The sequence below is a fragment of the Tasmannia lanceolata genome, unplaced genomic scaffold (assembly GCF_043159265.1).
Source record: "Tasmannia lanceolata isolate RefF3 unplaced genomic scaffold, GAP_Taslan_0.1 ptg000003l, whole genome shotgun sequence".
Taxonomy (NCBI): domain Eukaryota; kingdom Viridiplantae; phylum Streptophyta; class Magnoliopsida; order Canellales; family Winteraceae; genus Tasmannia; species Tasmannia lanceolata.
Genome location: NW_027518680.1, coordinates 41,568,572 through 41,640,660, shown reverse-complemented (window position 1 = coordinate 41,640,660; position 72,089 = coordinate 41,568,572). Strand labels below are relative to the sequence as shown.

Sequence of the window (72,089 nt, the reverse complement as noted above, 5' to 3'; positions counted from 1 at the left end):
ATTTGTCATGCACTCTTGAGGATGCTATGCTGTGAACATCATAACTTTGCCAATGGAAATCATTAGTGTATAAAACCTTTATTTTATAACAAATTGAGTTTGTTAATCATCAAAACATTTCAATAGGAGTACTTGTTGAACCCTTGGGCTAACAATCTCCCCCTTTTTTATGATGACAATCATAATTTGTTTTAGGGTAGGAGCTCCCCCTTTAGGGATGAATAAAATAATTTGGGCCCCCCCTAAGAGTTTGATTTAATTGAACATTTAAGGCATTACTTTTAATGATGAAAATTTGATTGCAAAATTTTAAGCATAGAGCTTTGCTCCCCCTTAATATATGCATGTTATTATGACTTGGGAGCTCAAATATTCTCCCCCTTTTCTCATCACCAAAAAGGTGGAACAAAAGGAAAGGGTGTAGGTGAGAGCCAATGAGACAAGTGAAGTGCAACGCAATAGAGAAAGCAGGCAGAAGACAAGGTATGGAGGCAAAAAAAAGAACAGAGAAGCACACCGCACAGTAAACCAAAGAGATAAATATATATAGATGATGTGAAATGGCATACAAAAAAGTGCATATAACCAGTCAAGGGACATAGCATTCATGACACATCATAACAGCGATAGAAGTAGATAAACCGAATACATCCCAAAACAAAGATCCAACTAACTAGAGAAGCATCTAGCTAATAGGATTCATACAACCAACAGATAATAGAAACAGATAGATAAGCCTAAATCAGAGCAAAATAGGATCCATCATCAGAGAACGAGAGCCATCTAATGTTGCAGAGGAGGCGGTGGCTGATGAGAAGAACTGCCCGGCGCCTGGCCCCACTGGTCATCAACATGGGTAGTCAAGGTCAGGAAGCGAGTCGAAATCTCAGAGTCGACATGGGTAGACAGCTGCGCAAACTGTGAGGCCATGGATCGCTCAATAGCCTCCTGCATGTGAGCCAAATCCTGGCGAGTGCAGAACTGAGAGGTATCCTGTGATGGCTGGGGTGCCGGTGCAGCCTGGTCCTCGGCTTCATAGCCGCCTCGCTCGTCAGAATCAATGTCGACCGCTGCTTGATGAAGAGCCATGCAGTTAAAGGTCTGAACATCAAACGGTGCAGTAGGAGTCATGGTCATCTCTCCATCCAGGATGATGCCAAAGTGGTGGAAGACACGGGTGAGAATCATGCCATAGGGCAAGGAAGAGCGGTAGCGGCCAGGGGTCTAAAACATGTAGCGAAAAATGATATAAGGCAGACAAAGCTGGCGGCCCTCTAGGATGTTGTATATAATGTATGCCTCTAAGGGTCTGAGGGCTTCACGCATCCCAGCACGAGGTATGAAGATGTGGTACATGAAGTTGTGGAGCATGCGCGCAACCAGAATGAGGTCGGCAGAGTGTACGGGCATATTAAGGTAGTAGCACCGTGTGATCCGACCATAGACAGTGTCATGATCAATATCATCAAGTGAATGTGTCCCATCTTCCGGCCAAAAATAGTGTAAGAGGCCCTCATGGCTAATCCCAAGAAGTGTGGCAAAAGTGTGATAGGAGAGTTTGATGACAGTTTTCTTGACCTTAGATTCAATTTTGAAGAATGAAGGGGAAATGGTGAGATTGGCATAGAAGAGACGAACCAATCGAGGGTAAACAGGTTCGTTAAGGTGAAGGATGGGTGTCCAATGAAGGGCATCAAATTTGGCCTTTTAATCAAAATTTTGAAGGACAGGGGGGTCAATGTACCTGCCAGTGAGGATGCCCCTAGTACCGACGTTGGCCCAGAGTTTCTTAGCCTTATCCCCAGTGAAAAAGGAGTTGGACACAACCTCGGCCACCACAGCCTTGGCCTTCGCCTTCTTCCGTGAAGGCCCTTCTTCCTCAGAAAATTCTTCAGGAACGTATTCAGGGTCTGCAACTTGGGAGGAACCCCCAATGTTGAGATTTTTTGTTTTAGGAGGCATGGTGAGAGAAAATGGGGGTGTAGAGAAGGATAATGTGTTAAAAAAAGAGAATAGTCCTAAAATGGAGGAAAATAGGAGAAATAGAGAAGGATAATGTGTTAAAAAAAAGAGAATAGCCCTAAAATGGAGGAAAATAGGAGAAATAGAGAAAGGAAGAAAGAAAAAAAATGAAAAATGGGTGAAATCCTAGGGTTTGAATGGAAAAAAAACTAGGGTTTTAGGAAGAAGAGAGTGATGTTGAAGGGAGAAGAGGGTTTTGGAGGTGGATGTATGGAGAAAATGAAGAAAAAAAACGAGGAATATGGAGTTAGGGTTTGAGGAGTAGTAGAAAGAAGAGGGGAAGAGGAGAGAAAAAATAAGAAAAAACGAACCGGGTCCAGGGCTTTTAACGCTCCTGGCCTGATTCTCGGAGCTCCGAGAATATTCTCGGAGCTCCGAGAATATTCTCGGAGTTCCGAGAACACACTCATTTTTATTTTTATTTTCTACTGTCCCGATTCTCGGAGTTCCGAGAAATTTTCTCAGAGCTCCGAGGACAACCTGGACGAGATCTCAGAGTTCCGAGAACCGTTCCAGGTTCCCTCTGTCCATTTTCTCGGAGTTCCGAGATTTTATTTTATTTTTTTTGAATGTAAGGAGAACATAGTTACATATGATATTTCAAATTGCAAGTGAAACCATGATCCAATGCATGAATCACACATATAACTTACCGAAGGTTTAGATGATGGCACATGGCCAAAGTTTTAGGTATCTTAATTAAGGGTGATGGAACCGACTCCCCCTTGAAATGAAGTGGGCTATGGGTACCAATTGAGTGAGTTTTAGAGTTAGGGTTGGATCATCTAAAACCATGTAGTCACTATCAAAACAAGAGATATATATAGATATATATAAGGAGAATTCTGTCTTCTATTCATGCTTCATGTGCAAACTCTTTCACTTGATCCAAACTCCAAATGTTGAGTCCATTCCTAAGGTCACAAAATCGATCCTCATTAAGGGGTTTTGTGAAGATATCCGCCAATTGTTCATTGGTGTGGATGTACTTAATTTCAATATCCCCTTTTTGAGAATGATCTCTTAAGAAATGATGCCTTACCTCTATGTGCTTAGTTCTAGAATGTTGAATTGGATTTTTTGTCAAGTTGATGGCACTTGTATTATCACAATGGATTGGAACATTACTAAATGCAAGATTGTAGTCCATGAGAGTGTTCTTCATCCATAGGATTTGTGCACAACAAGCGCCGGCCGCAATGTATTCTGCTTCAGTAGTAGACAAGGCTACCGAGTTTTATTTTTTGCTAAACCAAGACACTAGAGACCTTCCAAGAAATTGACAAGTGCCACTTGTGCTTTTTCTATCAATTCTACAACTGGCAAAGTCGGCATCCGAAAATCCTACTAGGTTGAATTCATTCGATCGTTCATACCATAAACCTAAAGAAGGAGTTCCTTTGAGATATTTGAATATCCTCTTAACGGCACTCAAATGAGACACTTTAGGAGCCGATTGAAACCTAGCACAAATACATACGCTAAACATTATATCCGGCCGATTAGCGGTCAAATATAATAGACTACCTATCATTCCTCTAAACTTTTCTCATCAACCAGTTTGCCAATTTCATCATTTTCTAATTTGGTGGAAGTACTCATAGGAGTTTGATTGATTTGTGAGCTATCCATGCCAAATTTCTTAAGGAGTTCCTTAGTATACTTCTCTTGGTTGATGAAAGTTCCATTTTTACATTGTTTGATTTGAAGTCCTAGGAAATAGGTAAGCTCTCCTATCATACTCATCTCAAACTCTTTTTGCATGGATTGTGCGAATTCTTCACACATCTTTTCATTGGTAGCACCAAATATTGTATCATCTACATAGACTTGAACAATAAGCATATCTTTTCCTTTTCTTTTAATGAACAAGATTTTGTCAACCGTGCCCATTTGAAAGCCACTCTCTAATAAGAAGGAGCTAAGCCTCTCATACCAAGCTCTAGGAGCTTGCTTTAGACCATAGAAGGCTTTGTCCAACCTATATACGTGATTAGGGTATTTGAAATCCTCAAAACCGGGAGGTTGTTCAACATAAACTTCCTCCATAATATACCCATTTAGGAATGCACTCTTTACATCCATTTGATACAACTTAAAGTTTTTATGGGATGCAAATGCAAGTAGCATCCTTATGGCTTCCAATCTAGCAACCGGAGCAAAGGTCTCATCATAATCGATACCTTCCTCTTGGTTGTAACCTTAGGCTACCAATCTAGCTTTATTCCTTTGAATATCTCCATGCTCATCGAGTTTGTTTCTAAACACCCATTTAGTCCCAATAACCGGGTGATCACTAGGCCTAGGAACTAACTTCCATACTTGGTTTCTCTCGAATTGGTTTAGTTCATCTTGCATAGCAATCATCCAAAATTCATCCTTTTCAGCTTCTTTTATGGACTTGGGTTCTATTTGAGAGATAAAGGCTGTGTTGGCACAAACATTCCTATAGTGAGATCTTGTCTTAACTCCTTGTGAGATTTCACCTATGATTTGAGTAGAAGGGTGACTAGACATGATTCTACTATATTTGGGAAGACCTTCAACTTGAAGTTCTTCTATAGGTTGACCTTCTAAATCAAGATTTTCTAAGGGTTGAACAATAGATTCTACTTGGCTATGAGGCTCTAGAGGGTTGACACCGTCATCATCTTCATTAATGACTTTAGGAGGTTCAAATGACTCATCAAATTTGACATGCACGGATTCTTCCACAACTTGAGTTCTTTTGTTGTAGACTCTATAAGCTTTACTATGGGTTGAATATCCTAAGAAGATACCTTCATTGGATTTTGAATCAAACTTGTACAAGGTGTCTTTCATGTTTAATATAAAATATTTACAACCGAAAACTCTGAAGTAGCTAACTTTGGGGGATGTTCCACTCCATAATTCATAATGTGTTTTGTTAAGGTGAGGTCTAATAAGCACTCTATTTAAAAGATAGCAAGCCGTGTGAACGGCTTCCGCCCAAAAGTTTCTTGGAACATTGTGCTCATTTAACATGGTTCTAGCCATTTCAATAAGTGATCTATTTTTCCTTTCAACTACCCCATTTTGTTGGGGAGTTCTTGGAGCTGAGAAATTGTGCTTGATTCCATTTTCATTACAAAAGGTATCAAACTCAATGTTCTCAAACTCGGTTCCATGATCACTTCTAATTTCATTTATGAAAACCCCTTGTTCATTTTGAATTCGCTTGCACAAGTTGACAAATTTTTTGAAGGTTTCATCTTTACTAGTTAAAAACAATACCCAAGTGAACCTAGAGTAGTCATCAACAATCACATATACATATCTACTGCCTCCTCTACTACTAGTCTTCTTGTGACCAAATAGGTCCATGTGAAGGAGTTGTAGTGGACAAGATATAGATAATACACTTATGGGTTTAAAAGAGTCTTTAGCATGTTTTCCATGAATGCAAGCATTACAAACTTTATCTCTAATGTATTTGAGTTTAGGTAACTCTCTCACAAGATTCTTAGAAGATAATCTTGAAATCAAATCCATATGAGCATGACCAAGTCTCCTATGCCATAACCAAGGGTTATCATCCATGGCGGAGAGACATTGGATGTTTTGATTTTCAAGGTCTTCTAATGCTAATGAATACATATTGCCATCTCTATATGCAACAAATTCAATTTCATTATTCTTAGTATTCAAAATCTTACAACTATCTTTTTCAAAAAGAACTTTGTGACCAAGATCACATAGTTGACTAATGCTTATTAAATTAAATGAAAGACCGCCAACGAGCAAAACATGTTCAACCTTAATGTCCTTAATTTTAAAGGTACCTTCACCGATGATTTTGCTTCTTGTATCATCTCCAAAGGTGACATTTCCTTGATGAGCCTATGCCTGCTCATGTGCTTTAATCTACTCCTGCATCAGGGTTACACGTTCAGCTTCAGCTACCGCCTCATCAACCTCATCAGGTGTATCCCCACTAGGACCACCTACTCCTGGTATAGGAATTCTCATATGAGTAATGGTGGCATGGTTGGGTGGTGGATCAGGGTTTGTTGAAAAGACTTTTTCAAAATTGAACTTATTGCGCCTTAAGAGCTTAGTAATTTGGACCCCATAAGGAAGACCACCTTGTCCTCTCTTGACTGCCTCACCATATAAACCATCATAATGAATCCTAGGTTTAGCTGGATCTTTTTCATAATGCAATGGATTATGAGAGCTTTGAAGGGCTTTACGATATTAAAGTTTCCTGTTCGTGGGGTGATGTTGTAGGCTACAATTTTGTGAATCAGTCTTGCAGTGTAATTCATCGAGCTGGCATTGATGTTCAGTTTTTCTCCAGAAGGGGGTACAGTTCCTAAGGTTTTATAAACATCCGTCCTTCAAAAATATTTTTTTATTTCATCATTTTTCCAAAAGAAAATCCTTCTCCCGTCATTAGGTATATCAAGCGAAGAACAAAAATCCTTCAAACTTAATCCAAATTGTTCTCCTCGAAGGTGGGTGTTCATTACTACTCCTCTATGGGTGATTTCTAGATTGGCATAAAATACCTAACTATTTCAGGATAGATCACGGCGGAATAAATGAGAAAAAAGGACCAATCTTGGAATTCAAAAAGTGATAGAAGATCGAACTTGTTAAAGTCTTGAAAAATCACTTTTTGCCCCGCGATGACACCTCTCTGTTGAAAAACTGTGAAAGGATCTATGGCCATTTTGTTAAAAAGGTGTTCGGTGGGGAACACCTCTTCTTCCGGCTCGGTTATTGCTCACTTGCCCTTTTGTGCGATAGTTTTTCTTGAAGACGACATTCTAAGAATCTAAGGTTTTCAGAGAGATTAAAAAATCAGAGAGAAAAAAAAAGGGATTTGAAGAAGGATGAAGATGATGAATAAAGAAGATGAAACACAGAGGTAAAACACGAAATATATGGGAGAAATAGAAGGGAGATGGAGAGAATGAACAATTGATGATTTACTAGAGGAAACGAAGAAAAAGAGAATTAGAAAAGAGAGATTTAATAGGAGAAGATGAAGAATCTTACTCAAAACACCTTAATCTTGAAGATCTTCAAACGAAAATGGCTTGGAAGCAAGGAGGTAAGAAAACCCTAGGAGAAGAAATGAGCAGCGGAAGTTAGAAATGACTCGCAATCGCCCTTTAAAATGCAGTTTTCGACCGTCGTGGTCGACCGGGCTTTCGTGGTCGCTCGCCGCGACCCGCTTGTCCTTTTTTATTTTTCTCATTTCGATCATCTGCAATTGTAGACACCCCCATTTTGCTACACTTTAACCAACAATAACCTAATATATTGATCCGTGGAATTTCATTGGTAAAGTATGCATCCTCAAATTTTCTGAAAACCGAAATAATAAAGAGATGTACCTGGTGAGATGGTTAGATCCGAAAAATTGAAAAATACCCTGATTGCTGAATTTAGTGTGTTAAATCCATGTGAGAGCCCCTCTATCATGGATTTATATGTTTTAGGTCATTAATATCTCGATCTGACTTTACGGATCATCAATCGGGACAAAATAAGCTAGGGTCACTTCACAGCCCGGGACCTGATATCATTCCGAGACCCGATTTTCGTAAATCGTTAGATCAAGGGCAGATCTTAACCTGGGTGTCTTTCCTTACTAAGAATTTGTGATCATTTAGTCAAAATATGATCGATCAAGGTTAATCTCAAATTCAGATTAAACATTGTGTCACTTAATTGAGCAAAAACCCAGTGAAAAATCACGGATCAATGTGGGTGAACGAGAGCCGTCGAAATAATTTAACCAAATTATCAACAACAGTGCTTTCAGTACTTTAATTGTTGTCAAAATTCATATTTCAAAGGTTAGGATCATTCATCAAAAATTGATTAAGTTGGTTGGATCAATCGAATCGTCAATTTGATCAACGGTTGGAAAAACGATTCGCTATTAAAAACCGACGGCTCGCATTGGTCAAAAATTCTAAAAATAATATTTCTATGGCAACATTGGGCTTAAATGAAAGAGGAAAAATCAACGATTTTAATGGCGAAAGAATTATCGAAATCGGACTTCAAAATCTCCTGAAAACCGCATTTTTCGATTTTTACATTCAAAATATTTGAAAAATCTTTTACAAGATTCTAGGAGATTTGGAGGCATCATCTCGTCCATTCTTTCGATCGAAATTGATCTCAACCACCCAATCTTATTCCATATCATTGCAAAGATTTCAGGATATTTGGAGACCCGATCTCGCCCGTTCTTTCGATCACATAGAGATTGCAGTTAATCGCAACCATCCAAATCGTTGCCATTCTCTACAAAAGCAACCAAATTGGACATTTCCCTTACCTTGAAATTTGCTTCCAAAATCTATAAAGATTCCAAGGACAAATGGCATCATCTTGGACCTTGAATTGTTCCTAAATCTTTATTACTTGATCCTGGCCGCATAAGTGCCTGCCATTTTTAACATAGCCATGGCTTAAATGGAAGATGCCAAAGAAGAGGGAGAATATTCTAGAAAAATCCGATCTTGGCCATTCTTTCCCCTTGCTTTTTCCATCACTTAATCTCCACCCTACACCTCTAGGCCCTAAAGATGGCAACCTGGCTCATCCCTCGCCTATAAATACCCATGCTCTCTTCTTTCAAAAGAGGGAGAAAAAAGAGAGGAAGAAGACTCAAAGAAAACTACTAGAGAAATCCTCCATATCCCCGCCTTCAAATCTTATCCTATTCAAAGGATACCCAAAATCTCCATCACAGGTAGGTGCACTATTCTCAGATTTTTCCAGGATTATTTGATATTTTTTTATGTATTTTTGCACGATTTTTTAGCATTTAATTGAATTTAATTCAATATTATATGTGTGTGCTCAAAATCACGATCTACATGAGTGTTTCAATTCCGATTCGTCCCGAAATTTAATACACTGATCTATTTAAATAGACTAAAATAACCATCGGATTGGATCGGACATTGAATCAAAGGATTTCAAAAATTTGAGTGATGAGTGGAATTTTATTTAAAATAATGGCTGAGAAATTACAAAATTCGAAAAAATAGCCATCTCAGGATGATCTATTTTTTGGAATTTAAAATTTTTTTTGTGTTCATCATATCAGAACAAGATTAAAGGACGTTTTCCTGAGTCGTAATTTCCTCGAAAATCGTGTTTTAAAAATGGAAAACTCTTCAAAAATATCTTTTCAAAGAAGAAAAATAAAATATATACTAAATGGATTCCAAAATTAATGAAATTTCGTGGAAAAATAATATGGTACTGATACATTATACCATGAATTTTTAAGAATTTTTGGATTCTGTTTGATATATTATTTAATGCTTTCTTTGAAAATTATCAGATTTTGTGAGAATTTTTACTGACATCAGATCACCATTAAAATTCACAAAATTTTTACAGTAGTCTTATATTTCATAAATCTTGCTTTTGTAAAATTTTCAATTTATTGGGATCTTTTTTCCTATGGGATGTAGTGTTAATTCATAATCTGGTCTGAAAATTGAAAAATCTGAAATTGATAGTAAATAGTTTCTAAAATTCATGAAAATCTCACAGCATGCTATTTTTACTTATATCTTACTACTGTAAATTTTTTAATGAATTTAGATTTCTATTTCTAGTAGTTTCTGTCTTATTTTTTCAATCTGGTCTCGTTATTGTTAAATCAAAATTAAATATGAGCTGAATGTAAAATTCTGCAAAAATCTTCCAGTAAGCTACATCCCATCATGTCTTGCTGCTGTATAAGTATCAATTCATTTCGAATTCATTTGCAATAATTTCACTTGTAAAATCACTCATATGGTTTAAAATTGATAAAATCCATTGAAAATTCGAAATTAATTAAAAATCATCATAAAGTTTCTAAACAACCTTGAATTTTTGTCACATATTAATTCCTAAATCCATCGAAACAGAAATTTTAGGATCTTTAGATTTCCCTGGAAAAATGGCCAGTGCATCCATAATCGTATCCCTATTGCACTCGATGTTTGACAATTTGAACATTTAAGCTATAGCATGTTGTTGGCTCCGAGGTTACAGTCCACGGAAATCCTGAGATATGCCAGGCAATAAGATGCTATAACTTAAGTATTAAATTGCACAAGGAAAGAGCGCACGATTCCCTTCCTTGGATATTATTCTAGGCCGAAATTGGTGAACCCTAGAGCCATTGGTAATCCTTAAATGTCCAGAAACTGAAAATCCTTGAAATCTGAAATTCATTAACTTCAAGAACTTGAATCGATTTGTCTCGAGTCTTTCAGAACCATTGGATTATGGTTTCCGATATAAGAACCATTAGAGCCCAATTTAGGAACACTGGTGTCAGGTCGTGTCCTAGGTTTTAGGGAGTCTTAGGTTTTAGGGAGTCCTAGAGTTAGGAGTCCAGCCTCATCACGGACGCTTGCTATGGATAGCAACCGTACCATAGGTCTAGTTACACTAGTCGCCCAATCTTTCCCTAGGACAAGCCTAGTAAACTAGGATGTAGGCTAACCTGCATTAGTCTAAGGAATAACTTGCATTTAGATAAGAATCATATAGCATCTTAGATGAAATCCTAAGATAATAAAATCCTCAACTTGAATTAAATAACTTCTTCTAAAACTGTTGAAACAGTCAATCCCGTCTAGGTCGGTGTCTTAGTCGAGTTAGGCATAAGTAGCTTAGCTTAGGTGCACCGAACTATGTCGACTCTGATCCCACTGAGGCTTGGGTACGTAGGCAGCTTGGATGTCTGATGGCATACCAACCGCGAGTCGGCTCCACAACAAATTGTGAGGTTTTGTATATTAATTTTCTTGTAAATGCTTAATTAAATCACTTAGGATTTTTCCATGAAATTAGAATTTTAGGAGAACTTTCATTTAGATTGAATTCAAATAAATTAAGAAATCAAGTCACACACTTAGGATCTACATTGAAATTAGATTTTAGGATGCATGTCACTTAGTTCGCACATTAACAGAGAGTTGAATGAGCCATTTAAAATAAATTTAAAAGAGTTAGCTTTTGGAATCGAAGACCGATTATCGGGCAGGAATGGTGCATGTGGTGGATAACTCCCCATACCTTCCATTCTCGTAACCAGGTAGCGAGTCTAGATTTCTGGTTAGTTATGGGTCCTAGATCCCACATCTAGGTGGCGACTCTGTCAGTCTCTTTTGTGTGGAATTCGGATTGCCTTAGTGATCCCAAGTTCACATAAAAGATGAATTAAAATCAATAATTAAAATGCACACGCCAATCGCGTGGGTACGAGAGACCAAGAGAGAGCGTGGCGACTCGCGCCCCACCCCTCTCGCGGATCGGGTCCCACAGCAGTCGACCGGGTTCACGTGGTCGTCCGCCGCGTCTAACCTGTTTTGATTTATTTTTCTCTAGGTTGCCTTCCGCGGTCGCCCTCCAAGGTTCGGTCGACCGCCACACCTCTGTTTTTAATTTCTTGATATTTTTAAGGGATTTTGTGGACAAATCGACTTTCTCCTATTTTTCTCGCATTTATGGGATTCTAATGAACATGTAAACTTGATCCCTAGGCTATGTGAGGACATCTAAAAATGTATTTCTATTTTTCTAACATTTAAGCTCAAGAATGTGAATGGACATATATTTTCAATGAAGTTCATTGTGGATGTGTTTTTGATGAATTTTAATAGATACGAAATGTGACACTTGTTAGAACTATGTCTAGCAATATTTGACATGTTAGCTCATCTAATTGTGGATGCTAAGTGCATATGTGTGTTTTTGCACTTAGATGGATTTTACTAAATGATTTTCAAAAAAGCACAACATATAGTCTAAAGAGGTAATTTCTTGTTTTCTTTATAGACTATAAATGATATATGATGTGATCATGAAGCTCAATAGGCAAAGATATATTCTATTAAAAACATGACTAATGATATGTATCTATGCTTAATTATGAAATGATATATCATTAAAGCACAAGTGATCTAGATACATTGAATGTAATATTGAAATAGTATCTAGATAGAATTCATATGATATAACAATTAAAGCACAACCCCATATATCAATAATTTTAAACAATGAGTTGAGTGGGGAATTTTGAAACCCAAATCACTTTGGTTCCACCCAAGTTTGTGTGTGGAAGTGTATCTTTTCTTATCCACACAAACTTGTTTGATTTTACAAATCTAATCTTGCACCTAGATTTGTGATGCCCTAATCTACCACAATATGAACATGAATATGAGTGGGTAGATGTGGTGCAACTTGAACCACAAGAATAAACATGAGAACATGTATGTTTATCTTTATCTTCTTGTAATCTTTGGTTCTTTAAAGAGAGTTCTTTATTCATTAATGCAAACTTATTTATTTGATTATTAAGATGATTTATTTGACGAGTAGAATTAATTTTTAAATGTTATTCATTTTCACAAACAAGTTTATATTTTTAATTTAAATTTTTGTTTGTGGTTTCAATGCTTTCATTTTCTTTTCCAAGAATAATGCACTTTTTAATTAAGTCGTCATTTTTTTTTATCAAAATTTTGCTTAAATGACTTAATTTTTAATTTCTTTCCAAGCATTCATTAACTTCCGATTTCAAAATTTCAATTTATTTTTCCAACTCGAAAATTGAATGTTTGAAAGAATTTTTCTTTGCAAAAGATTTTTGTGGAGTATCTTTTTGTTCAACAACAATATTTTTATCATTTGAAGAAAGACTACTATTTTTCTCATACAAATTTTCAAGATTAGTCCAAATATCTTTTGCATTTGTACATGATGAAATTGTCACAAAAACATTAGGACATAGTCCACAACATATTACAATTATAGCTTTTGAATTTAAGAAAAATAATTTTGCATCATTTTTAGTGCATTTCCTTGGAATAAAAAAACCCCTTTCGATGACATCTAAGATGTCAATGTCTATGGATTTGAGATAGGCAAACATTTTTACTTTTCAAGTTCTATAATTTGTTCCATCAAACAATGGAAGAATTATAGCGGATTGGCCTAGCTCAAAATCCATTGGATTGTCACAGATCTATCTCTTGTAGATTTTGAATTTAAAAATCTCTTTAAGAGCCCATACCAAATGAAATACAAGGTGACAACCTAAGAGGGGGGTGAATTGGCTAATTAAAAATTTGGGGCTTAATTAAGTGGATTATTAAAATCAATTTATCCATCAAGCCTTAACAAGCCTAACCCTTGGTCAATCAATGAATATAATGTAGGATAGGGATTAGATATGACTTTATCCTTATATACTCTAACCCTTGTTCAATGAAACATAAACATAAGTAAAGGGTAGAGATTACCAATCACCAAAGTGCAAAGAGAAGGAGAAGAGAAAGCATCCACAAGGCACAAGATTTATAGTGGTTCTGTCACAACTTGACCTACTCCACTCTTCCAGGTTTTTCTCCTTAGGATCTCCACTAACCAATAAGATTCTTCAACGGGCGAATGTTAAAGCCGTACATCAACTCCTTTTTCAAAGGGATCACACCATTTTCTGCACTAAGCCTTGCGATGGCACCTCCCTCTTACAATGATTCACCTTTCTTAACGGGCCAAATCGGATATCCTCAAACACATATGAAGAAAATAAAAAAGAAGAACTCTCTTTGCCTCTTAGATAGGCTGATTACAACTTTGAAAGCTCACAAACACTCCAAGGAAGATAAAATGTAAAGCCTATGGAGTACCTCTTGATGATATGTACAAATACAAGTTCAAAGAGGTTTTAACCTTTCATATAAAAGTTTAGGTTCAAGAAGATAGGATTTAATCTTGACAAAAGGTTATTTAGAAAGGTTTAGATAGTGTATAATGTTAAGTGGCGTTGACGATGATCGAAGCCAATCTTGGGCACATATAAGAGCTTGTACAATCTTACGAGTGAGAGAACTCCTAAATGCATCAAGAACACGCCCCCTATGCTAAATGTGGACTCTAAAGCAACCGTAGAGATGGGAACCGCCAACACGCTTAGAGCCATTTGTGACAAGATAGGAAACCTAGGGCTGTTAAGTTTCCACCACCCTAAAATATCAAAGTCTTCAGTATTATCTTCTTCGGCATCTTCACTCAAATACCTATCCAACTCAGATTTGTTATCCCCAATTCCCGATTCAATCTTGTGCTTCTTGTACTTTTCCTTCATCATCTTCATCATATGTGTTTTCGGTTCTTGTTGTGAGGATTGAGAAGTCTCACTTGAACTTGAACTTCCCAACTTAAGTTAATTGTCCTGAGGTGTGTTCATTGCCAACTTACTGTTAAACTCATGAACCATTTCAATTGTCGCACTAAACACCTTTCCCACCGACTCATTTCTCTTTTCATCTCCATACATATCAATAAGGGCAAACCTCACTAAATCAAGTTTGTGTCGAGGGTCCACAACAACCGCAATGTAAATCAACTTGTTCATCTTCTCTATGTCATCCCAATACTTGTTATATTTCTCTTTCATTCTCCTTTCCATCATCACCAACTTGAAGTCATCACTCTCACTCCATTGTTTTAAAAGGCATTCAACCTCAATAATTTCTGAAAATAGGGTATTGGATGTAGCATATAATGAACCCAAAATCCGTATGGTGAGGTCATAGAAGTTTTGAAGCAAGCTCGCCATCCTCCTAACATTTTTCCAATCTTCATTATCTGGCTTTCTAATCCCATCCAAAGCTCCTGAATCAATCTCACTACTAAAACAAGGATCTTGATCGTCAAACCGATCAAATGCTTTCTCAAATTTCTCAGCCACCTTTAGCATCAAGTATGTCGAGTTCCACCTAGTAGAAATATCTAGACATAACATACTCTTGCTTTGAATCCTCTCAGTCTCTACACACTCTTTGAAGAGCTTCAACCTAGCTGAAGAACTCCTCACATATTTGACTACCGCCCGAACACGGTCAACTGCAACTTCCACTTCTTTCAATCCATCACATACAATTAGATTAATAATATGAGCAATGTACCGCATATGAAGATATTTCCCTTGTAAAACACATGACCCCCAATTCACAATTCTCCTCAAATATCCAACGGAAACGTCATTGGAACTTGCGTTGTCCAGGGTAATGATGAACACATTATCAACCCCCATTCAAAAAGACACTTCTCGACCACCTTACCAATGACCTCACCTTTGTGACTAGAAATTGGATAAAAATTTAAGATCTTTTTGTGCAATTTCCAATCATTGTCTATAAAGTGAGGGGTGAGACATATGTAGTTAATCCTCCGCAAAGAAGACCACGTTACTGTGGTGAGACAAACCATTTTAGTTGGTTGTTTAAGAAACTTCTTCAACTTCAACCTCTCATCCAAGTAGTATTGGAAGCAATCCCTCCTCACGGTCGAACGTGACGGAATATGGAACCTAGGACATGAAATTGACATCAACTGTCTAAACCCTTCCTTCTCCACAAACTTGAAAGGAAGCTCATCAACTATAACCATACGAGCCATGGCATTTCTAATGGCCCCTTCATCAAACTTCCAACAACTAAGAGTGCCACTACCATCCCCCTCTTGACCCTTGATTGGTTGAAAATTCAACTATGTCTGCTTTGCATTTATATTGTCGAGGCATTTCTTACAAGTCGAAATGTGATTCTTCAGTGCCGTAGTTCCATTCTTTCGTGGATCACAATATAACTCCCTGTCACAATAATTACACCTAGCCTTATCTTCACCATCCTCATCAACAAATTTCGTAAAGTGACCCCAAGCCTCTGACCTTGGCTTAACCGGCTTTCTCTTTCTTGAGCTTGCAACCGTTTGGCTTGAATTTGTGGGATTTGAAGATTGTTCGATTAAAATAACATTGGGAGCATCCCCTCCTTGCGACATCTAAGGAGATAATATAAAGAAGATACCCATTAGGTAGTTACCCCACAGAAGCATCAAAATAGGATACCCATTACCCAACACCATTAGGCCATTACCCAACACAAAAAAGATACCCATTACCCAGAAGAACCTTCAATACAAAACAAGATACCCATTACCCAACACCATCCAAACCATTTACAAGATACCCAGTAGGCAATACCCAACACTCCAAGTCTCCAACAGAAATTACGGAACCATCAACCATTTGTCCAACACAACCATTTATCATTTTATACAACAGAAGTCAGAAGTTATAGAACCATCAACCATTTATCCAACACAAACATTTATTGAATAGAAGTTACAGAACCATCAAGGTATCAAGTCATCAACCATTTATCCAACACAAACATTTTTCCAACAGAAGTTACAGACTTACAGAACCATCAACCATTTATCAGTACACAATTAATGATACAATACATTAACTGCTTTGTATATAAGAGCATTAGCAATTTAGCACAGCAATATAGCACACCATGACAGCAATACTAAAAAAAATAGAGCATTTTTGCACCCAATACAAAATCAGTAGTTCAGTACTCAAATTCCAATACAATGAGCAGTGAGCACCAGTACAGCCGTACTAGAATAGTGGAATCAATGGGAAGAAAAACAGAGCATTACCGTTTACCAACTTGCATTAGCATTAGCACAGCAAAACCCTATTTTAATAGGGGAAAAAAGAAGTCATTCATCAAGAGATTCAATTCATCAATTCATGGGGGGGAAATAAAGCATTAGCACAAATCAAAGGGAAGAAAACAAAACCCTATTTCAATTGGGGAAAAAAGAAAAACCCTAAATCTCAATCCTACACATGTAACATAACCACATAAGTGCAATCAAATAATCAATGTTGAAATCAAGAACCTCTTTCAAAATCAAAACCGAAACCCCAAATAGCAATCCACATCCAAATCCCTAAAAGGCATACAAAGTTACAAACCCTAATTATAAAAGGCATCACCTCTTAGTCGAATCTGTGAGAGAGAAGAAGAGGATTTGGAGCCAGAGGCCGGAGGTGAAGAAGAAATCAAGAGGCTGCGTCTGTGAGAGAGAAGAAGAAGAGGCTGTCGCGTCTGCAACTTAAGAATCGATCGAATCGTCTGCAAGTTGCAGCGTGAGAGACTGAGGGAGAAGAAGAAGAGACCTTGTGTGAGAGACTGAGAAAGAGTCGACGTCAATCGAATCGTCTGCAAGTAACTTGCAGCGTTTGCAGAGAAGAAAACCCTACTAAAAACTCAAAGCCTGGAGCAAGCAATCGAAGAATAGAAGCGAGATTTGTCTATTTCTCGATTACTAATTTACTATTTGCCTATTTCTCTTTCATCATTTTACTATCACACCCCCTATCTGGCCATTTTTTCGCATTTTAGTGTATTTTCGTGAAAAGGGGCTGTCCAAACCAACAAAACGAGTGGTTATAGTATATTAGTCTATTAGTGTTATACATATTTCGATTTTTATTAACGCTTACAAATCGGTTATTCGGTCTAACCGAATATATGATTGCCCATAACTGAAACCGATAACCGAATAAATTATGATTCCGAAACCGAAAATGAGCCGAAATTTTAACTAACCGAAACCAAAACCGAAAAAAATTTCGGTTCGGTCAGTTATCACCGATTAATGAACACCCCTACCTCCAGCTCAGCCATTCACAGATTTTGACCGCAACAGGTCGTATTCTTGATACTCAATAATGGAACAGCTTTACATGGCGATAGCAAGCAGGTCTTTATTTTATGCTTAACCAAGTTAGAACTATTCAACCAGGTTAGTCAATCCTTGGAACAGCTCATCCAAGGATATCTATCCCCGTGGAGAACAGCCCCGATGAAGGGGAAGAGAAATATCCCTCTCTCAAAAACATTGCCACAAGATCGACCCAAGAGCTTCCAATGAGTGCCCCCAAAGGGTAGCATACTTATCAGCTTCCTCGCACGGATTTCTACCATCGTTTTGTGTTCTGGTTGGATTCTTTGGTGGCCCTATTACGCTGTATGTGTATCTACTGACATTTTTTGTGTAGACGTGATTTTTTGGAGTCCTGTATTTGTGTTGTCTTTTATTAAATTTTTCTTGCTGGATCTGTGACTAGTTGGGTATACGACGACTGTAGGAGTTCTCTCATGAGATATAATAGGGTGGCCTACATTGCCACTCAGATTTAGATTAATCCATAATTAGGGTTTTATTAAAAGGATTTTAGATAAACAATGACCACATTTAGACTTAGATTTAGATTAATCTATATTTAGGGTTCTGTCATTAGACGTCCAATTTTAAAAGTAAAGTGTCGCATCGGAAGACCTGACCGTAACCCCTTTTTACAAATCTGGGTCTTTGCTTAGGGAGATGCTAATGTAAAATAGGTAACAACTATGAAAATTTACATTTATGTCGTGTCTAATAACAAGGAAAAACTTAAATTTATACATAATATGATAATGGCTACAAAGGAAATTGTGTTTATAAGGGAGGGAAATCTGCCTTCATAAGATTTAAAATGACCTCCGGTTTGTTAACTAGAAAATCTTAAATTTATACGATAATAGCTACAAAGAATATTGCATTTATAAGGTATCTGAGGCAAATCTACCTTCATAAGGTTTAAAATGACCGGGGGTTTGTTTAATGCCTTCCTAGTTTTTCCATTATTAATGTTGATAGAAATGGTTTTTATAATGTTTAAAATAGTGGCAATCTTTTCAAATAGGTATAGGCTAATGATATTGGCAGCACCATGTTTTTATAATTCATCTATAATTCAGCTAACTCATCTCGTCCTTTATTATTTAAACAGCTGTGAAAGGTTATTACCGTTCTTAAAAAGCTTTTATAGAAGCCAACCAACAAGAGAAAAAGACAAGCTGGTTTGTGCAATTATTAAAACCTGGTAGTGCCAATATCAATATTAAAAACTAAAAAGGAACTGGTATTGCCACCTTAAACCTGATACACTCACATGTGATTGATTAGAGTAAATGGCAAGAACAGAACACAAGCATTCAAGCATGCAAAATCCTGTTTCCAATTGTGCATGGAGAAATTTGTTTTCCTAAGATGAAAGTGAGATCAAATACAGACACACATCTGGAATTACAAATAGCATGTCACGTATCAACAGATCATCAGAAATCAGAGCTTAGCGAAAAATACACTTAAACAGATTAAGTTAGAACATTACACCACTCAGAGAGAAACCCCAAACAGATTATCAACATCCGAGAATGCAAATATATAATTGCAAATTAGTACAGTTATACACTGATAATTAGTTAAGGTAGGCAAACCCATTTTGTTAAAATTTAACACCATGCAAGATCTCCATTCCTTTCGTTGATGCTCCTTCCTCTTCTATAATCAACTTCGGCATCTGAGACTGATATTATGCCTGATGAACGATTTCTCTTGCCCACTTTGATGTTGCCCACTTTTGCAATGAGTTGATCTTCACTGTTCTGTACATGGTCATTGGGATCCTTTGACACGAAAACATTCCCAGATGGCTTACATGATACAGGATCTGAGGCAAATAAAAGGAATGGTTATTGTGAAGTATAGAATCTTGGTTTATCAAGTAGTGGGATAAGGGCAAGGAGAGGGTGCGAGCGGAGAAGAATTGAGAGAGCATGAGTGAGTGTGAGAAGTGGAGGAAAAAAATAGGGAAAATAAAAACTCTACTCAAAATAGGTTTTTGTTTTCAATTTTTTCAGCCACGTCGCACCATCTCCTTTCTCATGCCCTCTCAGTTATTTCTCTCTCCCAGTCACCTACCCCCCTTTAAACACTTGGCAAGCTAAATATTCCATCAAAAAAGTTTCATGGCTGCCAAAGATGGCCTAAAGGTAAATAATATTCATCCTGGTTTGCCTCAGATACTAAAATGCAAGCAATCCAGAGGCGTTTATATCCTTGAAAACTGCTCGGCATTGTAATTTGAAGCATGGGGCATCAAGTTTCCAGATTGCTTACAAATTCATGATTTGAGGCAATGATGAATATAAATTATAACCGAGTTTTAATAGATATACCCTTACTACATTTTATAACCTTCAGACACTGCACTTTTGTACACTGAAGCACTTGGTTGTAAATAAAAATCATGTCAATAAGATGAATCACCTGAAGTTCCATCACAGTAGTTGTTTTCCTGCACTTTACCCTCAGATCCCTTAACAATGTGGTTAAGGGCCGAAATCATGCCTTTGGGGTCCAGCAAGTTTGGCTGTGCCATCCGCATTTTCTCTCCTCCATTTGGCATTTCAGACATTGCACATTCTTCCATGCGTGGTTTATTGGAGGCAAAAGGAATCATGGTAAAGGAGTCCTCTAATACGTCAGAGATCTCCACATAGTGAGGAGTACTAATAATTTCATCAGCACTGAATCCAAAGGATGCTCTGTAAGCTTCAATTTCATCTACATCTGTTTTGCATGTTTTATTTTGCCTATTTTGGTACGCATTTCCGCCATTGGAGTAGGCATCGGCTTCCCTGGAAAGACTTAGCCTCCCTCCACAATGAGGATAGGATGAATAAGACTGCTGGGCCTGGTCTAGATAAAATTGTGGAGAGGTTGCAGGGCAAAAGAAACTGCAATCTGGTGACAGCATGAAATTTCTGGAGGTAGCATTGTCGAGCCCAAATAACTTAGAGGAACTATTCTTGGGGAAATCACGTTCAGGAAAAGGTGATGACTTGCCATCGCTGAAGGTTCCTGATACTGGTGAAAGGAGACTGCTTGCAGGGCTTCCAGGATAAAGAGGATATGTTGCTTGAAGGTCACTTGTAGTACCATAACGTGCTGACATGAAGGGCATGCCATTCTCTTTGCCAGTATTTTTAAGATCCATGGAAGAGGAAAGAAACTGAGCAAAAGGCACATCTGGGGATGAGGGAGTGGTAGGGTGAGCTAACTCCGGTGGAGGAGTGAGAGGAGCAGTAGATGGCTCTGTTGTAAAGGTTGAAAAAACAGGTGGAGAGACCAGTTGAGTTTCATGGGCATATGGACCTGTAGTAAACATGGTTGATGGACCCCCAGGAGAATTGGCAGACAATGACAAAAAACAACTGGGTGATTGAGCTGTTGAGGGGAGGGCAGAATTTGTGAAGGAGGCTGGGGAGGATGGTGGAGCAAGAAGAGAGAGTGTAAGTGTTATAGTTTGGTTAGATAACCCAACAGGCTGAGGTCCGTTACTGTTTCCATCCGGTATGCGAGAAGCGGGAACAATACGTTTTCCTCCCTTCTGTGATCCAAAGCATGAAAACCCACCCCAGCAACCACCCCATCTCCTCTGCTGCCAAAATAGATAAGCATGTACTATTTTGTTAAATTTTATACAAGTACCTATGTGCCAATCACATTGAAAAATAGATAAAATCCATCAGAACGCTTTTTTATTTTTATTTTGCCTTTGGATGCTCCGGTGAGAAGAGGCGACTCGTGCCAAATTGATGGAGTAAAAAGAGATAGGGTCAGACCGAAAACAACTTGGGTAGAAACAGTGAGGAAAGACTTGATAGCTAGGAAAATAACAAAGAACATGACCTTGGATAGGATGGAATGGAAGAAAATGATCCACGTAGAAAAACCCAACCAGAACAAGGATTAGAGCCGGGTAGATTCCTTTTACCTTCTTCATGAATTTTTTCTAAAGGATTCATTTAGCCGACCCCAACTAGTTTGGGACAAAGGCTTTGTTGAGTTGAGTTGAGCTGAGTGTTAAATGAAAACAGAATCGCACACTTAACGTGCACCAGCTATAATAGTTTGTTCACAATAGCACATGGTCTACCCAGGTAATTTGAAGAATTATGATTTCTTTTTTCTGAGGTTTCAGTTCACTGTTCTAAAGTATCTCATGCAAAGCTCTCTTAGGCAATGCAATTACCAAGAGGAACAGTTTTCAGTTCTTTAAACACTTCCTTAAAACAGGTATCCAACGTCCAACCAACTATTTCCCTAAAATTCAGGAAATACAAGTACATAGAAGGGTTAAGTAGACTAAAGGTTTATTTAGCACCACCCTTTAGGTGTCAGCAACATAATTACCAGGAAGCTTAAGAATCATCCAACCAATATTCTACAAACACCAGCTAGGCTGATAAGGAAACATGATCTCTGAGACATATCAGCCTGTTGTCCATCATTACGAAACCTAAAGTTTAAAACATCAGAAACCAAGATCAATAAAAAATACTCAAGGCAATCTTTTTGTGGCCTGGTTTCGACATTTTAGATTCCCATTTGACAATTATTTGTGATATCATGCCAAGGAAGCGCATGATAGATACATGTGAGGAACAGATATAATCTACTTCTAAAAAGCATAACCCACTGCGCAATCATGTAATATTATGAAAAGAGAACTACAAGCAAAACAGGAGCCCATTTCCGAAAAAAAAAGGAAAAAAAGGTCCTTGGTATCATGACACATGCATGAGACAAGAAACAGAGCGTAAATCGTCGAGCCAAGTCAGTTTTTTAACAAAATGGAAAAATTAGCCTTATTTCAATGTAAATTTTCAAAAAGATACCTTGCAATCTCTGGCGGCCGAATGCAACCAATGCCAACCAGTCTCTCCTCCAGGCTAATACTGCATCTGAGAAAAGCCTAAGCCGGAGAAAGGTGGTCCACTGACCGCCGGAAAAATTATCTAAAATCTAATGTTGATTTTTCGATCAGTTTTCCAGCAGCCGGCAAACCATGCATTTCTGGACGGACTTTTGTCCGACGCAGTATTGGCCAGGAGGAGAGACCCCTGCCAGCCATTGTCCCATGCGGTCGCTAGCAAGGGCCTTAATAGAGATGGCATCATTAAAAAACTTCACCCTTTTTTTTTTTTTTTTGAGACGAAAAAAAAAAAAACTTCACCCTTAATCAAGGGTAGTTTGTTAATTTAGGCCTTTGTTTTTCTGCCCAGTTCTGAAAGTCTTTTCCTTATGTAAATTACGGAAATTTTAAACAAATAATCAATTGGCTGCACAATTGGAGACCTAATATTTCTTGGAGAATGTAGTATGTACACAACAAATTTCTCATACCTCTATTATTTACTGTATGATATTATAACGTAAGAACACCCTGTGACCACTAACAGTAATATAAAACTTAAAAAAAAAAAAAACAGTAATATAAAAAATTAAAAGTGTTAAGAATAGAAAATCATATCATATGCCACTGATTAAGGGACTAATCCCAAGTCTCATTAACCTCCAACATAACACTTTCTGTTCATGCTTCTGGTATGTGGGTATCTTTTTATTTGGATATAAAATGTATTACAGAGAATAGTCAAGCAATTTCCTTTTGACAGTTAAAGAAATATTATTCATCCAACATGAACATCTTATATAATCTGTTTAAGAAAATGGTTCAGATAAATGTTAGTTGAATAATAAACAAATAATAACGGTATGATACAAATATATACACCATTATAAAAAAAATATTTTCAATAGTTTTTTGTTTAATAAAATGATTAATAGTTACTATCATATCGCTAGAATAAAATAAAAAATGACACGGCATGACATTTATTGGCAACAAGAAGTTTCAATTTTTCTTTTTTGAATGGCAAGAATTAAAACAAGCGAAAGAGAAACAGCTAAAGAAGAAAAGCTTTTTGAATGACAAGAATTAAAACAAGCAAAAGAGAAACAGCCAATGAACAAAAGCTTTTTGAATGGCAAGAATCAAAACAAGCAAAAGAGAAATAGCCAAAGAAGTGCCATCCCTCCATCAGCCCACTTTCTCATACCTTTCACCCTAATGATTAGCCTTCACTAAACTCTTGTGGTCATGTTCTTAACCTCCAAATCCTAACTCTTCTTTCCCAAACTCTTAACCCGTACCGCGCACCCTACATCAAAGTGGTATTAGAGCTTCTGCTACCATGCACCAATAGGTATCCGAGCTATCTAAATAGGAGATATCATCTCCCTTGTGATCTTGAGCTGGGAAGACAAGAGTAACCACCATGGATCAGAAAAAAATTATTGAGCTTCCCCTTCGGCCTCTTGACCTCTTCTTCACCTCCGGCCTCCGGCTCCAACTCCTCTTCTTCTCTCTCACAGATTCGACTAAGAGGCGATGCCTTTTATAATTAGGGTTTGTAACTTTGTATGCCTTTTAGGGCTTTGGATGTGGATTGCTATTTAGGGTTTCGGTTTTGATTTTGAAAGGGGAATTGAAAAGGCCAGCTGTGACACATTTTGCAATGTGCTTCCTGACATTGAAGAGTCTAAGAGAGAGAAAGGCGGGCTTGATGCAGATGTTTGCCTCGGATGATTGGCAAAAAAGCCCATATTCCAAAAAAGCCGATAGGAGCAAGATACGCGAAATTGTGTTGGGCGATTCCACATTTTGGCCTAGTGTGTATTATTATTTGAAATGCACATCCCCTTTGGTGAAAGTTCTACGCTTAGTGGATTCAGATGAGAGGCCTGCCATTGGGTACATTTATGAGGCTATGGACCGAGCCAAAGAGGCCATTGCAAATAATTTGGGCCACATAAAGAAGAAATATGAGCAAATTTGGCATATCATTGATGAACATTGGGACATGCAACTTCATAGGCCCTTGCACGCAGCGGGTTACTTTTTAAATCTGCGGTTTCAGTATGAGGACTCAAATGGCGTGGATATTGAAATTAAGGTGGGGCTATTGGATTGCTTAGAAAGAATGGTTCCAAGTTCAAAAGAGATGGTGCTAATTCATAACCAAATGGATAAGTTCAGGAAAGTAGAGGGTCTCTTTGGACGGGGAAATGACAAAGTTAATGAGGAAAGAAAAGCTACCAGGTAAATTCTTTAAGTAAAATTTACTTAAATTCTTATCTTATTATTTAGAAATTATCATAATTATTTTTTGAAAAAATAGGTTTATGGTGGGACACCTTTGGAGATGAATGTCCTGAGTTGCAAAAGTTTGCAATTCGAATTGAAAGCCTGACGTGTAGTGCTAGCTATTGCGTGCACAACTGGATCACATTTTTTTTTTTTTATGAGCAGTTGGAGCACATTTGAGCAGGTAAATATTAGTAAGTCTAATTTTTTTATTCATATTTTTTTATTTGTATTCCTTTAATTTTTATTATTAACTTTTTTATTTTAAATACATTCAAAAAGAAAAAACCGACTCAAACAAAAGAGGTTGAATGCACTTGTATTTGTAAAATATAATCTTCAACTTCGAGTTCGCAATTCAAAAAGGAGGGACAACAAATGATTTGATCATATTTCGTTATCTGACATGTACTCGGACGATGAGTGGATAACGGAAAGAGATGGACATGTGCTTCCTAAAGACACGACTTGGCTGGATGTGGGTGAATGTTTTGTGGAGGAAGTTGCAGGAGATGAGAAGGGCGCTGGCTCCAGTCATGCGCCTCAACAAAAGAAAAGACGTAAGCTATTTATAATTTCTTTTCTTAGTAATAAAGACATGATTTATTGATATTCATTCATGTAAATGTAACAGGCGTTAGACACCTCAACAAAAGGAAGGACAAGCGCTAATTGCAAGATGAAGAAGAAGAATTTGGCTCTGCTCCCGACACAGATGATGAAGATGAGGGTGTTAACATTGAGGGAGGAACTACCGATGCCGATGACGAAGATGATGATGAGGATGTGGATGGGATCGACGACATCCACGATCTATATTTTATACAATCATGATATGCTTCAAGTTTCGTTTTGTGGTTGATGTGTGAGACTTTAAAGTATCATATGTTTCATGCGTTTTGTGGTTGATGTGTGAGACTTTAAAGTTGTTTTTGAGACATTATAGAGAGAATAAATGGATTTTGGCATTTTGGTAATGAATGGTTAATTAATTTTACTTATGACAATCGGTTAAGTGGTTATCAAGCATTTCATGTTATTTATTTTAATGGTTTTGAATGGAAAATTGATAATTACTCTTTTTATTGTCATTTATAATTTTTCCTATTTTTTATTTATTTTTCTGATTTTTACATATAAATCTGAAAAACTCTTACGATTTACGATTGGACCCCTCTTACGATTTACGATACGATTCTGATTTTCAGAACCTTGATGTATACTATAATCAAGGCTCACTTTCATAAGCCATAAGGCGATTCACTTAAACAATGACATGTCGTCTCCACTCACCTTTCGGATGTTCGATTCTTGTCGAAGTTGAACCGGACTTATTGTTGACAATTACAACAACTTCTAATTTGACACCCAACCCTCTCTACATTCAATCATATAGGATATGAATTAGAAACAGGGTCCGAGTAATTGAAGGCCCAATTGGATGTCAGGCTGGAAGGGATTGAGTACAACTGTTGCAGTGTTGGTTATCTTCATTCTTTGAATTCTAGTGGCAAGTTTTCCGATCAATCTCCATAAATCTTGGAATCCTCGCTCAGCTGCACAACAAAATTTTAGGAACTCTTCTCTCCAGACATACTCTTGCTGTTTTGAAACTTCTACAGTCGCAGAGGCTTCATTCTGTTGGTTTGATACCGAACCTCCTATAAACCATCCATGAAAAGCCAACAATATCATGGTGATACGGCTTCCAAAATCACTAGATGCACCCATGTATAAGACTGAACACAAGTAGAAAACATGCAGATAAGAAAGAAATAAATAACAGAACTCAGACCAATTCAAAGAAAATGACAAACAAGCAAACGAGAACTGAAAATCTCATTCAATTATACTACTAAAATCCATCCCCTTATGTATTTATAGAACCATGCTATGTCCACTCAGATAAAGTAAAGTTCTACTCTAACTCTAACTGATCATTAAGCTTACATAATCCCTTGATGGGTCTTTTGGAATTGGATCATAAACCATATACTGAGACCATTCAACTTGAGAGACAAAAGGGAAGGCAGATCATTGAAAAGAAAATTAATTAAATGGTATGCTGAAGAGAAATAATCACTGAAAGAAAGAAGAGATGCTAGAGCTGCAACGAGTGGGGAATGGAGTGGAAAGATGATACAGGGTAAGCTGGAGAAAGAAGGGATGGATGCAAAAGCCTGAAATTTAAGGAACCGTAGTTGATCAGAACAGTCCAACTTCTTTCCTACTTCAAGAGTGCAACCTCTCAGTTTCCAAACCACTGATAGTAGTGACTTCTTGGGAATTCAAAGGGCAAGTGCTATCTCTATTCCAGAAATTAGGGACTGGATTCGTATGATTTGCCCCCAAATTTCCCATCGAAGGAGGTCGGCAAATAACCTAGCTGATCAATTGGCAAAAGAGGGGGCATTCTTGGAATCGACCGCTATAATCATACCCGACTTTCATTTGGAGGATGTTAATGGGTAGTTTTGGATGTATTCTTTTTGTTGTTCTATGCTTCTGATGTAATACTTGATGGTGACAACTTGTCCCTGGCTTGTAATTTTCATCATTAGTAATATATAGTCATCTTTTAAAAAAAAAAAACAGTGCTATCTCTTTTGAACTTCCAATAGAAACTACCATAATTGGTTACAAGGAATTTGGTGAACAGCACCCTCTGTCAACTGATTACCAAAACATTCCTCATACCCATAGTGTGTTTGTCCATGTTTTCATTAATGCAGGTATGTTGAAGACCTTAGGAAACCCTTACCATCAAAGATCGTTGAAGTGACTAATTCCCGGAAATAGGAGGCGTTGAGGACAGTATCCTAAGTAGCACAAAAAAAAAATCCAACAATAGTCTTTAGGATTGTCTATCCAAGATCGTTGAAGTGACTAATTCCTGGAAATTGGGAGCATTGAGGATAGTATCCTAAGTAGCACAAAAAACAATCCAACAATAGTCTTTAGGATTGCAAATGTCCTACCAGAGCACACGCACATGGAAGGGACAGTATAAACCGATGCTCAATGGCTGATTAAAATGCCGTCCAAACAGTTCCTGGAATTATCATGTCTCCTCCTACCAACCAAGATCAACAACAGTCAAGGCAAAACTCCACTTGCCTCAAAGGCATTTTGATCATCTTTAACATCTTGAAAAACCGATCGTATGTGTCAACATTTAACTGAGCAGAAATCTTGATGATAACAATCAGATCCAAGAGAAACCAAATAGCAAATGAAATCGCTTGACAGGCATGGAGATTCAACACTTTTAGATGGAATGATCACAGTGGAATCAACATGCACAGTAGCGATGGACAGATCAATTGTTTCACTCTAAATTTCCATCACAATTCAAGGGAGTTTCATCTCATAAGTTCAATTAAATTCTAATGCAACAATTCTCGGTTCTGTCCCAAAGCACCTCATTTAAATTTCTAAACCCAAAAGATGCAGAATCCAAGTCGAAAGGAAAAGAGCCAAGTGACAAAATCCAGAACTGATTGACTCAATCAGAGAATGAACATATGAAGTAAATCACAGTATTAAGCTTAGTATTCAGAACTTGCTGTTACATGAATGGAATCTTGTGCCATTTAACCAAGAATTGAAATCAGAGGGATAGAATCCACTTACATATCAAAGAGCAACCACAAAGATTCTATTTCTTGGTATCATCCATGGCAGATTACATTTCCCTGTGTTCTTCTTGGTGTCTCTACGATAGAAACATTAGATCCAAACATTAGATCCAGTAAGACGCATGAGCAGAATCTTGATTTCATGCTTGATCTTTTCACAGAAAAGAAAATTCATGAGGCGAGGAGACGCCAAATGTAGAATTGGACACTGAATTCCTTGATCCACTCATCCACAAGGAGATTAGGTCTGGAGAGAGAACAGGACGGCTGAAATATCAAATATTCAACTTGCAAGCCTTTCTCTCTCAAAATGAAATTCCTCAAGAGAATTCTCCAAGGAGAAAAATCTCCTTCCAACCGAAAGTACAAGTCCCCGAATTTCAGGTTCCAAATACAATGTAAAAAAAAAAACTAAATGACAAAATGAGATGAATTTGGCTTTTATAGCCCATTACACCTTCATATTTCCAAAACTACCCCCAATTTGGACAAATGACTAAAAGAATATGAAACAAGACACAAATACCTAAACTACCCTACATGATTAGCCAAAGAAAAATACAAGCTAATCCTATGCTAATGAGCATCAAAAGAGAAGGTACAAGAGGCAAGTTTCATACCCATAAAACTGTGGAATCAAAGGATTTCAGAGTGGAACCAGCACTTAGGTCATTATTTAGCAACTAGATTTAATATTTTTCTACTAGCATGAAATTATCATAATTTCAAGCCCTTTAATAAACGTAATAATCATGATTTCTGTATTCCCGAATAAGGAAAATCAAGGCTGTAGCTTAATTGGATAGTACTTTGTGCAGCAACGTTGTGGTGACTTGCTTTATTCCAGATATCCTTGCAGAAAAAAGGTGAAAGGCAAAATACAGTCCAGTTAGCAGGAAGTAATGCAGACCAAGAAATCTCGGATATCTTCCCCTTTGTAGATTTGTCAAAAATGCATGCTTAATACATATAATATAAGCAAATATCGACAATAGAAACAGCAATTACCAAACGCACACACAATTTTGATCCATAAGCTGGGATTTAACCCACAACCTCGTGGCTGGGCCAAGAGGAACTTTCAATTTTCAATAGAGATACAACTCAAAACAAAATCAGTCCTTGAAAACGATGAGAACCACCAAATAAAAAGAAATGAGAAAAATCATTCAAAATAAAAAGAAACGAGAAAACCTAAAGCCCAACTGATGTATGCGGTTTCAACCCGGATACAAAACAGTGAAGTAGAAAAATCACATCTTTACTAAATTCTGACCCTTTGTCGCCGTTACACCTCAATTCTGCTGAAGAAATCAGTTCATTTTCATATTGAAATACCAGATTTTAGATAAAATACGGCCGATCAGACAAGTAACGAACATACAGCTGTGGGTCAAACAAATGGGGATTGAACCCGATGGCAAATTCCAAGAAAATCAGACATGTTGGCAAAATGCCATCCAACAACTCCAGTGGCAGGAAACCTAACTTTAGCCCAAAAAAGAGACAAGAGCCACACAACTAAAACTAGAGAAAACCAAATAATCTGATTCTCTCAATCTCAACATTCTATTGCCAATCCCATCCATCTAGTAACTCAGAATCAACTGCACACAATTGACCCTTCTCCGCGCAGCACCACCCCCATCCAAACCCTTCTCTTCTTTTTTCTCACAGTATTATGTGCATTAACCTCTAATCTCTACTAGATCCCATCGAATAATGACCTCCTAGATCTAATGTAGCAAGCATCAACCCTCCAAAAACCACACCACTATCTTCCATGAGCAAATGCATAAATTCTAAATAAATTACAATATTCAACGAAAGCATGTTCCTCAGAATGCATAGATGAAGAAAACATACCCTTTCCTGCGGTGGTGGAAATCTCGCCTCCGCAGTGCCAATAGCCGTTGCTGCAGCGCTAATGGACGCCCCACCGCTTCTGTTTATATTTCCTCCGCCATTGCTCGCCATGATTCAGAGCATCCTTCACATTTTCTAACCCTAAAACTAACAAAAAAGAAGAAGAGAGAGACCTAAAAAGAAGCAAAATATGAGATCGCCTTTCGACTGTGAGAATCAAGAGATCTGGAATTACGAGAAAAAGGAATGAGAAGGGACAGAAAAGACACAAAGAAAGAGAAACGAAGGACGAGAGCTACAGCTGAATTAATAGAAGCTTTTGTGGGGGATTTTGAGATGCCATTGAAGTGACAGATTCGGAGCTCTCTGAAACTGGAAAATGAAGGAAGCAAAATGGTGGTGAAGTGAAATGATGCGTGGGATAAGAAGGGGTGCGCCGCCTAAAATCGGACCTCTTTTTCGTCCTTGAGTCCGCGATCTTCGCTTCTCTGTTCCCACTAACAGGTTTTTTTTCGATCTCTCTCTCTCCCAATCTAACCAGTGTCGTGTGTAAAAGACGAGGCGAACCCCGAGGTTTTAGGTTCGGACAAAGCTTTGGAACTAGGCTTGGAAATGGTTGGGAGCTTTTTGAGTCGTCTAATACGGAAGAAACCACTCCCTTTCCCACAATACCCCTACTTTCTTTTTCCACTTTCTTTTTCCCAAAGCATCTCTTTCGATTGGTAGCTTTCACCTAAAATAGTCCTTGCTTTGTACTACAACTACGTCAATGCCACTGTGTATTTTGGCTTTCGTTTCATTTTTATCATTCTAAAGCTTACGGAGCGGTCAATGCCACTGTAGTTTATTGTTTCTCTCTCGTCTTTTTTCTTTGGGATAATTACATTTACACCCCCCTCTAGTTTCTGACACATCCACTTCAACCCCTGTAGTTTAAAAAGTGACAAAGACATCCCTTCTAGTTTCGTTTTGTTTAAGGTTTGCCCCCTCAGCTGAAGGTTCGTCCATAGATTGAAGGGTTAGGATGATCCGATGGAGCTGATTTTTTGGGCACACCCTATCTATGTCAGGACCCATCAAATGAACGCTTTGGATCATCCAAATAATGTGGGCCCATACCCGAATCCAAACACTACCAAACGCTTTGGATTCAGGTATGGGCCCACATTATTTGGATGATCCAAAGCGTTCAATTGATGGGTCCTGACATAGATAGGGTGTGCCCAAAGAATCAGCTCCATCGGATCATCCTAACCCTTCAATCTATGGACGAACCTTCAGCTGAGGGGGCAAACCTTAAACAAAACGAAACTAGAGGGGATGTCTTTGTCACTTTTTAAACTATAGGGGTTGAAGTGGATGTGTCAGACACTAGAGGGAGTGTAAATGTAATTATCCCTTTTTCTTTTTCTCAAATCGACTAGGTCGAGACTCAACGTGATGCGGATACACGTAGCGACTTGGAACGTTGGATACTACTATACTGGGCAATTTGGCAAGGGAAATGATAAATGCGCCCCTTTTCATCAATTGGGACACCCAACTGCAGTGTATCAATTATTGTAGAGGGGTTGATGTACTTCAAGTCAGAAGGATTCATCGGATTAGATTGCCACGTGCACTGCTGCTGGGTGTCCCATGTGATGAAAAGGGGCGCATTTATCATTTTCCTCGAGCAAAAGGCAATTTCGCAGCTAGCTTGACTTTTTGGTAGATTTTCTTTTTTTCATTTAATTCATATGAGGCGGCTATTCTATCATGCAAAACCAGCCCCTGTTGGGGGTAAAATCGGCACTAACCATTGATGGTCGACACAGGGCACTTCCGAATAATTAGAAACCGGCTCACTGGTTTTAGAATGAATTACTACGGGACTTTATCCTCTCCTTATAAATAGCAACGTCTCTAGTTAGGAAACCGTCCCTCAAAGAGGTAATGCACTCTAAGGAGGTGGCTTTCCAACTAAGGGAATTCTATTAAAAAGTAACTTGCTCGTTTAGGAAATAGGATATCTATAAAAAATAGATATAAACTTATCTCCTGGGAAAGTCGACCAATTGGGCAAGACTCCTAAAACAGTAAGATGCTAATCATTATGGACTCTTTTCTCTATAAAAATGGACCCTTGCACTCATAATGGAACTACGTCTGACTTGATCATCAACAAAGGGGTACGTAGGCAACTTGGAAAAATCAAGTTCAATCACATCCCTTCCCATTCACCCTCGTTAGTAAGACTTCTGAACTTCATCTCCTTCCTTTCAATTTTCCTGTGATACCAATCTTTAGCTTAAATATTGAACTATTGTCCGGAACCATAATCCCGGGTCTGCTAACATCTTCCCTGTGAGTGCAAGTTGCTTACAGGATCGACTCTATCCCCGCTAGATTGTGTCAAGCAAATTTCGGTATCATCAGCCCCCAAAAGAATTTTCAAGAAATTGAGTAGCAAATCCCCCCCAAAAAAATATAGCCCATCAATGATACTTTCTCTCTTCAACGACCACACCAAAAGGTTGAAAAGACTTAAGTTGATTGACGACTCCGTTCTAAGTTAAAGCTTGAGACGAGATTTCTTTATATTTTAACTAATCGTGCCGAAATCCGCTTTGATCGGATGACCTAGAATGGTACTTCAAATTGTGCTCCTCTTGCTCTCAAAGAACACACGGTAGAGGTCCCGAAGTTTGGACTCCGAGGAGGCTCTCCAACGCTCAAGTCCGAAATCGACACAACAGGAGATAAACTGAATGATAAAAGAGCAGAGTAACGGTACGAGTGCTAGATCTTCGACACTTACCTCCGAATAAAGTTGTTCTTCCAAACAAGACCATTCACAAGTCCTTAGACCTGATTGATCTTATTGGTCTATCGGCCCGTTCTAGGGTCTTAGTCTATATTATAGTGATTCTATTATAGAGTCATATTCGGATATAGCTATATCTTAGATCAAACCCTCAAGACCAATAGTGATACTCAACAAGGAATTCTTCGCCCTAAAATTAGGGATTGACATCTACAATTTTGTTAGAGCGGTAAGCCTATTAAATAGCCTGGCCAAGCAGATTTGATAAAATATTTATCGAAAAGTTTTATGAAATATTGAATTGTTTTCAAAGGATTTTACAAATGCATTTGGAGGTCGAACACCGCTTGACCAAAATGGTATACCAAGAGTGGGCCAAGAGGGCAAATGGTGTCAACCTCCCATATGACTCAACTCAGTAGATGTAGTTACGAAGAAAGGACTTGCACATACATGATGTGATTAGAGGTGAGATGATCTGAAGGTCATCTTCAGGGTTACGTCTCGATGGAGGGCAATGACTTAATGAGAGTATATTTTAACTACCGAGCGATGTCGTAGTGGGACCCACCATAGGGTTCTGCAGGATCGACCGTCAAATTCCTGCAACGATCCCACTCATAACTCAAATGACCCGGTAACATCTAAATGGATCAGGGTTCCGCATTTTATGTAGTTACACAGACGAACAGGATCTGTTAGATTAATGTGGATATTAATTAGGTATATATATGTTGATATATGTATATATATATATATATATATACATATATACATGTCTTTGTTAAGTAAGTAACAAGAGACAGTAAGAGAATTTTTTTAAACAAATTGGAGCCGAAATAACTCCCATTGGATGTGCGTTATTAATTAATTAAATTGTTAATTAATTAAATTTTATTATGTATTATTAATTTGATTAATAATAAGCATAATATGTGTAATCCAAATGAGGATAGTTATTCCCAAACCGGTTTTGCAAAAGTTGTGGAATTGAGAATTGGGATAGGACTACACATTTGGATAAGGTTTATGGGGCCCACAACACTCCTAAATCAGTTGGAGAGCTGGGGAAAAGAGTCCCAATTGCTCAAGGACATTGAGTTGCACTCAAACTCTTTGCTGGATAAGAATTGCTAAATTGTAGAATCTATAAGCAAACAATTTGTTTCCAACACCAACTCTTCTGAGATAAGGCCACAAGGGCTGGAGAGAGGCTTCCATACACATTCTCCCATGTATCTTGAGTGTCTCCACACAGCCTTGGAGGTTTCGGTGAGTTCCATTCACTCGAGGAGTCTCAATTCAATTTGGTTTCTCAATTGGATAGGAATTGGGAGAGAGAAACAAGGATTTATGAAATCAAAACTCTATTTTCTATAAATGAGAAAGGGTTGAACGAAATTTTGAGTGAGGAATGCTCCAAAATTCATTCCCCCTTGCTTCCCCTTTTGGGATAATTATTTTCCATCTCTCTCTCTCTCTCTCTCTCTCTTCCAATTGAAAAAGTTTCAAAGACAAAGGCTTCCAATTAATCTCTTTATTCTCTACAACAAAGGTACAGATTAGATCAGACCTTAAAGATGTGAATAAGAGCCATTCACATCCACAATAGTCCGAGTAAAGAAAAAGACTCCATCAGTTCAACTTGCGGGGTTCGCGGCGTTCAGAACGATCGCAACCGTTCGAGGAATAGATCAAGCAGCGTGATTCCTTGATTTCTTCTTCAACGAGGTATTTCTTTATGTTTGATTAACATAATTAATTAATCTAGACTTTAGGATCTTGGGCAATTGTAAGATCGGAAATAAAAATTTAAAGTTCTATAAGATTTTATTCCGCTGCGCATAACTTGCCGGAAGTGGTTAACTTTCCTTCAAGTGGTATCATAGCAACTAGGGCTCAGATTAGGGGATTAAATTAACCAAAGATAGATCATGCAGTATATCCGCTGTGATTACGGACGTTCTATCCTGACTATCTGAGGTTGTTAGTCCATAGTGTTTATTAATGAACATATGGACTGTTGTGTAAAGATAAGTAATTTTGATCTACTCAATGTGATTTTTAATGTGATCAACCTTGATGGTTAAAAAGTAGCCTCGAATACGAGTCCAACGCATCAAGAATCATTAAAATTCGATGAGCGGATTGGGAGATATGATTTTTACATTTTAGGCAAAAGTGCACTCTTTTGCTGATTTTTATTTCGGGAATTATATGTTTTATTTCATAATGGCCCCAAAGTTGTGAGAAACATTTATAGCCCAAGATTAAAATTTTCAAACATTATTTGGGTGTATTCTAAGCATAATCAATAACTTATATGTTAGTCCGAAATTTTTTTCTCCTATTTAGAATATTCGAAAATTATGCTATTATGAAAAGGTTCCCAAAAAATACTATTTTGAGCTTTTCTCGCTTAAACGACTTCATTTTTACGTGAATTTTTTTGTTCTAACTTCTGACATCATAAGGATTGATTTAATTTAATTTTAGCATGATTTGATCTCTATCGGTGAAAAGTGGGCAAAAAGGATTATTTGACCTCTATCCATGAATGAGATGCATATGGATAATATTTGTGGATATTAATTATTTATTTTTATGGTTTAATATTGCTGGAATATAGCAATTAAAAGTCTGCAATGTAATAATTAATGATTTTATTGGTTTATGTACTCCATCTAGGCAGTTGTGCGGACAACTGGTTTCCCATAGGCTCTGTTCACTTGCCTTCTTGAGAAAGGAAAGGAGAAGAAAGTAAGCCAAATTTTCCCGTGATTGGACATGATTTGACATTTTCCGCCGTTCACTTGTTTTCTCGGGAAAGCGGAATTACATAAGTGGAAAATATAAATAATGACGTGGAAAACCAACTTTCTTACACTTTCCCACTAAATTTTCTCACCAAAAGGATGGGAAAATCACTTTCTTGAGAAAACCACTTTTGCATGCATACTTTCTTTTCCTTTCTCGGCCAAGTGAACAACGGAATTTTCTCACAAAAGGAATTTTCTCACAGTTTCTTTTCCTTTCTTTTCCAGTTTTCCAGGTCAGATTCTTTTCGTTTCTTTTCTTTTCCTGCAGCTAGAAAACAAGTGAACAGAGCCATAAAGAATTTTTTTTGTTTTACATATTATTTAGGCTAGTGTAGGACACTAGGGTAGTTTATTTTCATATTACTGTAGACACCCCATTTTGTTTTGTTTTAATCAACAAATAAATTAGTGTGTTAAATCCATGTGAGAACCCCCTCTATCATTGATTTATATGTTTTAGGTCATTAATATCTTGATCTGACTTTACGGATCATCAATCGGGACAAAATAAGCTAGGGTCACTTCATAGCCCGGACCCTGATTCCATTCCGAGACCCGATTTCCGTAAATCGTTAGATCAATGGCAGATCTTGACCTGGGTCTAACCATCCAAAACCACCTAACCTCTCCTCTCATCCTAACCATCCAAACCTCACCTAACCTCACCTAACCTCTCCTCTCATCCTAACCATCCAAACCTCACCTAACCTCACCTAACCTCACCTAACCTTACCTAACCCCACCTAACCTTACCTAACCTCATCCTCTCATCCTAACCATCCAAAACCACCTAACCTCACCTAACCTCCTATCCCATTCTCCTATAAATACCCTCTCATCCCACCATCCAAGAAAAGAAGAAAAAGAACCCCTCTCTTAGAAAATTCATCCCTCTCCCTCATCTCTTCAAGGGTTCGGCCATCCTTGCCGGATCGGGTGATTTTATACGTTGGGTGATATATATCAAAAGCAGTCATTATCAAGCAAGGAATCATCTTCAAGGAATTACCATCAAAGAAAAATCAAACACAAAGTGGGTTTCCAAAGAGGTAGGCATTTATTTCAATTCTATGTAGGGTCTGTTTTCATGCATATCTTTTACTTTAAAAGAAAAACCATGTTAGGAAGCATGTAGGGTCTGTTTTCCCCCTGGTTAGCCTCTGGTTAGACCCTGGTTGCACCCAGGTTCGCTGCTGGTTGCACCCAGGTTCGATGCTGGTTGCACCCTGGTTCCCTACTGATTCGCACCCTGGTTCCCTGCTGGTTGCACCCTGGTTCCCTACTGGTTCGCACCCTGGTTCCCTACTGGTTCGCACCCTGCTTCCCTGCTGGTTGCACCCTGGTTCCCTACTGGTTCGCACCCTGGTTCGATATTGGTTCGCACCCTGGTTCCCTGCTGGTTCGCACTCTGGTTAGACCCTGGTTGCACCCAGGTTCGCTGCTGGTTGCACCCAGGTTCCCTGCTGGTTGCACCCTGGTTCCCCTGCTGGTTCGCACCCTGGTTCCCTGCTGGTTCGCACCCTGGTTCCCTGCTGGTTCGCACCCTGGTGCACCCTGGTCCGCACCCTGGTTTGTACCCTGCTTCCTCCTAGTTAGACCATGGCTAGTCTCGGGTTTGCTCCTAACTTAGACCCGACTCACTTGACCCTAACCATTAACCCAATCCAACCAAGTCATATCCCAACACAATCCGAGTCGCATGTCTGAATCCATTTGGCCGAATCTCATAAGCCCGCCCACTTTGAATTCCGAAAATTCAAACCCTTGATGATTCCAATATGCTCAATTCTTTGATGCAAATTCCCAATTCCAAAATCCCATTGCTATATCAATGTTTTTGAATCTCAAGTCCAATGCTCAAATACAAACCCGATTCCTGATCCAAATACCAAACCTGTTTTCCAAAATCCAAGCAACCTCCCCAACGGAACTACGTGTGGCTTGATCCCCATCGCGGGGTACGTAGGCAATTTGGTACTCCCAAGTTCAGTCGCACCTTTCTCTATCTTTCTCATTCCCTCACACTATTTCATCATCTCTTCCATCCCTTTTTTCACTAACCTCGAGAATTTAAATCGATTTGTCTTGTGTCTTTCAGAACCGTTGGATCACGGTTTCCGTCGTAAGGACCCTTAGAGCCCAATTTAGGAACACCGGTGTCGTGTCGTGTCCTAAGTTTTAGGGAGTCCTAGAGTTAGGAGTCCGGCCTCATCACGGACGCTTGCTATGTATAGCAACCGTGCCATAGGTCTAGTTACACTAGTCACCCAATCTTTCCCTAGGACAAGCCTAGTAAACTAGGATGTAAGGCAAACCTGCATTAGTCTAAGGGACCATTTGCATTTAGATGAGAATCATATAGCATCTTAGATGAAATCCTAAGATAATAAAATCTTCAACTTGAATTAAATAACTTCTCCTAAAACTGTTGAAACAGTCAATCCCGTCTAGGTCGGTGTCTTAGTTGAGTTAGGCATATGTAACTTAGCTTAGGTGCACCGAACTACGTCGACTCTGATCCCAGTGAGGCTTGGGTACGTAGGCAGCTTGGATGTCTGATGGCATACCACTCGCGAGTCGGCACCACAAACAAATTGTGGTGTTTTGTATATTAATTTTCTTGTAAATGCTTAATCAAATCACTTAGGACTTTCCATGAAATTAGAATTTTAGGAGAACTTTCACTTAGATTGAATCCAGACAAATTAATAAATCAAGATACACATTTAGGATTCACATTGAAATTAGATCATAGGATGCATGTCACTTAGTTCGCACATTAACATAGAGTTGAATGAGCCATTTAAAATAAATTTAAAAGAGTTAGCTTTTGGAATCGAAGACCGATTATCGGGCAAGAATGGTGCATGTGGTGGATAACTCCCCATACCTTCCATTCTCGTAACCAGGTAGCGAGTCTAGATTTCTGGTTAATTACGGGTCCTAGATCCCACATCTAGGTGGCGACTCTGTCAGTCTCTTTCGTGTGGAATTCGGATTGCCTTAGTGATCCCAAGTTCACAGGAAAGATTAATTCAAATCAATAATAAAATGCACACGCCAATCGCGTGGATACGAGAGACCAAGAGAGAGAGAGCGGCGGCTCGCGCCCCACACCCCTCTCGCGGGATCCGGGTACCACAGTCTGGCGACTCTGCTGGGGACCACCTAACTTCATTAAAATTTCAAAAGATAATTCATTTGAATTTAATTTAACTGGCTCATAAAAACTCTATACTTGTTAGATTAGTTTGTCTTGTTTTATTTTCTCTCATCACATTTTACTCGAACTTAATTTAACAAAACCTGAAGGCATCATAGATTGCGCGAACTTATTGCACACACTTACATCACTTGCATCTAAACCCTTGCATCTCACATTCACACACGTCCTATTTTAGGAACCCGGAGTGTTATCTAGCATGGTTGACTGGGATTTCATCACCTGGTGCCTCTGTGCTAGAGAAGCATTCCACCCTTAGCCTAGTACCTTTATGGTGCGTAAACGGATCTATTGTTCACGTACTGATACGCCGGACACTGGTACAGTATATCGAACATGGATTCGCGCTAAGGGAACTCTTGGCCTTACCCCTAGATTAACCCACACATGCATGTAGTATACGAACACATGTGCATCACATGTGTGAGCCTAGTTTAGGATATCCTACCCATTTGTGTCTAGATTAGACCGTAGTCCATCTTCCAATGGCTACGATCGGTCCTAGGTACACAAACAAAGTCATGAGTTGAGATCCTATCTCCACTCCGCTAGATTAGGATTAGGGTTGATGCCTTCAGGTAACACTGATAAAATGTGTGAAGAATAAAAACTTTCCCTTTGGGGTTAGGATATAAATCCCATCATTTCCAAAGATCTCATAGGATTAGTCATTCATGATCTATCCGTTGAAAGTAATCCTATGCAATCTCATCTTTTGATCATGTGTCTATCATTCGTCTTTTGTGGGATTCGATTGTGTCTTCATTGGCGGAAATTGTGTCTCAATCATTTGATCGTGCAATCTTGATGATCCAATCTTGCCTGTACCCTTGATCTCTTCCTCCTCTAGGGGCTACCTTTTTCAAGAATATTTCTGCTAAATCCTTCAGAGTTTACTCTCATAATCCTTGAACTAAGGGCATTCCCCTATGCGAATCTGTCATCATTGTCATGTCTTGGTCCTTTAGGATTCATTCTATTATCCCAATTACTTGCTTAAATGTGTAATATTTTTCAGTCATTGAGAAGAAACACTCCATGAATGTCAAGCTCATATACCTCGTGTTCATTATTTCCATGACAGAGCAGTAAACACCATAGCTAACCCTGCTACTCCTTGGGTTCGGATTTCTTCACGGTTAAAGAGAAAATCTGTCTCTCCGCCACCTTCCCTGAGAATCCCAGCATCTCCTTCTTTCTCAACCTCATCTTCGCCAATGGCAGACAACCAAGATGGTCTTCCACCCGCTGCCATTATCGATACTCTTACCTTGATTCTCCAGCAGCTTCAAGAACTCAAAGAAGAGAACCGAGTTATCAAGGCCCAGCTTTCTGAAAAGTTGGGGCCATCGTTGTCCAAAGATAAAGGGTCCATGCACCATACAGTTACTTCAGCCGCACCTGCCCAGCCAGTGTTCATTCCTATCCCTGACAAAACTGAAGAAGATTTTGAAAAAGAGCAGTACAGCGAAAATCGCAGCAGGCCTTCTCAGTCCATGGTTGATAAAGTAGTTATGGAGAAATTAGAAAGTCTTACCAGGAAGGTTCAGGACATTCAGTTTCAAGACCAAGGTGGTTTCAATCCGAGTGATCTCACACTGTTCCCAGAAATCCGTCTCCCAGCCAATTTTCAAATGCCGGACTTTGATAAATATGATGGTGTGGGTTGTCCAATCACACATTTGCAAATGTTCACCATCATGTGTCAGCCTCAAGGCTTATCTTCTGAGCAAATGGCTCAATTGTTCCCGGTTTCCCTGACCAAGGTTGCCAGGAGGTGGTTCATGGTCTTGGACAAGACTCGTTACAAGACATGGAAGGATATCGGCGAGCAATTCATCAGGCAGTTCAAATATGATGATGGTACAGAAATCACTAGAAAGGATTTGGAAAGGACCAAGCAAGACTCGAGGGAGTCCTTCCTAATTTTTGTGAAAAGATGGAGGAGAACAGCAGCGCAGATGATGGAGCGCCCTTCTGAGGAAGAGCAGGTCCAAATAATCATGAAAAATATTTCCCCCCAGCTCCAGTATCACATGTCGTTGCAGTATTATCCGGACTTCAAACACTTTATCGTGGCAGGCACCCAAATAGAGGAGGCTATGGCTCAAGGTGTGTTCAACCGAAGTAACCCGAATACCAGAGAATTCAGGAAGCCTCCATCAGCTGAAATTAATAACCTTTCCCGCTCCAAGCCTCAGCCTTCAAAACCTCAGAACCCCATGGTGATGGATTATACCCAACTTGCTGTCGCACCTCGGCCACAGGCCCAGACAGAATTTACCCCTCTCCCTCTTCCGCCATCTGAGATACTCAAGGAGTGTCTAGCTTCAGGTCGCATAATCCTGCCCGACATTAGGGCTCTTCCTAATCCTTTACCAGCAAATTGGCGAACAGATCAACACTGCGAATACCATAGAAATTCTGGCCATCTCACTGATAATTGCATTGCCTTAAAATTCAGAATCCAGAGGTTGCTCGACAATAAAAGCCTTGTGTTTGAGCCAAGTCCCGTTGCTACCAATAACCTATTACCGAATCATGCAGTACTGCCGCCAGCCGTTCGCAATGCTTAAATAACTGAAGGTTCAAAGGGGCACAGGTCCGGTTGCGAATCCAAAGTTGAAAGTACCATTTATGAGCCAGCTTTCACCGAGCCTCCGAAGCTAGACAGTTGCGGCAGTTAAAGTTTTAGTCGTTTACTATTTTATTTTGAGTCAGCCATCATGGTCAGTACAATTGTTGAGTCCGGTTCTACAGTTCTAGGTTAATGCCTAGTCTAGGCAAGTTATCTTTTGTTTTTCTTTTAGAGTTGTGAATCCTGAACATGTTCAGGATAGGTTGTCAGATGTAGTATCTTTTTCTTTAAATAAAGTTTCAGTTCCAATAGTTCACTTGTGTCTATTTCTTAAGTGTGCTTCTGATCTTAAAATAAGACTCCCTCCTCAAATGAGAACAAAATTGACGAAACTCCACTTGAGTCACAACGATTACTTGAACAAGAGGAGGAGCGCCAATCTCAGCCTTTCAAAGATGAAATTGAAGTGGTAAACACTGGCACTGAAACCTTGATCCAATAAATGCCGATTGAAAATACATTACCCTCTGAAGAGTGTGAAGAATTGGTAAACCCGTTTTGAGGATAAAAAGATGGTCCCGTAAGCGTTACCATTAATGTCAAGAGAAAGACCCAGATAGAAGGTTCAAGAAAGAATGAAGTGAATATCATATGCTATGCAAGGGGCATAGAGTGGAAATAACTTTCATATTTCCAATCAATGACCTTGGTTCTCAAATTCATAACATGAAGCCAACAAATTCAAGATAAGAAGTTCAAGAGCAAGTATTGAAAAGTGGTCATCAGATATCAAGAGTTACAAATCCATAGATGGAGGATGTCAAGGAACAAGTTTCGCTCTATGAAAGCCGAAAGCACGCATTAGAATCTTGAAAGAAGAAAATCCATTATCTTACCTGGAAATGCCGTCAAACTCCGTGAAAAAAAAAAAAAAAGAGGGACAAGTTCCAAAAGAAGAGAAGTTAATTGTTCCAGAAAGAAAAGAAAAAAGGAAAAAAATCAATTAACCTTCAAACAATTGATCTTCAAACTAGGGGCATTCGCCCTGAACTACACACGACCTGATTCCTACCTTGGGATATGTAGGCAACCTGTTCACAGGTTCGGTCGAAATCTTTGTTGAGCCTTAAGCCATTCTTTGAAAAGCCCTATCCTACCTATAAAAGTCCTTCTGGTGTTCAGAACTAATGAGCTAGGTCCCGAGACACAATAAAAAAATGAAATGATGATGAATAAGAAAAAGAACGGAGTTTGAAGATCTGCTAGACTGAAAACCTGAAAGGGCGGTCTAGGCAAAATTTAAGATCATTCCCCTGCTAAGTTGAAAACCCGAAAGGGCGGCTTAGGCAAAAGCTAAGGGGATAGCCTGCTGGATCGAAAACCTAGAAAGGTGGTTCAGGCAAAAGTTAAGGCTAGCACGGTCCGCCAAGTTAAAAACCCTGAAGAGGTAACTTGGTCACGGTAAGAGAATCAGTATAAGAAGGCTACAGCCGGTATCAAGACTGAAGATCAACTGAAATTCAAGCAAATTCAAGTGATATCCTCAAAACTGGGGGCATTGAAGCTAAGCAATCTTAAGGGACGTAATTAAATCCTTGAGGCATTACTGTTTTAAGGAAAAAGTCCAGTGTTTACTAATTGAAAAACTATTCCTCGAAAGGATAGACTTACCAAACAAAATATTAACTAAGTCAGAAGCATCACTGTGTTTGTCAGTATAGTCAGTCAATCTTTGTTATTCTAAGCTCACTCCTTCAGGGCTGCTCAATCCTTTGAGTAGTGCCTTTCATCTAAGTTTTCTCTTTAGAAAGAGTCAATCATCGTTCTTATGTCCAAATGATGTAACTGTCTTGGTGAAGGAGGCCCGGCCTAGGCAGCTCCCTGCAATTATACCTGAAAGGGTTCGAGATCTAGTCAAACAGCTACATTTCAAAGAAGATCAACTCAGAAGAGTTCAGAAGTAGAAACATCAGAAGGCCCAGCTTCCATAAAAAGATCATACCCCAGGAAGGCACCTTAAGCTTGGAAGAGCCCCAGATGCAATGGTGGTTGAGCCAATTTCTCAGAAAGATGAACCATTAAAATTCAGAATTTCCTTCTGGTTAGTTAAATACTATCCTGGTCAAGAAATGTTCATCTAAGCACCTGTCAAAAAACAGATCCCGCTTTTCCATGTTAGAGAGCCGTTGTTCTAAATTACCAATTTCAAGTATCTTGTTCAAGGTTTCAGTTATCAAAATCCCCAGAAGACAAGACCAACAGTCTCATTGAGAAAAATCTTGTTGAAGTTTCATAAAAGTGTTCCTAATCCATTCTTGTTACTAATGGTTCTTCGTTCATAAGGTTGGTCGTCTCATCATTCGTCAAAGTCTTGGTTTCCAATATCTTTACTGGGCACGATCTATAATGTCCCCGATTTCATTGAGTTCAAAAAAAAAAAATCCTTAATTCAAAAAAAAATCCAATCCTATGTCAAATTCAAGTTCATAAAAAAAATCTCTAAATTCTTCGAGCCCGTTTGTGAACGGGGCCTCATTTCTCGAGTCCATTTGTGAATGGTCTCGTCTTCTTCTTGAACCCGTTTGTGAACGGTGTCTCATTTTTTGAGTCCATTTGTGAATGGTCTCATGTCCTCCTTGAGCCCGTTTGTGAATGGTGCCTCATTTCTCTAGTCCATTGGTGAATGGTCTCGTCTTCTCCTTGAACCCGTTTGTGAACGGTGTCTCATTTTCTGAGTCCATTTGTGAATGGTCTCATGTCCTCTTTGAGCCCTCTTGTGAAAGGTGCCTCATTTCTCGAGTCCATTTGTGAATGGTCTCGTCTTCTCCTTGAACCCGTTTGTGAACGGTGCCTCATTTCTCGAATCCATTTGTGAATGGTCTCGTCTTCTCCTTGAGCCCGTTTGTGAACGGTGCCTCATTTCTCGAGTCCATTTGTGAATGGTCTCGTCTTCTCCTTGAGCCCGTTTGTGAATGGTGCCCCATTTCTCGAGTCCATTTGTGAATGGTCTTGTCTTATCCTTGAGTCCATTTGTGAATGGTCTTGTCTTATCCTTGAGTCCGTTTGTGAATGGTGCCTCTTTTCTCGAATCCATTTGTGAATGGTATCGTCCTCCTTGAGCCCGTTTGTGAACGGTGCCTCATTTCTCGAGTCCATTTGTGAATGGTCTTGTCTTCTCCTTGAGCCCGTTTGTGAACGGTGCCTCATTTCTCGAGTCCATTTGTGAATGGTCTTGTCTTCTCCTTGAGCCCGTTTGTGAACGGTGCCTCATTTCTCGAGTCCATCTGTGAATGGTTTTCTATCCTCCTTGAGGCCGTTTGTGAACGGTGCCTCATTATCCAAGTCCATTTGGGAATGCTTCTTATCCTCGTTGAACCCGCTTGTGAGCGGCGTCTCATCTCCTTCTAAAAACTGTTTGAGAGCGATCTTTGTCCTTTCCCTTCAGAATCCATTCGAAAATGATATCTCATTCTCTAATTGCCCGTTTGTGAACGGCGCCGCATCGAGTTTTTTTTATTATTCAAGTTCTAGGGTTTCATCTAAGGTTTTGCATTATGTTAAGGTGCGTTGTGTCTAGAGAGTCCTTTGTCGATTAAAGCTACGCAAAATGGTTCTGTCATTTTTAACTTTGGTATTCAATGACTACGTCATCTCTACCAAAGAGGGGCATCTGTAGACACCCCATTTTGTTTTGTTTTAATCAACAAATAAATTAGTGTGTTAAATCCATGTGAGAACCCCCTCTATCATTGATTTATATGTTTTAGGTCATTAATATCTTGATCTGACTTTACGGATCATCAATCGGGACAAAATAAGCTAGGGTCACTTCATAGCCCGGACCCTGATTCCATTCCGAGACCCGATTTCCGTAAATCGTTAGATCAATGGCAGATCTTGACCTGGGTCTAACCATCCAAAACCACCTAACCTCTCCTCTCATCCTAACCATCCAAACCTCACCTAACCTCACCTAACCTCTCCTCTCATCCTAACCATCCAAACCTCACCTAACCTCACCTAACCTCACCTAACCTTACCTAACCCCACCTAACCTTACCTAACCTCATCCTCTCATCCTAACCATCCAAAACCACCTAACCTCACCTAACCTCCTATCCCATTCTCCTATAAATACCCTCTCATCCCACCATCCAAGAAAAGAAGAAAAAGAACCCCTCTCTTAGAAAATTCATCCCTCTCCCTCATCTCTTCAAGGGTTCGGCCATCCTTGCCGGATCGGGTGATTTTATACGTTGGGTGATATATATCAAAAGCAGTCATTATCAAGCAAGGAATCATCTTCAAGGAATTACCATCAAAGAAAAATCAAACACAAAGTGGGTTTCCAAAGAGGTAGGCATTTATTTCAATTCTATGTAGGGTCTGTTTTCATGCATATCTTTTACTTTAAAAGAAAAACCATGTTAGGAAGCATGTAGGGTCTGTTTTCCCCCTGGTTAGCCTCTGGTTAGACCCTGGTTGCACCCAGGTTCGCTGCTGGTTGCACCCAGGTTCGATGCTGGTTGCACCCTGGTTCCCTACTGATTCGCACCCTGGTTCCCTGCTGGTTGCACCCTGGTTCCCTACTGGTTCGCACCCTGGTTCCCTACTGGTTCGCACCCTGCTTCCCTGCTGGTTGCACCCTGGTTCCCTACTGGTTCGCACCCTGGTTCGATATTGGTTCGCACCCTGGTTCCCTGCTGGTTCGCACTCTGGTTAGACCCTGGTTGCACCCAGGTTCGCTGCTGGTTGCACCCAGGTTCCCTGCTGGTTGCACCCTGGTTCCCCTGCTGGTTCGCACCCTGGTTCCCTGCTGGTTCGCACCCTGGTTCCCTGCTGGTTCGCACCCTGGTGCACCCTGGTCCGCACCCTGGTTTGTACCCTGCTTCCTCCTAGTTAGACCATGGCTAGTCTCGGGTTTGCTCCTAACTTAGACCCGACTCACTTGACCCTAACCATTAACCCAATCCAACCAAGTCATATCCCAACACAATCCGAGTCGCATGTCTGAATCCATTTGGCCGAATCTCATAAGCCCGCCCACTTTGAATTCCGAAAATTCAAACCCTTGATGATTCCAATATGCTCAATTCTTTGATGCAAATTCCCAATTCCAAAATCCCATTGCTATATCAATGTTTTTGAATCTCAAGTCCAATGCTCAAATACAAACCCGATTCCTGATCCAAATACCAAACCTGTTTTCCAAAATCCAAGCAACCTCCCCAACGGAACTACGTGTGGCTTGATCCCCATCGCGGGGTACGTAGGCAATTTGGTACTCCCAAGTTCAGTCGCACCTTTCTCTATCTTTCTCATTCCCTCACACTATTTCATCATCTCTTCCATCCCTTTTTTCACTAACCTCGAGAATTTAAATCGATTTGTCTTGTGTCTTTCAGAACCGTTGGATCACGGTTTCCGTCGTAAGGACCCTTAGAGCCCAATTTAGGAACACCGGTGTCGTGTCGTGTCCTAAGTTTTAGGGAGTCCTAGAGTTAGGAGTCCGGCCTCATCACGGACGCTTGCTATGTATAGCAACCGTGCCATAGGTCTAGTTACACTAGTCACCCAATCTTTCCCTAGGACAAGCCTAGTAAACTAGGATGTAAGGCAAACCTGCATTAGTCTAAGGGACCATTTGCATTTAGATGAGAATCATATAGCATCTTAGATGAAATCCTAAGATAATAAAATCTTCAACTTGAATTAAATAACTTCTCCTAAAACTGTTGAAACAGTCAATCCCGTCTAGGTCGGTGTCTTAGTTGAGTTAGGCATATGTAACTTAGCTTAGGTGCACCGAACTACGTCGACTCTGATCCCAGTGAGGCTTGGGTACGTAGGCAGCTTGGATGTCTGATGGCATACCACCCGCGAGTCGGCACCACAAACAAATTGTGGTGTTTTGTATATTAATTTTCTTGTAAATGCTTAATCAAATCACTTAGGACTTTCCATGAAATTAGAATTTTAGGAGAACTTTCACTTAGATTGAATCCAGACAAATTAATAAATCAAGATACACATTTAGGATTCACATTGAAATTAGATCATAGGATGCATGTCACTTAGTTCGCACATTAACATAGAGTTGAATGAGCCATTTAAAATAAATTTAAAAGAGTTAGCTTTTGGAATCGAAGACCGATTATCGGGCAAGAATGGTGCATGTGGTGGATAACTCCCCATACCTTCCATTCTCGTAACCAGGTAGCGAGTCTAGATTTCTGGTTAATTACGGGTCCTAGATCCCACATCTAGGTGGCGACTCTGTCAGTCTCTTTCGTGTGGAATTCGGATTGCCTTAGTGATCCCAAGTTCACAGGAAAGATTAATTCAAATCAATAATAAAATGCACACGCCAATCGCGTGGATACGAGAGACCAAGAGAGAGAGAGCGGCGGCTCGCGCCCCACACCCCTCTCGCGGGATCCGGGTACCACAATTACATTAGAAGCAATGAAGAGATAAAATCGCTCATGAGGTGGTCAATCGAACAATCAAAGAACTTGGGCATGACGATGCTTCAAGAAGGCTATAGACGATGGCGGACCTCGATTCTATCAATTCAATGGAGGGCGAACGCATTCTTTATGATTTTTAGTGATCTAAAATACTTAAAATGGTGAAGTAAATCAGTACCAATACCTTTGAAAAATCGTCTGAGGTCGGCGGATTTTTTCTATTGTGAATAGTGAATAGTTGCCCAAATTTCACCCTTAATTTTGGTAATAGGAATTATGGGGATTAACTAAGTCTAAAATGGTTAGATAATTCTTAAAAGGTTAGTGGGAGAATCCCTATAAATCCAAGATGCCAAAATTAATCTTATGGATGTGGTTGTTTTACTTTTTATGGTTTGAATGTGTGATGGATGATTGCAGTTTCATTTCCTTATGTGTGTATTTCCATTGGATGGTTTGTTTTAGATGCATACATAGGAATAAGTTTTTCCCACTTAAAAGAAGCCCTCTTTATAAAATATTAAGTTGTAAATGGGGATTTAAATCAAAATGATTAATCTCCATGGCCTTCCATAGCCATCTATTGGTTGGCTAGTTTAGAGAACAAGACGGGCATATGCTAAAGCAGAAGCAGATCTTGATTTTCTATCTAAAGTAACTAATAAATTCCTATAAGGATAAGGGATATTTGCAAAATACATTAGTCATATGCCAAAGCAGAAGCTAATATGTTTTGTAAAATGATTCCGAGACAGTGGGTGTTAGCTTAACGAAGCAAAGAGTGTTGATGCCCAAAGGATAGTGTGGACCCCGATCCTGAGGAGGCAGCATGGGAACGAGTCCCCGTCTGTCCTTTGGATCTCCACATGAAGGAGAGATCTACCAAGGAACTCTCGAAATGGTGCTACCCCCATAGCATAGCATGAGTGGCGATATAAATGAGACACTTCTTGATCCGGAGATAAAAGTCTCGAAGCCAAGGCGTACCTAAAACAACTCAGAGTCGCCATCCATGGATAGGCCATGGAACCCAAAAAACAAATCCTCTGTGCAATGAATAACCAGAAATATATATGAGTCCGTGCCTGATTACGAATGGGGAAGGTCTGAAGAGCACCCCCATCCGCCCGAGTGCAAGCATTCAGTCTCTTATGCCATTTTCATTAACTTTGAAGAATTTTGGGCAAAAATCATGTGAAATGGGAACAAGCATCCCCGAGATAATGTCTACCTAAACATGCATGACCCAGGGATGGAATAATGAGCACACACAAAATAAATAAACGAAGTGTCACCTAAGCACGGCTAGGTCATGAGTGACATGCCTAATTGGTGTCTAACTTCTGGTAGCAAACACATGCATGTTATAGCTAAACTGGTATATGGCAAATAAATGAGCAAGTATAATACGATATGATAAGCAAGAAAAGCAATAGACAACTACAGCTAAGCATATGATCAATATGAGTAAGCATGTAAGTGCTATAACTAAGCATATGAATAAGCAAAGCAATAAAGATACAAGCAAACTACAATTAAGCATGTAAGTAATCAAATAAAGAAAAAATCTCAATCTGAAAGAAAACATACAAGAAAAAATGATAACCACAAACACAAACTCTAAAAAACACTAACAACAAACCCTAAGACTATAAACGTTTTCGTCCGAATCTTCGGATGGTCTGATGTTCATCCAAAGCCGCCTACTTATCCCCGCCTCACAGAATCAAGGCCACGAAGTTCTTGCACGCCTTTTCTAAACTATGATGCCTAAGACATCTAGACCACTATTCTAGACTCGACCTAAAAGACCGGACTGATTTTTAAAGCTTCTTAAACATTGTTTAGGTTAAAGTGAATTATGGATTTTATGACTCCTTATATGCCCTAACTAAATGCAAGTTTAGCCCTAAACTAATGCAAGTAGTTCCTATATCTTATGTGAACTAGGCTGTAACTCTAAGAAAAATAATGGGATCACTAACGCATCCTACTCTAGTCATCAGTCGGCGAAGAGTATCGTCAACTGACCGGGCAGAGGCGGTGACAAACTCCTAGCTAGGACAAACTCCTAACTCTAAAACAAACACAAAATACCAAAATACTCTATCTAGGACAAACTCCTAACTCTAAAGGAAGATCTTCTCAAAAACATATTTTATGAAAGATTTTTTTTGTATTTTTAAAAGGGTTAAATGATTTATTTACAAAATTTGACTGGACTTGGGATGAAAATCTCAAACTGCCTACGTACTCCGTGGGAGGGGATCAAGCCAACGTAGTTCAGAAATAAACTTTCCTAGTACGCTCCTAAAATTTTAACTTTTCAAATATCTTTTATTTTTGAATTTCTGATGTTTTTGAGTTTCAAATTTCTAATGTTTTTTAGTTTCAAATTTCTGATGTTTTTGGATTTTAAATGTTCAAAGTGTTTTTTAGATTTTTAAAATATTTTCACCCTTTTGGTCAAAGGCCAAAGGGAACACACAAAGCAACACCACATGAGTTGATGCTTATAATAGAAAACAAATATATGTAAACATGTTAATGGAACAAAATAAAAAATTTGAACTAAATGCTTTTGTCAAAACCTGTTAGTGTAACTACCACAATATAAAGTGAACTATAAAAAGTCCTCAAGTTAAGGATTGAATACACACACAAATCTCAGTACATCATGTTCCAATAGTGCCTAAAACTAGTATCAAAATACACCATAGTCATATTTAGATGTAATGCTCGGTTGGTGTAGAACTATTGACAAACTAACATGTCACTTCTTGTTCCTTGATCCCCATTAAAAATGCAAATATCTAAATTGTTGCAATAGCAATGTATTTCCACCAACATACATTACACAAAGTATCCTAACAAGTCCTTAAATTTTTTTTTGTCAAATTGCTACTACTGAACCTACAGTACTAAGAGTGTAGAAAAAAAAAAACTGAATGGATGTAACTACTAAACCTGTAGTGCTAATAGTGTAAGGAAAAATTTGAATGGGTGCAACTACTAAACCTGTAGTGCTAATAGTGTAGCGGAGACAAAATAAATTTATCATGTTCAGTAAAGTTCAAATTTCTAAAAAAAACACTCCCTATAAAATACAAGACTTATATATAATCTGATTAGTGAACAGAAAATAGGAGAAGCGAGCAAGATTTACATGCCTATCAATACATAAATCTATCTCATTTCAGTTCAACGAGTTGTCATGGCTTTAGCAATTATACCTGAGCCAATAAAAAATTACCACCAAAAGTACAGAACTTATTCAAGCTTTGAACCATACAAGCGCTGAACTAAAAAAACACTGAACTACATAAGTATCATACTATTCAAACACCTAACTATACAAACACTGAATTGTGCCAATATTTTCCATTTAAATTTGCGTCACAAGCCATGACACATTAATGGTATTGTAACATGATAAAAACTTAAGTTTTAATGACATGAACTATGGAATTTGGAAGTGTCTTCATTATATATGAAAAGAAATAATAAATATAGTATCTGCTGTGGATTTTTCATCACTCATCAACTACAGAGGGGCTACTATACAAAAGAAAGTGCTATAAACATACAATTGAAGATCAGTCCACACAGGGAAGCAAAATTATGAATACTATTGCTCTTCAAATCTGCACTATACACATACAATTGAAGATCAGTCCACACAGGGAAGCAAAATTATGAATACTATTGCTCTTCAAATCTGCACTATACACATTTCTCTTCTTCTTCTTTTAATAGCATAAACGGCTAAAAGCCTTATGTCCAATGCTACTTCTATTGCTAAATGACCTATTTATGCTGACATTATTCCCACAAATTAACAAAACAAAGAATTATCTTTAAAACAAAAACAGAAAAATAACAAAATCTTATTGAACATTTAAGCACTGAATTTAATGATAAAATGACCCCCATGAAATCTTATCTATATTGATAACATAACAGACCCTATACTATTCCTGCACTGATGCCATTCCTAAACAAGTAAATTCTACATACATTGAATCATGACCAATACTAATATCCCTTTATATGCCTCTACCACAAGAGAGGGACCAATCAAGCTACATTCTTATCAAAAGACAGCTCCTCAATATCATTTTTTATCATCAAGGAACCAGTTAGACTATGCACACTAAAATTCAATCAATTTGGTATCATTTTTCAAGTATCACAAAGGTAAATAGCTGAATTATGTATCTCATTTACATACTGAAGCAACTCAAACATTTTAAAAGCTGACATAAAAGAAAACTGCCGTAATATAACCATTAATTTGATCCTGCATGCCGTAACATTATATATTGCACAAGCAACCAACCACAACAGACCACACACATCATGATTTATATACATTTATCAAGTAAACAATCACCCATACATTCAACACTTACCAGTCCATCGTTGACCCAAATGCATATTGTTTAAGCAAGAAATTATAGCCACAACTTAACTCTGCTAGCTATTCATGCAAGAAACTAAGATATACAACTATAAATTTTGTCATTAAGAACACATAATGCACTTCAATAAAGAAAGATAAATAGCCTTTGTGAACAATGAGACCAAATATATACTACATCACTATCTAAAATTTTTTGACCCGAGCATAAAACTTAAACCTGCAGACTTCACAATTAATTCTCAGAAAATGTCCTGAGATATTAAAATCAGCATAAACTGATGACTCTATACATGGTTAAAGAAAATTTTATAGCTTTTGAAATCCAACACAAGTCATTTCTTAGCTATTTTGAAGTTCAATCATCAGTTAGTATCATATATTACCATTTCAAAATAATAAGATCCAAAATCGTAACCTGAGGATTAAATTTCCTTCTTCGAAATATATAATTTAAACTATAATAAAGATGAGGTTTTGAACATGACATTTAAAACTAAAAGAAATCACAAAACTGAACAAGTCACGAAATTTTAGAAAATACCTGAGAGCTTAAAATTCAGATAACAAGATGAACTATGAAATAAATTGCCATTGAGGTTTCTCAGATAACAAAATGAAGAAAATAAGAAGAATATAATAAACTTACTTACCTTTATGCTGAAATCCATGCTCAAATTGAGATGATTCGAACCTATATACTTCCAAATGAGAGATCGACTTCGTCTCTTCACCAATTTGAGATGATTGCTCTCTATTCTCTTTAAAATTTGAGTTTAACTATCCAGACCTTGGATTTAAAAATATGTGTCAAGAAATTAAAGGTCTGATCTAACTTTAAGAGGACCGAATCCTAACTAAAGAGCTTGAATCTTAGATTTGACAAAATTCATCTAAGGTCTTGAAAATCTAAGAAAGAATAAGGTTTAGTACAAGTGAAATCATAGCAAGGAAAAGTAGCAAAGCAAGATAATCGAACAGATGATAGATCCGGCCGGAGCTTGTGCTCGTCGGAGAAGATTATCCGGCCGGAAAATTGGTCGGAGAAGAAGGAATAAGGAGCTAGGGTTCCAAATTGGGGGAAAATCTCTCTTTGTCTCTCTAAAAGGGATCTCTCGAGAAATCCTAGCTTTAAAAAAATGAAAACTCCCAAATGAGAGGGCTGATTGGTTATTTATAGAAATTTTCAAAATTTTTATGCCCCATTAGTTGCTTGGACACCCTCCCATGTGTATTTCAACTTGGTTTTGAGTGGATAAAGGTGGTCGACAAGAAAAATTTTAGTGAAAAATTAAGGAAAATTCGAACCCTTTAAGTTATCTGAGACAACCCTCTACTACAAATTACACTAACTAAACCGCCCCCCAAAGTGGATAAACCACTCCCCTTCTGATACACTATTCTACGCTACATTACCTACTACGCTCGTTTGCAAGGCGAACCTCTACGGATTTCAACAAAATTTTAAAGGGACCTACCTGGGATTCTAACCTACTCTAGGGCACAATTTGGGACTCTAGTTCACTAGTTTAATAGGGTTTTATTCAAAACAAGGTGTAAAAGGGTTCAGTCAAAATGGGGTGTCTACAGATAGATACAATGCGATGCTTAGAGGCCAAAATCAAATCGGATATCATAATTATAATATGATGGATTAGATGAATCCACTCATACTCAACAAAGTTGTTATTGATGAACATCCGATGCCCATTGGAGAAATCATATTATTTCTCTTGGTTTATGTGTTTGAGGGGCACATAAATGAAACAAACAATGGGCAGTACCATTACAGATAAAAAACCCAGATCTAATGGTTATATGTCATGAGAAGATCTAAAATGGTCAGTCTTGCTTATTTTATGCCTCATTTCCTTTGCATTAGATATGACATCTTTCAATCTATTAGTTAGGATTCTTGAAGACAACAAACTTAGTAGTCCAAACTATGTGGACTGGAAGAGGAACTTAACCCTAGTGTTCACAGCAACGAAAGTTTATTTCAGTTTTTAACTTTTGATTGATTGTTATTCAACAACTTTTGAAAAAAGTGGTGTTTTTATCAAACACGAAAATTCCATGACTACAGAAGGTACATTAGTTGATGGATTATTTATAGTAAATGCGTTAGAAAATTTAAGTAACATTGAGGTTATTCTATTCAAAATATTTCAAACCTCAAAAGGACAAGGAATACCCCTAATCCAACACATGGCATCTTCGATTAGGCCATATTAACCTAGATAGGATTACAAGATTGGTAAAAGACGGTCCATTGGATTCTATCCAAGTGGAACCTTTTCCAACTTGTGAACCATGTCTTTGAGGTAAAATGACCAAAATTCCCTTTAAAGGCAAGAGTGGAAGATCCCAAGATTTGTTGGAGATTATACATAGTGATGTGTATGGACCCATTTCTCATCCGGCAAGAGGAGGGCTGATATACTTCGTGACTTTTAGGGATAACCATTCAAGGTACGGATATTTGTACCTTATACGACGTAAGCCTGAGACCTTTGAAAAGTTCAAAGAGTTCAAGAATGAGGTAGAGAATTAGTTAAATAAAAGAATACAGACTCTTCTCTCTGATAGAGGTGGAGAACATCTCTCGGATGAGTTTAGGGATTACTTAAAGAAAAATAGAATCATCTCTCAATGGACCCCACCTGTAACACCAGAATTGAATGGTGTTTGAGAATGTAGAAATATGACTTTGTTGGACATGGCTCAGTCTATGATGAGTTTCGCAGAAGCATCTCTGTTTCTATGGGGATATGCTCTAGAAACGGCGCTCTATATCTTAAAGGTGTATTTTCATTGGATATCCTAAGGAAACAAAGGGTTATAGAATAGCTCTATATCTTAAAGGTGTATTTTCATTGGATATCCTAAGGAAACAAAGGGTTATATATTCTATAACCCAAGCGAGCAAAACTGTTTTGTAAGCAGGAATGCGGTGTTTTAGGAAGAAGAGTTCATCCAAGATACTGTCAGGAGGGACATGATTGCCTTGAAAGAGCAACCTGAAACTCCAATGGAAACAGAAGAAGACACTGAGCAAGAGCCCACTATATCTATACAAACACTCCAACATAGTAGAAGGGGGTGATCACACAACCTGATAGATTAGTCTACTTGGGTGAAAAATATGATATGATTTCAAATAAAAATGATAATGATCCCCTTAACTACAAAGAAGCAATGTTAGACATCGATTCGGAAAAATGGATGGAAGCTATGAAATCCGAAATGGACTCCATGTACAGTAACGGAGTCTGGACTTTAGTTGATCCACCAGAGGGAGTTAAGCCCATTGAATGCAAATGGATATTCAAGAGGAAGAATGGCCCTGACGGTAAGGTAGAGACTTACAAAGCATGGTTAGTGGCGAAGGGATATAGTCAAAAGGCTGAAATTGACTATGAGGAAACCTTCTCACCGGTAGCCATGCTAAAGTCTATTATGATTCTATTAGCTATCTCAGCACACTATGACTACGAGATATGACAGATGGATGTCAAAACTAATTTCTTGAATGAAAACATCCAAGAGGATATCTATATGATCCAGTCAGAAGATTTTGAAGCTGCCGGAGAAGGAAGTCAGAAAGTGCGCAAGTTTCAAAGATCCATTTATGGATTAAAGCAAGCATCCCTAGTTGGAATCTTCATTTGATTAAGCAGTCAAAGAGTTTGGCTATACTCAAAATGTAGATGAGGCTTGTGTTTACAAAAGGTCATTGGGAGTGCTGTAACATTTCTTGTTTTGTATGTAAATGACATTCTACTCATTTGGAATGATGCTAGAATGTTGTCTAATACAAAAGTATGTCTATCTAATACCTTTGCTATGAAGAATTTGGGTGAAACGTCTTGCATCCTTGGCCTTAAATTGTTTAGAGACCATAGGAATAGGACACTTAGACTATCAGAGGAAGCTTACATAGATAAGATATTAGCCAAGTATCATATGGTAGATTCCAAGAAAGGGTTAATACCTTTCAGGCATGGAATCAAGCTCTCTAAGAAGATGTCTCCAAAGACATCTGAAGAGAAGTAAGAAATGAACAGGATTCCCTATGCGTTGGGAGTGGGAAGCTTGATGTATGTCATGTTGTGTACAAGGTCAGATATTTATTTCTTTGTAAGTGTGGTTAATAGATATCAATCAAATCCAGGTACAGAGCATTGGACGACAATTAAGCATATCTTTAAGTACCTCAGAAGAACTAAACATTACTATTTAGTTTATGGAGGAAACAAATTAGTCGTTTCTGGATATACCGATGCGGATTTTCAGTCAGACTATGCGACATGAAATCCTCATCAGGTTTTGTTTTCACCTTAGCTAATGGAGCAGTTTCATGGAGGAGTTGCAAGCAAGACACCACAACGGACTCCACGACTGAGGCAGAATACATCGCTTTCGATGAAGGAGGCGGTATGGCTGCGGAAGTTTAGATGAACTTGGAGTCGTGCCCTTTGGTGAGAGACCTATTACACTGTATTGTGATAAAAGCAAGGTGATCGCTCTAGCAAAGGAACCAAGGTCTCATCAGAAGTCAAAGCACGTCCTTTGAAAATATCATGTGATACGAGAGGTTATCGATAGAGGGGATGTGGCCATACCTAATGTAGCTTTAGTGGACAATGTGGTAGATCCTTTGACCAAGTCCCTTAGTCAAAAGGTATCTGACAAGCATCTAGAGGTAATGGGTCTAAGATACATGCATGACTTGCTTTAAGGGCAATTGGGAGATTGTTAAAGAATATGCCCTGAAAAGCCATTAGAATGACATTTTCTAATTAATAAAGATTTATTTCATGACATGAATGGGTAATTATAATAATGAAGTGTGTGATGTGCTTGTTTATTGACACATGTTCGTCCTTAGGTAGCATAGTAGAAATGCCATGCTTAAAGGATTCACAAATCTAAGAGAGTAAGGAGATATGGCATCTCGGTTCTATGCAAGCCTTAATAGTTCCTAGTTGGGAAAGTGACTAGACATCTATTTCTTTATACAACTAACACCAGTCTTGCCTACATGCACGTGTCGTGAGCTGACTTATCTCGGTCATCTGGGTAGTGGACCTTAAGCAAGAAGAGTGGGTGCGACGATTGGATCGCGCAACCGAACTGGATCAAATAAAGAACAACTTGTGGACTGAGTTTGATTGACTGTCATGTCATGTACCAACAATGGTTCCCACTATGGAAGTGAAGATAAGAAGATTTCAGTTTGGCTTGGCCTCTTATCTTAAGAAGGGCATTGCAGAAACGCCTCCCACTGATTTTCATGAACTCGTTAATCGAGAAAAGAATCTGGAATTGGTGTTTAGGGAAGACCGAGAGGCTCGAGCAAATAGTAGGAAGAATCAAAAGAAGAGATGACGAGACAATGAAAATAGAAGTGTTCAAAATGCTGGGGGATAGTTTCAAAATCAACCATCAGGAAAACAGTAAGCACCTTCTAGTTAAGGTGCTCAGACTTAGTCCCATGGGAATCAGGGAAATCAGAAAGCTACCTCTGAGACTACCTAGCAATCCTTTAGGAGATGCGAACATTGTGTTGGGCCCCATTCTATTGAGATCTGCAAATGGAAGACTGGCACTTGTTTTAGATGTGGTCAGAAAGGATACCTCACCATTGAGTGCCCTATGACACCCGGTGAGGAACAATCCTCCTAGAGACCTCTTACCTCCAGGACACAAACCATTTAGACTCAGACTATTCAGAGCTGGACCGCTCTGGCGCCTCCAAAAAATGATAGAGCTCGCGCACCAAGCCGTTTATTCGCCCTCAGTCAGCAGGACGCCCATGCTGTTGGTACTACTGTTACATGTATCTTACCTGTTGCCTCAGCTTATGCATATGTTATTCGATTCTTGCACTACGCATTCGTTTATTTCCTCTTCATTTGCTCTTACGCATGATTTACCTTGTGAGACTATGGATATTGACATTTGTGTGAGTACACCCATGGGAGGAGAACTGATTGCAAATAAGATAAGTAAGTCTTGTCCTATTAAGGGTTTCTAAGAATGAGTTATTAGCTGACCTAATAGTTTTAGAAATCCATGACTTTGACGTGATTTTGGTTATGGATTGGCTATCCTCACATTTTGCTTCGGTGGACTACCATAAAAGCATGTGAATTTTCTGAAACCCGAGATTGAAGAATTTAGTTTTGAAGGGAATGGTGCACTCTCACCTCCTCTTATTTTGTAAGCCTTGCAAACCAGCCAATTGATTAGACAAGGATGTGAAATTTTCTTAGCTGTCGTGGATGAAATTGAACGAGAGAATCCTAGATTGGAAGACAATCCTATTGTTAGAGAATTGCCGGAAGTCTTCCTTGAAGACCTTCTAGGTCTACCTCCCGATAGAGAGGTGGAGTTCTCTATCGATTTGGCACCCGGTACGGCATCAATTTCTAAGATACCGTACCGTATGGTGAAGGAAGGTTATCCCCTTCCGGCAACATCGCTATGTGCAGCGGAATAAAAAATGCATAGAACTTAAATTTTTTCTTTTTGATCTTGCAATTGCCCAAGATCCTAGAGTCTATATTAGTTAATTATGTTAATCAAACATAAAGAAATATCTCTTTGAAGAAGAAATCAAGGAACCACGCTGTTTGATCTACTCCTCGAACGGTTGTGATCATTCTGAACGCCGCGAACTCCGCAAGTTGAATCGATGGATTCTTTTTGTTTGCTCTGACTATTGTGGATATGAATAAATCTTATTCACCTCTTTAAGGTTTGATCTAATTGGTACCTTTGTTGTAGAGAACAACGAAATTGATTGGAAGCCTTTCTCTTTGAAACTATTTCAATTGGAAGAGAGATAGAGAGAGAGAGAGAGAGAGAGATGAAAAATGATTTTTTCCAAGGGGGAACAAATTTTGAAGTATTCCTCACATCAAAATTTGTTCAGCTCTCTCATTTATAGAAAATAGAGTTTTGGTTTCATAAATCGTTCTCTCTCTCTCCCAATTCCTATCCAATTGAGAAACCAACTTGATTGAGACTCCTCGAGCCACTGGGGCTCTCCCAAACATCCAAGGCTATGTGGGGACACCTAAGATACATGGAAGAACGTGTATGAAGTCTCTCTCCAGCTCTTGTTGCCTTATCTCATAAGAATTGGTGTTGGAAATAAATTGCTTGCTTTGTAGATCCTACAATTTAGCAATTCTTATCAAACAAGGAGTTTGAGTGCAACTCAAAGTCGATGAGCAATTGGGACTCTTTCCCCCAGCTCTCCAACTGATTTGGGAGTGTGGTGGGCCCCACAAACCTTATCCAAATATGTAGTCCTATCCCAATTCCCAATTCTGTTCCAATTCTACAACTTTTGCAAAACTGGTTTGGGAATAACTATCCTCATTTGGACTACATATTATTATGCTTATTATTAATCAAATTAATAATACATAATAATGTATATAATTAAATAACTAATTAACAATTTAATTAATTAATAACTCACATCCAATGAGAGTTATTTCGGCCTCAATTTGTCTTTGAAAAATTCTCTTCTTGTCTCTTGTTACCTACTTAACAAAGACATGTATATAAACATATATCATATATATATATATATATAGTTAATATCCATATTAATCTAACAGATCATATCCGTCCGAGGAATTACATAAAATGTGGAACCCTGATTCCTTTTGGGTGTTATCATGTCATTCGAGTTATGAGTGGGATCGTCGCAAAAATCCGACGGTCAATCTTGCAGAACCCTATGGTGGGCCCCACTGCGATCTCGCTCTATAGTTAAACTACACTCGCATTAGGTCGTGGCCTCCATTGAGACGTAACCCTGAAGATGACTATCAGATCATCTTTACCCTTAATCACATCATGTATGTGCAAGTCCTTTCTTCATAACTAGATCTACTGAGTTGAGTCATATGGGAGGTGGACACCATTTACCCCATTGGACCACTCTTGGTATACCATTTTTGTCAAGCGGTGTTCGGCCTCCAAAGGCATTTGTAAAATCCTTCGAAAAAATTCAATGTTTCATAAAACTTTCTGATAAATATTTTATCAAATTCACCTGGCCAGGCTATTTAATAGGCCTATAGCTCTGACAAAATTGTAGATGTCAATCCCTAAATTTTAGGGTGAAGAATCCCTTGTTGAGTATCACTATTGTTCTTGAGGATTTGCTATAGGATATAGCTCTATCCGAATGTGACTCTAAAAAGAATCACTATAAGATAGACTAAGACCCTAGAACGGGCCGATAGACCAATAAGATTCATCAGGTCTAAGGACATGTGAAAGGTCCTGTCTGGAAGAACAACTTTATACTTTCTTGTACAAAAGTTGTTCTTTATTTGATCCGGTTCGGTTGCACGATCCAACCGTCGTACCACTCTTCTTGCTTATTATCCACTACCCAGATGACCGAAATAAGTCACCTCAAGACACGTGCATGTAGGAAAGACTGGTGCTAGTTGTATACAGAAAGAGCAGTCCAGTCTCTTTCCCAACTAGGAACTATTAAGGCTTGCATAGAACTCAGATGCCATATCTCCTTGCTCCCTTAGATCTGTGAATCCTTTGAGCATGGCATTTCTACTATGCTACCTAAGAACGAACATGTGTCAATAAATAAGCACATCACACACATTCATTATTATAATTACCCATTCATGTCATGAAATAAACCTTTATTAATTAATAAATGTCATTCTACTAGCTTTTCAGGGCATATACTCTAATAATCTCCCACTTGCCCTCAAAGCAAGTCATGCATGTATCTTAAACCCATTCCCTCCAGATGCTTGTCAAATACCTTTTGACTAAGGGACTTGGTCAAAGGATCTGCCACTGTAGACACCCCATTTTGACATTGTACACCGAAGCTACTTTAACTATTGTCACATCCCCTCTATCAGTAATCTCACGTATCACATGATATTTCCTATGGACGTGCTTTGACTTCTGATAAGACCTTGGTTCCTTTGCTTGAGTGATCGTCCCGCTGTTATCACAATACAACGTAATAGGTCTCTGAACAGAGGGCACGACTCCAAGTTCATCTATAAACTTCCGCAGCCATACCGCCTCCTTCGCCGCAACACTCGCAGCGATGTATTCCGCCTCAGTCGCAGAGTCCGCCGTGGTGTCTTGCTTGTAAATCTTCTATGAAACTGCTCCATTAGCTAAGGTGAAGACAAAACCTGATGAGGATTTCATGTACTCGACATCTGAATGAAAATCCGCATCGGTATATCCAAAAACGACTAATTTGTCTCCTCCATATACTAAACAGTAATGTTTAGTTCTTCTGAGGTACTTAAAGATATGCTTAACTGCCGTCAAATACTCTGGACCTGGGTTTGATTCATATCTACTGACCACACTTACAGAGAAACAAATATCTGGACTTGTACACAACATGGCAAACATCAAGCTTCCCACTGCCGAAGCGTAGGGAATCTTTTTCATTTCTTCCTTCTCTTTAGATGTCTTAGGAGACATCTTCTTAGAGAGCTTGATTCCATGCTTAAAAGGTATTAACCTTTTCTTGGAATCTGCCATATGACACTTGGCCAATATCTTATCTATGTAAACTTCCTGCGATAGTCCAAGTGTCTTATTCCTATGGTCTCTAAACAATTTAAGGCCAAGTGAAATCCCAGGGTAGATGGCTGTAACCCCAAGGGTCTACTCTCCTATCTTGTTTTGATGATTCTAAACATAATTGATTGTGTTATTAAATACTAATCAATTTGCCTTGAAGTGTTGTGTTTAAGATAGGATTGATCATTGAAGAAACCAACACACCACATGGTCATGCTTGAAGACGTATCAACACAAGAGTCAAAGGAGCTAAGTGGAGCTCACATTATCTCTCAAGCAAGCATACACAAGATGGAAGACCAATTGAAGACCAAGGCTAAAGAGAAGTTGAGGTTTACCTAGAACTCATTGTACATCCTCTCTCTTTAGATTTATAAGTCAAGGCAAGGTTTTTCAAAAAAAAAACTTAAGAACTTAAAATGGTTTAGTGAATAGTTGTGTGGTGGACCAACATGTTGGGACCCTCATAAACATTCCAAATTTATCATAAAAATTGAGTTCCAAAAGCCCAAAATCAAACAAGCAATAAAAATAAAAAATCTGCTGAATTTTAGGCTTCTCGGAACTCCGAGAGTTCCCTCGGAACTCCGAGAGTTCCCTCGGAACTCCGAGAAATGGTCCAGTAGCTTCTGGCCATTTTCTCGGAACTCCGAGAAATGGTCCAGTAGAAATTCTCATCTTCTGGCCATTCTCTCGGAACTCCGAGAATTTCTCGGAGCTTCGAGAATGGTTCTCGGAACTCCGAGAACCTCGCGACAGACCAAAAAATAGTCGTTGGGCTTTGAATTAAAAATTGTTTTTTGATTTTCTTAATCCCAAACGGTCATATTTTAGCAAGAGGTTATATATACACCTTCAAGAGGATTATTTTCCTCTCTTGAACATTTTGAAAAACCCTCTTAAGCATTCAAGTAAACTTGCAACCCTTTCAAGCTTAAGATTTTATTTTTCCCAAACTTGCCTTGCACTTCCAAATCTATTGAGTTTGGATTTAGAGCTTTCACTTGCAATCACTATTGAAGAGCAATCAAGGGACTTCAAAGATCATCAAGCTTTCAAGAAGAAGCCAAGCTATTTATCTTCAATTTCTTGTAAAGGTGGCTTGGGCATCCTACCTTAATACCCTAGGGAGCATCGCTTAGAACTCGGCGAAGAAGGAGAGTTGGTGTAAAGGTGTAAGGGCATCCTTATTTAATATCCCTTGGAAGTGTAATCGCCTAAGAGCCGGGCATCGTGGAGGTCTCCAATAGTGGAAATCCATAAGGACGATCTTATGAAGAGTGGAGTAGGGCTTTGCCCGAACCACTATATATATCGGTGTGTTCTTTTTTATTCTTGCACTTTCATTCTTAATTTTGGTTTGGTATTTCTATTTGTGTTGATCTCATTTGAACTAACCAAAATCTAATTAAGAGAAGAAAATTCAAATTAGGGTTCACTAATTAATTTTCAAAATGGCTAATTTAGTGTTAAAATCAATTCACCCCCCCTCTTGTTTATTTCAATTGGTATCAGAGCCTCGTCTCTAATTTATTTTAAAACCCTAACCGGTCTAGAGTAAAGATTCTAAAAATGGCAAACTACCCTCAACACCATGAAGGTTACTCAAACACTAGGTCACCCTACTTTGATGGAACAAACTATGGATTTTGGAAAACCAAAATGAAAATCTTTTTAACCCAAGATTACCAAATGTGGAGAGCCATTAATAATGAATATATATTACCCACTAGAAATCTAAATGATTGGACCCTAAGCAAAACAACAAGCCTCAAACTACAACACCAAAGCCATGAATTCCCTAATTTGTGCTTTGTCTCCCGGAGAATTCAATAGAGTGTCAAATTTGAATTCGGCTAAGAAAATTTGGCACACCTTAGAAGTCACCCATGAGGGAACCAACCAAGTCAAAGAATCTAAAAAGAATCACTTATTTAGGCAATATAAACTCTTTCAAATGACACCCGATGAAACTATTGCCGACATGTACACTAGATTCACGAACCTTGTAAATGGCTTAAGGGAACTTGGAAAGCAATTTTCAAATAGAGATTTAGTGACCAAAATCCTTAGATCCCTACCTTTGTCATGGGAATCCAAAACCTCCGCAATCACCGAAGCCAAGGACATGAATACATTGAACCTAGATGAACTAATAGGGTCCTTAATAACCCATGAGATGATTTTCAAAACAAAAGCACCCGAAATTGAAACTAAAATTGAGAAAGGAAAAGGAGTTGCTTTTGCTTGTAATGTAGGTGAAAATGAAGATGCAAAGGAAGACATGGAAGATGAAGTTGCCCTCCTAACAAGAAGGATCAAGTTCTTGCAAAGGAACATGGGAGGCATGAGAAATAGAAGGACCAATCCTCCATTCAAGAAGAAAGAAGAGCTCGGTGACGGATCGTCTCAACCCCGATGCTATGGATGCAAGAAGATTGGACACATTCGCCCGGATTGTCCACTCAACAATGAGCCTTCTTCAAACAACCGTTTCAAGAGAAGAGAAGGCAAGAAAGGAATGACCGCCACATGGGATGAGGACAATGAAAGTGAAGGTGAACAAAATGATGGAGAAGATTGCTTGATAGCCAAGAATGTTTGCTTCATGGCCCCAACAAATAACAATCAAGAGGTAAATACTTTAAATGATGTCATTATTTTAAAAGAAGTTCTTGATTCATTACAAAGTGCACATGATGAACTTGAAATAGAACTTGATAAAAATGCATCACTTGAAAATTCTCTCTCTAACATGACAAAAGAACTTGGTTGGTTAAAGAAAGACCATGAATTTTTAGATGATGAAAATAAAAAATACAAAGTTGAAATTCATGATTTAAATGCATCTATCAAAATTTTAAATGAAAATCGACAAGAACTATCTATTGAAAACAACAAGCTTAAGCATGAAAATAGTAAACTATCTTTTGAATATGATGAACTAAAGAAACTTTTTGAAAAATTTGAACATAATTCATTGAAATTGGATAGGCTTGTTAATATTCAAAGAATGTCACATGATAAAAGTGGACTTGGACATAAATAGAATACTACAATATCCAACTATAAAAACAAACTTGTAAAGGCTTCTTCCAGTGGTACTAAAACTTGTCATTATTGTGGTCTAGAAGGTCATTATAAAATTGCTTGCATGCATGCTAAACAAGATAAAATCAAATTGAACTCTAAAGTGAAAATAAATGAACATAGCAAGATTAAGAAGATTTGGGTACCTAAGGGATCTCATTTGCCTATTCATATGTAGGTATGCCTTAAAAGCCATAACAAGAAGAACACATGGTACCTTGATAGTTGATGCTCTAGACACATGACCGGAGACCTCACTCAATTTGCATCCCCATCACTCAAGGATGGTGGAGATGTTACCTTTGGAGATGACAAGAAAGGAAAAGTCAAAGGAGAAGGCATCATATGTAACTCTACCTCTCCCATACATGATGTGCTTTATGTTGATGGCTTATCCCATAATCTTATTAGCATTAGTCAATTATGTGATAATGGTTTTGAAGTAGTCTTCAACCCCGACAAATGCATTGTTAAAAATAAGATAGATGGAAAAGTAAAATTCATAGGTTCTAGAGACAATAACATTTACACTATTGGACTAGATGATCTTAGACTCCAAAATGTGACTTGTCTTAATGCCATTAGTGAAGATTCTTGGTTGTGGCATAGGAGGTTGGGTCATGCTGGAATGGATATCATTTCGACCCTTTCCTCAAAAGAAATTGTTAGAGGATTGCCTAAGTTCAAATACACCAAAGATCACATTTGTAGAACTTGTTAATTAGGAAAACAATTAAAAAGCTCATTTGCCCTAAAAATATGATTTCAACCACCTACGCCTTGCAACTACTTCATATGGATCTTTTTGGACCAATGAAGACTAGTAGCCTAGGTGGAAAGAGGTACGTGTTTGTAGTTGTGGATGACTACTCACGATTTACATGGGTCATATTTTTAACACATAAAGATGAAACCTATGAAAATTTCCTTAAATTGTGTAATCAAATACAAAATGAAAAAGGTATTGCCATATCTTACATTAGAAGTGACCATGGAACGAAATTTGAAAATATATATTTTGACACTTACTGTAATGAACATGGCATCAAACACAATTTTTCGGCACCTAGGACACCTTAACAAAATGAGGTTGTAGAAAGAAAGAACCGAACCCTCCAAGAAATGGCTAGAACTATGTTGCATGAAAATGATCTCCCTAGATACTTTTGGGCGGAGGCGGTTAGTACCGCTTGCTATATCATAAATAGGGTATATATAAGGTCAATTTTTAAGAAAACACCTTATGAGCTTTGGAAAAACTTGAAACCAAATATAAGCTATTTTAGAGTGTTTGGTTGTAGATGCTTTATCTTGAACATTAAAGATAACCTACACAAATTTGATAAGAAGTCGAATGATGGCATATTCTTAGGGTATTCTTCACATAGCAAGGCATATAGAGTATTTAATAGAAGAACCCTAGTTGTAGAAGAATCCATGCATGTGACATTTGATGAGAGAGAACCAACACCTCAAGAAATGGCACATGATGAGGATGAACCTATTGAATACCTCTTACCTAAGTCAAATGCTCCTCCCCATGCATCTACAAGTAATACTTTACCTAGTGAGGAAGTTGAAAATGACATTGATGACTCATTACCTAGGGATAGGAGAATATTGGTAGATCATCCTGAATCCCAAATCTTAGGTGATGCCACATCGCCAGTAAGAACTAGATCATACTATCAAAGTGTGAGTAACAACTTGACGTTCCTATCCGAATTAGAACCTAAGTCTATCAAGGAAGCCGAAAAGGATGAATATTGGTTGATGGCCATGAAAGAAGAGTTAAGTCAATTCGAAAGGAACAAGGTGTGGAGGCTAGTGCCTAGACCTAGTGATCATCCAGTCATTGGCACAAGATGGGTGTATAGAAACAAATTAGATGAAAATGGAATTATCACTAGAAATAAAGCTAGGCTTGTAGCCCAAGGGTACAATCAGGAGGAAGGAATAGACTATGATGAGATATTTGCTCCTGTTGCCCGTATGGATGCTATTAGGATACTCTTGGCATATGCATCTCATAAAGGATTTAAACTATACAAAATGGATGTCAAAAGTGCCTTCCTAAATGGCTATATCTAAGAGGAAGTGTATGTTGAGAAATCTCCAGATTTTGAAGACTTCAAACATCCAAATCATGTCTTCAGGCTTGACAAAGCTTTATATGGATTGAAGCAAGCTCCTAGAGCTTGGTATGAGAGGCTTTGCACTTTCCTAGTGGAAAAAGGATTTGAGATGGGAAAGGTGGATAAAACATTATTTATCAAAAGAGAAAATCAAGATATCCTCCTTGTCCAGATTTATGTGGATGACATCATCTGTGGCTCAACTAATCAAAAAATGTGTGATGAATTTGCAACTCTAATGTAAAATGAATTTGAAATGAGCATGATGGGAGAGCTAACCTACTTCTTAGAACTCCAAATTAAACAATACCAAAATGTGATATTTATAAATCAAGAAAAATATACAAAGGAGTTACTAAAGAAGTATGGCATGGATAGCAGTAAGACATCAAGAATTCCTATGAGTACAACTGCTAAGCTAGAAAAAGATGAATTTGGCAAATCTATAGATCAAAAGATGTATAGGGGTATGATAGGTAGCTTACTCTATTTGACAGCCAGCAGACCAGACATTATGTTTACTGTCTGTCTCTGTGCTCGATTGCAATCGGATCCAAAAGAGTCTCACCTATCGGCAGTCAAGAAGATCTTCAAGTACTTAAGAGGAACCCAAAGTCTAGGACTATGGTATGAAAGATCATCTGCCTTCACTCTCATTGGATATTCAGATGCAGACTTTGCTGGATGTAGAGTGGATAGGAAAAGCACTAGTGGGACTTGTCAATTCTGGGGAAAATCACTTGTTTCATGGTTTAGCAAGAAACAAAATTCAGTAGCTCTGTCCACAACAGAAGCAGAATGTGGCAGCTGGAGCTTGCTGTGCACAAGTCCTATGGATGAAAAGCACATTGATGGACTATGGAATTAAAATGGAAAATATTCTCATCCAATGTGACAATACTAGTGCTATAAGTTTAACAAAGAACCTCATACAACACTCTAGAACAAAACATATTGAGATTAGGCACCACTTCATTAGAGATCACTCACAAAAAAGGGATATTTGCTTAAAATACATCAACACTGAAGAACAATTGGCGGATATCTTTACAAAACCCCTTAGTGATGATAGAATATGTTATATCCGGAGTGCCTTAAACATTTGGAGTGCGGACCAAGTCAAAGAAATTGCCAAATAATTACTTTGTGCCTTTCACCTGCTTATCTAAATAGTATTTATATATATCATTCTTGTTTGGTAGTATCTGCATGAATGAGATGTCAAATATTAATCTTAAAAATCACTCAATTGGTACACTTAGCCTTCTTAGTTTTCTAAGTTGGAGAGGTACTTTCACTTTAATTAAAAATACCTAACAATTTGACTTATGTCAACATCTAGATCATGAACAGGTATATGTGCATTACTTGGTTAAATATTTTTATACCATAAGCATTGATTTAGGGGGAAGACCTAGCTCACTCTTCATTTACTCCTAAATTGCTGTACATTTTAGTTCACCCTTTCTGTCGATGACAAAAGGGGGAGAAGTTTGAAATTGATTATCTATTCAATTGACTATATGCACCATATACTTTTAATTGTTATCATTTATCTGTGTGCATATATTGAGGGGGAGTTCCAACATTCAATTGCCTACTATGTCACTCCACACACACCTCATAATCAATTTTGTTTGTCATCATAAAAAAGGGGGAGATTGTAAGCCCAAGGGTCTACTTTCCTATCTTGTTTTGATGATTCTAAACATAATTGATTGTGTTATTGAATACTAATCAATTTGCCTTGAAGTGTTGTGTTTAAGATAGGATTGATCATTGAAGAAACCAACACACTACATGGTCATGCTTGAAGACGTATCAACACAAGAGTCAAAGGAGCTAAGTGGAGCTCACATTATCTCTCAAGCAAGCATACACAAGATGGAAGACCAATTGAAGACCAAGGCTAAAGAGAAGTTGAGGTTTACCTAGAACTCATTGTACATCCTCTCTCTTTAGATTTATAAGTCAAGGCAAGGTTTTTCAAAAGAGTTTTTTCAAAAAAAAAACTTAAGAACTTAAAATGGTTTAATGAATGGTTGTGTGGTGGACCAACATGTTGGGACCCTCATAAACATTCCAAATTTATCATAAAAATTGAGTTCCAAAAGCCCAAAATCAAACAAGCAATAAAAATAAAAAATCTGTTGAATTTTAGGCTTCTCGGAACTCCGAGCTTTTTCTCGGAGCTCCGAGCTCGGAACTCCGAGAAATGGTCCAGTAGAAATTCTCATCTTCTGGCCTTTCTCTCGGAGCTCCGTGAATGGTTCTCGGAACTCCGAGAACCTCGCGACAGACCAAAAAATAGCCGTTGGGCTTTGAATTAAAAATTATTTTTTAATTTTCTTAATCCCAAACGGTCATATTTTAGCAAGAGGTTATATATACACCTTCAAGAGGATTATTTTCCTCTCTTGAACATTTTGAAAAACCCTCTTAAGCATTCAAGTAAACTTGCAACCCTTTCAAGCTTAAGATTTTGTTTTTCCCAAACTTTCCTTGCACTTGCAAATCTATTGAGTTTGGATTTAGAGCTTTCACTTGCAATCACTATTGAAGAGCAATCAAGGGACTTCAAAGAGCATCAAGCTTTCAAGAAGAAGCCAAGCTATTTATCTTCAATTTCTTGTAAAGGTGGCTAGGGCATCCTACCTTAATACCCTAGGGAGCATCGCTTAGAACTCGGCGAAGAAGGAGAGTCGGTGTAAAGGTGTAAGGGCATCCTTATTTAATATCCCTTGGAAGTGTAATCGCCTAGGAGCTGGGCATCGTGAAGGTCTCCAATAGTGGAAATCCATAAGGACGATCTTATGAAGAGTGGAGTAGGGCTTTGCCCGAACCACTATATATATCGGTGTGTTCTTTTTTATTCTTGCACTTTCATTCTTAATTTTGGTTTGGTATTTCTATTTGTGTTGATCCCATTTGAACTAACCAAAATCTAATTAAGAGAAGAAAATTCAAATTAGGGTTCACTAATTAATTTTCAAAAGGGCTAATTTAGTGTTAAAATCAATTCACCTCCCCTCTTGTTTATTTCAATGGCAACCCAAGAGGGGGGTGAATTGGATTTTAAAAACTTTGCCAAAAATATTGCGGAAATGAAAAACTACATGGCAAATTAAAACTTTAAACACAAATGAAAATAAATCACAAATGCACAATCACAAAATAAAGAGATTGAGAAATAGAGAGAGTGCACCCGAGATTTATAGTGGTTCTATCACTCAAGGACCTACTCCACTCCACCAAGACCTCTCGATGATTTCACTATGGATTCCTTTAATGGCGAGGAATCAACCCAATTACAATGGTTCGGCTACGCCTCGCAAGACTCGCCACGAACCGGAGAAAGCTCCGCGTCTCCAACACTCGCTCTTGAGATGGCTACGCGTCTCTTCGCACTCGCCAAAATACACTGTTCTTCAAAGAAAGAAAACTAAAAATTCCTTTACAAGGGTTACAAAGGATGGATGAAGATGTACAAATATAAGCCTTATTCCACTTCCTTGCTTAGATATGAGAGAGGCACTAAAACACTTTGGTTTGATCTTTTTAGAATGTTTAAAATAATGTTCAAAGATAGTTTAGAAAGGTTTAGATAGTATATATATAGCTCATTTGAAAATATGACCGTTTGGGGATAAAACTGTAAAAAACGGAGTTGAAAAAGTCAACAAGAAAAAAGCCCCAATGGCTCTTTTGCAAGGCAGCGGCGGTCGACCGGGCCACAGCTGTCGCCCGCCCTTTATCAGGCGCCTTTTTTATTTTCAAAATCTCTGCCGTTGTAGTCGATCGACCCAATGGCGGACGTCCGGTGAGGACTACCTGTTTGCTCAAAATTTAAATTCAAAAACCTTTTCGCGGTCGACCGACACTTGCCGGTCGTCCGCCCCAACCATGCTGAATTGTTTATGTCAAAACAGAAACATATCCGTGGTTGTCCGAGACTACCCCGGTCGAACGGCTCGATAAATTTTGAGATTCCTGGAATTTCAGGTTCCATCTCGTGGTCACCCGGAATAGCCCGGTCGATCGGTCCTGTATGAAATTCCTTTTTTACTTTAAAAATTTTAGGGACTTTTGGGCCATGGTCTCTTTGGGATTTATTCCTATATTTTCAAATATATTTTTAAATACATTTTAACCTATGTTTAGTGCCTTTGACATCTCTAAAAACAAGGAGAGGAGTACAAACTCTATTGACTTGAAAAGCACTACAATCTTCTCTTGATTTTCAAGGCTTCAAGTCCACCATGCTTCTTGGATCATCCTAGCTTTGGCACTCCAAATGCATTCCAATTTAGCTTCAATGCCTTGAAAGCTTCCTTGATTGCATACTAATGAGATCTACAACTTAGATAAAGAACACATTAGTGATATAAAATCACTTGTGTATGGAATCATCAAAACAAGAAGGTAATGCCAAGGTTGGAACCATTGGGCTTACACCAAGGATATAAGACGCTTCACCCAAATACTTCATAGCAAAGGTACTAGATAGCCAAACTTTTGTATTAAACAATATTCCAGCATCATTCCCAATGAGTAGAATGTCATCTACATACAAAAAAGAAATAGCACAGCACTCCCACTGACCTTTTTGTAAACACAAGCCTCATCTACATTTTGAGTATAGCCAAACTCTTTG

General features: G+C 38.4%; 2 protein-coding genes across 5 annotated transcripts; one reads left to right on the top strand and one right to left on the bottom strand.

Annotated features, from left to right (window-relative positions):
• Nucleotides 1-18,934: 18,934 nt before the first annotated feature.
• Nucleotides 18,935-30,868, bottom strand: LOC143854685 (uncharacterized protein At1g76660-like). Of its 2 annotated transcripts, none has more exons than XM_077364782.1 (3): nucleotides 30,283-30,868; nucleotides 20,053-21,223; nucleotides 18,935-19,453 (listed from the first exon to the last, which is right to left on the bottom strand). In XM_077364782.1, exons 1-3 carry the CDS (start codon nucleotides 30,391-30,393, stop codon nucleotides 19,236-19,238), a joined length of 1,500 nt encoding a protein of 499 aa, XP_077220897.1. In that variant the 5' UTR covers nucleotides 30,394-30,868; the 3' UTR covers nucleotides 18,935-19,235. The 2 variants fall into 2 exon arrangements, with proteins under 2 accessions (XP_077220897.1, XP_077220888.1); XM_077364773.1 differs by having other exon boundaries at nucleotides 20,053-21,226; nucleotides 30,283-30,867.
• A 5,761-nt stretch (nucleotides 30,869-36,629) lies between these two features.
• LOC143854668 (uncharacterized) lies at nucleotides 36,630-42,019 on the top strand. Of its 3 annotated transcripts, none has more exons than XM_077364761.1 (2): nucleotides 36,630-36,956; nucleotides 40,220-42,019. In XM_077364761.1, the coding sequence occupies exon 2, from the start codon at nucleotides 40,348-40,350 to the stop codon at nucleotides 41,704-41,706; it is 1,359 nt and encodes a 452-aa protein (XP_077220876.1). In that variant the 5' UTR covers nucleotides 36,630-36,956; nucleotides 40,220-40,347; the 3' UTR covers nucleotides 41,707-42,019. The 3 variants fall into 3 exon arrangements, with proteins under 3 accessions (XP_077220876.1, XP_077220861.1, XP_077220870.1); XM_077364746.1 differs by having other exon boundaries at nucleotides 40,215-42,019; XM_077364755.1 differs by lacking the exon at nucleotides 36,630-36,956 and adding an exon at nucleotides 37,360-37,476 and having other exon boundaries at nucleotides 40,215-42,019.
• The last annotated feature ends 30,070 nt before the right edge of the window (nucleotides 42,020-72,089 follow it).

Bases quoted from the DNA above. Each gene is read 5' to 3' on its own strand.
- LOC143854685 (XM_077364773.1), bottom strand. From the start codon at position 30,393: ATGGCGAGCAATGGCGGAGGAAATATAAACAGAAGCGGTGGGGCGTCC. The intron at 21,227-30,282 runs GTATGTTTTCTT...CTATTTTGGCAG, and splicing joins TTCCACCACCGCAGGAAAGG to CAGAGGAGATGGGGTGGTTG. The intron at 19,454-20,052 runs GTGATTCATCTT...TATTTGCCTCAG, and splicing joins CTACTGTGATGGAACTTCAG to ATCCTGTATCATGTAAGCCA.
- LOC143854668 (XM_077364761.1), top strand. From the start codon at position 40,348: ATGGCAGACAACCAAGATGGTCTTCCACCCGCTGCCATTATCGATACT.